Genomic DNA, 72089 nt, shown 5'->3' with positions numbered 1-72089 from the left:
AAATAAGGGAGTTTTGTGATGCAGATAACTCAGTTATTCAGTCGTGATGAACAGAAAAACGAAGAGGATTATGGAAATCACAACTTCTGCGAGCCAAAAATATCCACACAACAATGAATGAAATTAAGTCGACAATCAGATGCATGACTGGAGATGATAAAAGCATCTAATTGACAAGAGGAAGAACATGGAGGGAAACAAAACCAACCAAAACAACAAGACGCAGAATTTAAAAGGGAGAGGAATTCTCAGGGGGGAGTGGGAGGAGTAACAAGGTTTTTGTCGAAAAAAAGCAACGTGGGCGAGAAAACACATGTTCATGATGCAGACTCGGGAAAATAAGTGCAGAAGAAATGAAGAGTGGGAGGACATTTAGTTTTTAACTGTGATCTGGGTGAGCTATAACACAGACTAATGTGGGTTGTGGATGGAGGTTACGTCTACATTAAAAATCACTCTGCTGATTCAGCGATGTGACGACCCACTAGCTGTGACTCAGTCCAAGTCCATCAACCCAGGATGGCACTAATGTCTCTGTGCCATTTTAAACATACTGTGGAATATAAGCTGTTGTAGAAGATAAACTTAGTTCCTAAAATGCAATTTCTTTGGTTTTCTGTCTGAAGGTAAAGTTGTAATGTAGATATCTAAAAACCTGTTGCTTTTCAAATGAAACATTTTTGTTCATCTTCAAATAACCAAAACCAGCTCACTGAGCTGTGCTTTTATTTCTAATTTAAATAAATAAATGACAAATCCATAAGGCTCTGCTCAATGGGGTCATTTTAATTTTCTCAGCATGTTCCATCTAAAGGCCTTTACACATTAGGGACGAAACAAAAATACAGAATATTCGTTGACAATTTTTCACGTTCAAACCTTTCACACCAAGAAACAAAATGTTCACGTTCCGTGCATTCCACCAAAATCTAAAAGTTGGCAATAACTTTAACTCTTTGGTGGACTCACTAAGAAAAATACAGAACCACCAAAAAAAATAAATAAATAAATAAAAAAAAAAAATATATATATATATATATATATATATATATATATATATATATATATATATATGTATGTATGTATGTATATATATGTATGTATGTATGTATAACACTGTATAGCCACAGTGCACGGAGCTCCCAGCAAAGGTCTATGGAGCTGCACCGGATGACGGGAAACGCGTCACAGAGGTCCGGCGAGATCCGCACAATGACGCGAAACCTACATGCGCTGGCGCCACAGAGGGAAGCCAAACACAAAGATGACACAGAGCTAGTTTGAAATCGACAAAGTATCCCTTTAAGTATAGTACATGCTAAAACAATTATATATTTTTAATAATTACACTCTTAGTGCAATAAATAAAGATCAATTATTTTCCAAATAAAGGCTTGACAGAGGTGCTGGAGCTCAATGTTAAAAAATAGGAAAAGCATTTGCCCATACAATTACTGCAATAGTCATTTATTCAAGTTTCTGGTGTGAAACAGGCCACCTTTCATGCATGCGTATCTTGCACATAGACCTTCTACTTCATGGGTTTTAGAGAAAGAGTCCTAATTCAATCTCTGTGGTGTAGCAACTTAAAACCATCTGATGTCTTTCTTATATCTCAGCTTTAAGGACAGATGGCATCAAATAGCATTGAATAAATTAAATGAATGCTCTCAGTACAGTAACTGCACACAAATCATGAATAAAACTTAATATTTTATGTATACAAGAGAATAAGTGAGAGCCTGTGTTGAGAGAGAGACAAGGAGAGAAACTACAGTACTAAAAATAACGGTACAATTTCCGCAAATGCTTCGAAAAACATTCAGTCGTCACACTGGTTGAAATGATTGTGATTACAGGGATTTAATACCAGAGCACAATCTCGGCTCTGAAGTGTAACCTGCACTAGATTTATCATTAATAAACTGTTCAACAAAAAGGAACCGAATGATTATGTCTACTGCTACAAACATTAAATAATGTATTACAGTGATCTGACTCACACAGGCAGCTCAGTGCAGAAAAGAAAATGTGCTGTTTTATTGCTGCAGAGTAACTTATTGCATAATATCACTTGTAGGGTGTGCTGTGCTGTACTGTAGTTTATGACAGCTACAGGAAATAACTGGAAATGTCAAGCTGAGTGTTGTTTTTCAGGACAGAGCCTGCAGACACACTTCCATTTTTAAATGAAAGAACATTCCTCAAACTTTTCTATTTTGTTTGTAACTGGAATTGAATGTAGTGGGGCTAAGAAGCTCTGCAGATATAATGTGACATTGAACCACTCAACCAAAGACGTGTAATGATGATTTTATAGTGACGGTGTTCATGTTTGTGTTCGAAAACACTTGTACTTGCATATAGAGCCACAAACGGATCAGGCCTAGCTTACATCCAGGACATGGTCACACCCTATACCCCAGCGGCGCCCACTCCGCTCTGCATCAGCCAACCTGCTTGCTGCCCCCTCACAGCGAGGGACAACTAATCACTCAACGCAAATCCCGTCTGTTTGCTGTCCTGGCTCCTACATGGTGGAATGAGCTCCCCATTGACATCAGGATGGCTGAAAGTCTACACATCCTCCACCGAAGGCTAAAAGCACATTCCAACTCCACCGTGGTTAATAAAAAAAAAAACGTACAGTTGCACTTTCATTTGGCTCTTTGTAGTCTGGTTTATTTAAAACTAATGTACTTGCACTTCCTTCTTGTCGTCTGAAGTTTGTACCTTCAAGGTTGAAAGCACTTAATTGAAAGTCCAAAGTTTAGACATTATGGATAATAAATAAAATCCTTAAGAAGAAAAGGAAGGTGATTTTCACTTCCCGAGCCACACCGTTGAGCTCTATTAGCATTCTTCATCTGAGAACCATGGATGTCTGTACAGAATTGTAAGAGTGTGGATCAAAGTGGTGGAACGCCAGCTTCAAGTCAAAAGGATTTTTTATTTGTTTTCTCCAGTTTTAAAGCTGCAGCTGCTGCTGCATTATGTTTATGTGATATAACATGCCGGCTGCCAAACGTAACAAGCAGCGCTCTGCAGTGTTTCAGCCCAAGGTCATCCATCAACAACGTCTAGGGTACTGTAACACTTTACACAAAGACTGTCCCGGTTACATAATGGCATCAGAACCCAGCAGGCTCTGCAGCGCCACCATGAAGTACAGCTCCTGTTTGGTTCGACATGAAGAGAGCTGCAGACAGCAAGCAACTTTTAACAAACTTCACATTTAATGACATTGTGGGGACTGGCACTTGTAAATTGCATCTGAGGACAAAAATGTCCCCACAATACCCTATGTCCTCAAAAGTCACAAAAACTGGTTTTGTGTGTGTGTGTGTGTGTGTGTGTGTGTGTGTGTGTGTGTCTCTGTCAAGACATTTCAGTTAGAGATGTTCCGATACCGATACCAGTATCGGTATCGGCTCCGATACTGCCTAAAATGCTGGTATCGGGAAGTACTGGAGTTTATGCACCGATCCGATACCACGTAATAAAGCCCTAAAGAAAATCTATGTTAAAGTAGATTATTTATGTTCTTTTTCCGTTATAACTGACTGTGAAACTGGACAATACAAGAAAGTTCTGTGGCGTTCATTGTTTGTGTTTGTTCATGTTTCACAAAGATAGAAATAATATCACATCCATACAGGGATAGTAGTATACAGTTAGTAAACATAATAAAACATATGACACACTGGTATCGGATCGGTACTCAGTATCGGGCGATACACAAGTTCAGGTATCGGAATCGGTATCGGGAAGCAAAAAATGGTATCGGGCCATCTCTAATTTCAGTTAACACTGGCAGATATTCGGCCTGCTTCTAAGATTAATTAGGGGCGACCAATTTGGGGTTAAAGGGATAATTGAGATCTTTTAAAGTGTGGTTGTATGAGCTACTTCTCCATAGTCAGTGTGTTCGCTACAGTAGATGATGGTCGGCACGCCCCCAGTTTGGAGAGGCAGGCAGGAGTACCGACACAGCAGCTAAACATATTTTAGACACGTAAAAACATCTATATCAGTTTAAGTGGACACTACAGTATATTTAGAGTATTTTCACGACAAAATCCAAACTATCCTTTTACTGTGTACAGTGTGTAGCCAGCAATAAGGAACTAATACAGGTAGGTCATCTTCAACAGGACAACAAGGGAGGCACAAGCTGGGTTACAACCACGCTCTGCTATTCCAGTGTTTTTGTCGTCTTTTTTTCTTGTTTTGCTCGTTTTGTGCACTAATTGAGCCAATTAGAATTTACATTTCTTAACAATTTGTTTGTATATCTGTTCAATCAATTTCAATCAATCTATCAAGCTTCTAATCCCCTTTGCGTCTCAGCAACTGGAGTCCCTCTGCAGGGCTTTAGAATGATCACTTTTAAAGCCACTGCTGCTGACCTGTGCTGTGTGCAGATTAATTCATGGGGTGAATAACTACTGCATTTGCAGGATTGTGTGGTCTGACTCTTCAGGGCTACTTGAGCCAGAGGGGCTCAAATAGCTTTTAAGAGTCTACTTTATTCTTAGAGAGTCACAGGTTTGCAGGGTGACTGACTCCGAGAGCTGAAGCACTTTGGTCTAAATGTTCGTTTTATTTAAAACACTCATCTGTAGGAGTGTTGTGACACATTATAAGAGTGGCAGCAGTGAAAGGTGGATCATACATTTTCTAACATATTCTTAAAATGTCACAGTTATACAGTTTTAAAAGCACGTTGGTCTAAATGTTATTGTATTTAAAGCACAGGCGTGTGGGAGTGTTGTGACATACAGAATGCATTAAACTATATGATAAGTGAACGCTGCGCTTCTCAGTTTATTGCATGCAGTCCCTGCAGTTAGAAAATGTCACATGCTGCGTTTAGGTATTTGTTGAGTACATCATTTTATATTTTCTGTGCTGTAACTTTTAACTTCTGTGTGTGAGTTTTTAATTCTCCTGGCAGTCATTGCTTAAAGGTGCAACGTTTAAGATATGGCCAGAGTTTTAGTTTAGAACAAAAACAATTTACTTACATTGTCAACAGTGTGAAGAAGTTACAGTTATGATGTTATGTCAACAAATGTATTGTGTTGCAGCGATATCTACTGAAATGAGCATGCTTACCAGCTAGCTTCTGTCTTGTAATACCAGTGGTGTAGTCTAGTTTTTTGTAGTGAATATAATGTGATTTTCCCCCCAAAGCTTCATACCCGCTCGTCCCAGAGCGACACCCCATACGTTTTTTTGTACCGTTACCATGTACAGTAAAACATCAGCCTCATCTGGCTCATTTTCTGTAGTTTCTGTGACGTTAACGTCTGCTTCAGTGTCCCTCGAGGCGGCAGTAGCTTCAGGGGCAGGCTTACGAAAACACTGAAGCAGTTTAGTTTGAATTCCATTTTCATTCTCCTTTAGTGATTAACATTATACCTGCATATCACGTAGACTACACCACTGTGTAATACCCCTTGGGCCTCGAGATGCGGTAGTGATACACTGTAGCGTCCAGTCTGCCAACATGAGAGAATTAAGAAGTAGAGTTGCCCCGGCTCACAGAATCAGCTACACCATTAGCAGTACAACAGTTAGCAGCTTTACACCTAAAACAAAAATGCCCTACACTAAGAATTGTGTTTAAGAGACTGTTGCAATGGATTGGCCCCCGGAGAACCCTGGCAGAGATTACTCGTTCAGCGGAGGTGCATCCTTGATGCGTTAATTTATTTTTGTCTTGTGATTTTCCTTTGTTTGTCGTGATTATGCGATCGCATAATTTAATGCATAATCAGCATATTTATGCGGGGCTTGCATGATTTCATAATCCCCTCATTTTCGGTGCAAAAAAGTCACATATATCTCTAGTTGCGTTTCCTTCACACAAGAGCAGCCATTTTCCCCTGTTGCCATGGGAACGTTATGAAGTGACGTAATTACGTGACGTGAACATCATCGAAAAAGCAGGGTGTTGGGGGAATCACTTTTTTTTTCACTTTTTCATCAAACCGCAGTTTTTGCAAGTTCCCGCAATTTCATCGCATAAAATTGCATAAATATCCCGCATATTCCATCACATTCTTTAAGAAAACCTGCCGCGTAATCAAGCATTTTTGCCCACAACAATCACAAAAACTTATTGTTATTGTTTGTTTGCTGTAGTCTCTTGAAAATGCCTTTTTGATTATGAATAAAAAAAAAAAAATATCAAACTCCATCCTAAAAGAGATTACTCCTTCCGCAGATGCCGCGGTATCACACGGATTCGGCAGATAGACGACGCATCCTGTTAGCTCCACAGCTATAAATCTGGGATGTTTTCTTGCAACCAGGTCTCCATTATAGTTGAAGTTGAATAGCTATCTGTGCAGTGGTTGGTAAGCCGCAGTCTCCTGTTGCCCAGCTTGTTGACGAGAGAGCGGACAAAGATGCTGCAAGGTTTACGTGGGAACACGCTTAGCCTAGCCTGGATCCCGGCTCGCATCGCCGCCTGAGCCTCCTCTCTGCCGGCTGCTGGTCATTGAGACTACACACTGCACCCTTTCTTTACACGGACGATGCCAGAATAATGGTTTTTAATGTGGTAATAAACATGGAAATTAAGTAATTAGGCTAATACCATAACTTTTGGTTTGTTGTCTTTCCATCCATTTTTAATACCTGCTAATCAATCCTTTATACCTTCCCTACATGGAAATGTTTTTTTTGTCTGAATTACAAATATATTTACAAGACAGAATGAGTTCGAGCAAATTGACATTGGCAAAACATTAAGCTAATGTTAAACTTTTCTGTTCTGTCCGTCCCTCTCTGCTCGGATCATCTGAGACATTTACAATCTCTGACTAAAAAATTCACTATGCAATTTAATGTCCTGACCAAATGACATCCCCTGTGAGTGCCATTAGTTACAGTTAGTGAGCCAGAGTCACATTTAGTTTTATTCTAATTGTGTCCCTCTTTGTAGAGCTCACACAGACATTTTAGGATCTGCTATCCAGGGAACAGCTTCGTACTCCAAACTGTTCGAGCTCTTCCTCTATATTGCGGGATCATGCTACTCGAAGCAACACAAGATTCAACATTTCTCGGCACTATCTGGAACAATGTATTCTTACATACTGTGATATACCGTGACTTCAGGATGTGCCAACTGTGTTTAAAAATTATATTCTTCCATTCAAGAAAACTACAGACTCTATGTACATCTTTAGTTCTTGTGTGATTTCATCCCTCTAGTTTCACTGAGAGGTGACAGCCTCCAATTAAAAAAACATCATTTTATTGCCCTCTGCGCCCCGCCTATCATCGCTCACAGGGTGTGACCATGTCCTGGATGTAAAAAAGGCTGCCCGCATTACGCTTTAATTATGACATAAAAGTGCAAGGCCTGACATCCTTCTCTCCACCCGACATAAACTATGACGGCTCATTCTCGCCCGTCAACAGCAGCTGTATCCGAATGGCTTTTCAAACGGCAGTGATTGAGTTTCTAACTGATGTCATCTGGCGTAAGACGTGATGAATGCTCGCTCCCTGTACAAGCCGAGCAAAGGACAGACAAAGAGGTGAGAGGTGATATATGGCTGTTGGCATCATGTAGGTTAATAAACTGAAGTCACGCAGAGACAAAAGGGGATACAGGACAGAGATCCCAGCTCCTGATATCATCTGGGGGAGAATTTACAGCTCCATCGGTTCACACATTTCATTTCAAATCTGTTTTCTCCGTTTTATCACCTCCTTGTTCCGTTTACCTTGCTCTGCGTTACAGGATCCTCTCTCGAGGACGCACTCGTTATCATTCTCCACGTCTCTTCCCCTCCCTCTCTCAGTCCCTCTCTATTTGTCTCTTTCTCTCTGACTTTGTGTCTCCTTTGCTCAGGTCATAAGAGCATCTTCATACGAGAGAAAACAAAAGCGCCCGCTGTGATATCAATGTTTGTCTAAGGTAAACACACCACCGCTGTTCTTTTTCCAGCTCTTTTTCCCTAACTGCTGCCTGCCTGCTTTGAGTACTACGTTCCGTAGCTCTTTTGCTCCATGTGTACAAATCACTCAATCTCTTCCCATGATATCACACCCACATCCTTCATCAATATTCTCCAAAGGATCACATAGGTTACAAAAAGGTGCGAGTGTTTTGATGGGCGTCACGCGGCGTCAGTGTATTTTCTTAAAAGTGCGTGCAAAGGAAAGTACTGACACCAAAGAGGTGGACAAACAATCCGAGGGCAATTGACTGGAAACTATGGAGAAACATGACGGAACACACTGCATTGTTTAGTCGTCGTCTCTGGTCTTAGCACGAAGTGGACATCATTCAGTCATTAGATTTTCTGTAAGAGAGTTACACGATACAGAAGAGAATTGATCAATTTAGTCGTTTACCTTGATCCACATGAAAGTGAATAATCGATCATCTCCTATCTGAGCTCGTCACTACTCCACTGCTGAGGTGAAAGAACCAAACATACCACCGCTGTTTCTGTTACAGATTCCTGTCGGTCGTGTGTGTGTGTGTGTGTGTGTGTGTGTGTGTGTGTGTGTGTGTGTGCGTGCGTGTGCGTGTGTGTGTGTAGGATGCAGCAAACATTCCCCGTTGCAGCAATATAAAACACACTGAACATTTTCTTTTTTGCACTGCCTGCAGTCTGACACTGAATAAACACATTAAATATTACAACTGTGCACCTACAGATGTGTAGGTGTACACACACACACACACACACACACACACACAGACACACTTATGCAACCAAACAGCCTGTGTAGGCAATAATACCCACATATGATCATTGCCAAACATAGTACAAATGCACCAAACGTAAACACGCTTTCTTATGTCGAAGCGGGAATTAAACTCACGCACACCCGCGGCCTCTCGTCGCCGCTGACACTCGTGCAAAACATACGGCGACTCCCATCGACCGGCGTTGTCGCCAGCAGTGAAAACAGCAGGCTACCGCCGGAATAAAGTGCGCATGCATTAAAACCTGCAAACACCGGCTCCAGCCACAGTCTGATTATCTTTCCACGCACCGCGCTCTCACACCTGATCGCTCCGATCCTCGTTATTATCACGACCCCGTCTCATCACTGGAACACGGAAAGGACACGCGGCTCTGCACCGGACGCACCGCAGAAATGCCGTCAGAATTACACTCGAAAAAGCTATCAAAGGTCGGAACGATGGTGGTTTCAAGTCTTGGCTGAACATACTCGTCATTGAGTGGTGTCTAAATTCTGAGTGTGAGCAGATAACGAGTTCATTTTTCCACCGCCATCCCCGAGAAGCCATTCAGCTCAGTGTGTCAGCTCTGCAAAGTAAGTACGCCTGCTGTCTGAAAACTGAATCAGCCCGCTCCACAATGTGGTTGAGAAGCTGTTTGTAAAAGAAAGCCGTCGGCAGCACTTAAGTACACATAATACACATAATCACAGCAAAGAACGTCCTCGGGAGGCCCACTCCAGCTTTTTTAACAGCACTTAAAGACGTGTGGCGGATACACACTCATCTATGCAAAGAAGGAGTAGTAGGGAAAATAAACTCTGGCTGTTGTTACTGAAACTTCATTGCCGCAACACGTCCATTTGATTCAGTTTATTTAACAATTCTTTTTAGCAAAATCACTTACGCAAAAGCAGTTTTTATAATATATAAGTGTCAATATGTCAATCGACACGGGTAGACCCACAGTTTGGCTTTGGAAAATTTGTAGCTTGCTCCTTAGCATAGGCTGGCAGCTGATGTCAGCTTAGGTTTACAGCCATTTCAGTGGATCATAATGGGGGCCTAGTTTAGGACAAAAAAAATAGAGAGAAAAGAAAATCCAACTGTCCTTTAAAAGTTCTCAGATTTCTCCTGCAGCATACTTCACTTCTCTAATAATAACTTTATAATAATACTAATAATAACTTGTATATTATATAGCGCCTTTCATGAAACCCAAGGACACTTTACAGAATTACAGTGGCAGAGCTAAGGGAGGTTGTAGGCTGTGGTGAACAGGTGGTGTTTCAGGAGTATTTTTTGTTTAAATGTCCACGGATATAGCATTTCGGATATCTGGTGTTCCAGAGGGATTGATCTATACAGTAATGGGGGGGAGGGGGATATGTCATGTAGTCAATAGTCATGGATCCATTCCCCTTTTAAAAATGAATAAATTGCCTACTTGTTACGCCCCTTGTTTAGCCAACCCATTCTCACTCCCAACCCGTAAAATATGGACGCTTAGTCAGTGTCTCTCAGCGTCTGATTTGACGCAATAATAGCTAACCCGTGTGGAACGCATCGGGCAGAGCAGCAGCTACACGGCACGTGAAGTTGTCGCAGTATGAAGAGCGACAACGGTAGCGAGTAGTACGAAAGTCCAAAATTCCGTGTAGGGAGGTTGGTCGGGCTGGTGCATGGGTCAAACAACACAGGACTATTTCCCGGAGACCGGGGTTCGTGTCCCGTTCTTGTCCCGCGTGTCACCAAAACGTTTATTTTATGACCCCACCCAAAATCTTTTCCTAAACCCAACTGTTCCATTTTTCTTTCCTAAACCCAACTGTCCCGTTCTTCTTTTGCTAAACCCAACCGTCCCGTTCTTCTTTTCCTAGTCCCGTTCTTCTTTTCCTAAACCCAACTGTCTCGTTCTTCTTTTCCTAAACCCAACTGTCCCGTTCTTCTTTTGCTAAACCCAACTGTCCCGTTCTTCTTTTCCTAAACCCAACTGTCCCGTTCTTCTTTTCCTAAACCCAACTGTCTCGTTCTTCTTTTCCTAAACCCAACTGTCCCGTTCTTCTTTTCCTAAACCCAACTGTCTCGTTCTTCTTTTCCTAAACCCAACTGTCCCGTTCTTCTTTTCCTAAACCCAACTGTCTCGTTCTTCTTTTCCTAAACCCAACTGTCCCGTTCTTCTTTTCCTAAACCCAACTGTCCCGTTCTTCTTTTCCTAAACCCAACTGTCCTGTTCTTCTTTTCCTAAACCCAACTGTCCCATTCTTCTTTTCCTAAACCCAACTGTCCCATTCTTCTTTTCCTAAACCCAACTGTCCTGTTCTTTTCCTAAACCCAACTGTCACGTTCTTCTTTTCCTAAACCCAACTGTCCTGTTCTTCTTTTCCTAAACCCAACTGTCCCATTCTTCTTTTCCTAAACCCAACTGTCCCATTCTTCTTTTCCTAAACCCAACTGTCCTGTTCTTTTCCTAAACCCAACTGTCCCGTTCTTCTTTTGCTAAACCCAACCGTCCCGTTCTTCTTTTCCTAGTCCCGTTCTTCTTTTCCTAAACCCAACTGTCTCGTTCTTCTTTTCCTAAACCCAACTGTCCCGTTCTTCTTTTGCTAAACCCAACTGTCCCGTTCTTCTTTTCCTAAACCCAACTGTCCCGTTCTTCTTTTCCTAAACCCAACTGTCTCGTTCTTCTTTTCCTAAACCCAACTGTCCCGTTCTTCTTTTCCTAAACCCAACTGTCTCGTTCTTCTTTTCCTAAACCCAACTGTCCCGTTCTTCTTTTCCTAAACCCAACTGTCTCGTTCTTCTTTTCCTAAACCCAACTGTCCCGTTCTTCTTTTCCTAAACCCAACTGTCCCGTTCTTCTTTTCCTAAACCCAACTGTCCTGTTCTTCTTTTCCTAAACCCAACTGTCCCATTCTTCTTTTCCTAAACCCAACTGTCCCATTCTTCTTTTCCTAAACCCAACTGTCCTGTTCTTTTCCTAAACCCAACTGTCACGTTCTTCTTTTCCTAAACCCAACTGTCCCGTTCTTGTCCCCCATGTCACGTAAACGTACCTTTTATAAGCCCACCCACGACCTTTTCCTTAACCTAACCGCGTCAAAAGGGACGCCAATAGCCCGACCCAGCGCGTTTAGATACGACAACGCCAAAATGCACCTGACCAAGCGTCTGTATTTTACACGATGGGAGTGAGAATGTGTTGGTTTAGGAGGGTAGAAGCGCACAATGAAAGTTAAAAGTGCAAATATCGGTTAAATGAACCCGAAAACAAGAGAACTCCGAAAATGGCAGCTCTCCTCCACAACTTCAGTGCGTGGATAATTCTATTTACAAAATGTACACTGATACGTCCAGCTAACCGACAAGCTATGGCACTCGGCCGAACAAGATGTCACAGATCTAACACACAAAGCAGCTACAGAAGGTCCGGAGGCCGAGGACAGAACCAGACATTTCAAAGGGCCGGACGTTGGGAACGGTCCAGGAAAACAGACACAGGTGAGAGAATATTGCCAGGGTGGTAACGGTAATCGGTTTTATAACATATCATAACGACGTTTGCTTAAGTGTAAGTGTCAGTCAGCCTCTGGCGAATCCTTCTTCACTGGCATCTAAATAAAAACAAATGTCAACACTAATAGAATCAAATTAGCTCGTTTGTATCTTAACTTGTTAAACAGTCGCTTTAAGTACGCAACACTACAAAAGAACAAAAGTTAGGCTATTTATCTGGTGTAGTCCATATCGATGAAGTTCCGGAGGGTTTCCGCAGGATGTCCCTCATTTTCAGCCCGATGTCCGTGACGTTCCACTTTCTTTGTGTTGGCGTTCTAAACTCCGGTGGATTTGTGAGGACTATGGTGAATGCTGTGTGGACTAGCCAGACCCTCCTTTGCAGCGCTGTGGAGGAAGGTAATGCGAAAATATGCCTGGTGTGACTACAACAAATGAAGGGCTTTCCATCTGATTTGAGCCAAGAACCGTTTGCTTTGGAAGTTTGACGACATTCAATTAGGGCTGCACGATATGAGGAGAATATATCACATTGCAGTTATTTTGACCGACGCTGCAATGGCGATATGATTCACGATATTTTTGTATCGTTCTCACTTTCATAGAAAAATATTAAAATAAAAAAAATAAAAAGGTAAATGATTTAAAGTGTGATTTTTGCAAGGATCTGTACCAAACAAAGATTTTTTTCATTAGTCTGTAAGATAGGATTTGTAGCCCGGGACGTCTCTGCAGCACCATACTACTCGATTCCCAATGGTTTGACACATATGCCTTTATAGGGGCGCTATGCAGTTTTGGCCATTTCTTTGCTGTTTCTTCGCTTTTTGCTGGCAGGTTCCTCTATAGAGCTCCCCCTACAGCTTCGGAATAGACATTTGGCAGCTCCTATGTTTACTTGTGTCTGACTCCTCACTCGGTCAGTCTGCCGTTTCCTCTTTCTCTCTTCCTCTGACAATGCTTTCCTAGCTTTCTGCTTCTTTTTTGCCGGCTCAGCCATGACGATAGCGAGAAAAACTCCTTTGCTACCTTGTTAGCCGGTTCCTGGATGGGGGCGTGTATGTCTGCAGTGGCGGGAAGCAATTCGTAATATCGCGAGACCTACTATCACGCGATAATTCCTGACGCTGAAGCCGGCAGCTGGTCGCGAGATGACCACCATTCAACCCGAAAAAAGTCATATAACCATTCCACTGACTCCAAAGCGGTTCAGTTAAGGTAAATTAACAAACTTTAACAAATAGTGCGCCCCACACTGCGATTTGAACATTGCACCAGTCCATATTGCGACGTTAGAAAATTGTGATTAATTGCGCAGCCCTACATTGAGCGTATTAATCTACACATTCGCAAAAAAAAGCTGACTGATACTGTAACATTTTCTGTCTCACTCTGCATTTTGGCATTTTAAGCCTCTACCCGTTCCCTGATGTTGAACACATCAAAAATCTGTCAAGTTTCAGTGGGTATACCGTACAGCAGGCCAGAGGTTGAACACTGAGATTAGGCCTTCAGTCTTCAGTGGTTTGATTCTGCAACACACAGCTCATTCATTCTGGACTCTACGAAGGTAAAAGGGAGGCTGATAAAATAAAAAATAAAAAAAGAACCGTTAACAATCAAGCTGCTGCTGCTTCCAACTCAACCAAACAATTAATAAACATTTCGGCTGCAAATTGGACCACATGGGACGTTTTAGGATGTGAGCACTTTTCAACTGATGAATAATTTATCATGTGAATGAATCAACTTCCCGCCTGGTTTCTGTGTCTGTCTGTGTGTGTGTGTGTGTGTGTGTGTGTGTGTGTGTGTGTGTGTGTGTGTGTGTGTGTGACAGCAGCGGTCAGGTTCACGGTGTAAGCTGACGCTCAGCTGTTAACACCAAGCTAACTGTAGCATGACTGGCGTTTATGAGGCCGATGCAAACAGGCTGCCGGGGGTTGAAGTAGTTGAAGTGGAGGACGGTGGGTGTGTTTTGATGTCGATATGGGGGTGTGTGTCGGAGGCGCTGATGAGGCAGCGGCGTGATGGATGAAGAGAGTGATGGACAGATTATTGGGGGTTCGAACCCCCAGACTTCTGATTTCATGTTGAGCCTCTTCAGGTCCCAGGTTACAACGCACAAACGTATGGATCCATGACTGTGTGTCTGTGTGTGTGTGTGTGTGTGTGTGTGTGTGTGTGTGTGTGTGTGTGTGTGTGTGTGTGCATTTCCTTTGCGTGGCCGCTTGGCTGATGGTGCAAATGAGTGATGGTTGCCGGAAAGAAGGGTCGAAAGGAGGAAACCAGAAGATGGGAAACGTGAAGAGAGGAAAAAAAAGAAGAAGAGAAGCGAATGGGGGGGAAGGTGAGTGATGGAAAAAGATGTCTGAAAAAAATGTCTGATGGATGGTAAGATGATGGTTGGTGTGTGTGTGTGTGTGTGTGTGTGTGTGTGGGGGGGAGTCTGACTGATGGAGGAAAACGAACGAATGAGAAGCACGGGCACAGAAGAGGAGATGAAGAAGCGATAACATGAGGTGAAAGGAGAAGAAACAACAGAGAAATAAAAAAGAGGGTAAAAAAGCAGCAGAGCGGAGCAGGAAAAGATCAACACCCCCCCCACCTTCTTCTCTGTATTCCACATACACACTCAATCACACGCACGCGCACAGACACTATCACACACACTATCACACACACTCACCCATATGCTTCTGCTCTCCGTGGGCGAGCCGGCGAGCAGAGTGGGCAGAGTTACGGCAGAGCCGGCTGAAGGCTGGAGAAGAGAGAGAGAGAGAGAGAGAGAGAGAGAGAGAGAGCAGTAGCGGTAGTCCCTCGACCAAGCGGCGAGTGAGTGAGCGAGCGAGAGAGCAAGACGTTTGCACCGGAGGAGAAAGGAGAGAGAGAGAGATAGAGAGAGAGAGAAAGAGAGACAGAGAGGAGGAAAAAAAAAGGAGGTGCAAACAGACACAAAAAAAACCCAAAACACCAGCAAGCAACTCCTCGTGACCAAAAATCCCAGGTTTACTCCAAATCCACCTGAGAGATGGATCTTCAGCTGTTGGTTAAACACACACACGCACACGCACACGCACACACACACGCACACACACTCCCTCGCCGCGCGCTGTCGCAATGACACCGTCGGCTGTGAGGCTCCTCGGGCCGCCGGCGCAAGAGGAGAAACGGACACACGGACCTTCAAAACCTCCTTCTCTCTTTCCTCGTTTCTGCTTTTTCTTTCCTCTTTTTTATTATTATTATTTTTTTTTTTACCTCTTGCTGCTGCTGCTGCTGCTGTTTGTCCTCTATTTATCCAACCGGCCGGTGACACAAAAGGAGAAAGAGAGACTAAGATGAAGGAGAAGAAATGCTTCCCGTTTTGTTATCCTCCTCTATGCCCGGGAAGCCTCTCCTCTCTCGGCGTCCTTCAGTGGCGGACTGGGCTGCCGCTCCACAGCGCAGAGAGGCTGGACTGCATTTGTCTCTCTCTCTCTCTCTCTCTCTCTCTCTCTCTCTCTCTCTCTCCCCCCCCCCCCCTCCCTCCCCCCTCCTGCCTCTCCTCCTCTCCTCCTGCTGAATGTATCTCCTCCATGCCTCTTGAGCTCCCTCCTTCAAATCAATCCCTCCTACTTCTCTCTGTCCTTCTCCAAAGCATGTTTTCCATCCACCTGTTTTTTATTTATTTTTTACTTATTTTTTGATGCACAATTTAAATGTATGCTCAAACCAGGAGTTACTGCCTGCGGCACTGCACCGCACATGTCATCCACATGCCAGGAGAAGCAGTCGGGGTGCAGAACCTCATCGGGAATGAGAATGCGATCACATTTCTGCTTTTTTTTTTCAGAGACTTGACACTCTGGTGTCCATGGTTCTGGGAGAAAGAGTCTTACTCAGACAGCTGGTATATTACCATTTTATATTCATCTTTAAAAGATATTTTTTTAACAACGTGTAAATATCCAGTTTGCACTGCCAACTCACCAGAACTTCCAGTACCTATTCAAGAAGTTAGAAAACATTCATGCAAATTCACCCTGGCATTTGTTATTACACAAATGTGTGAACTCCAACTACCTAGGGAGGTCTTGGGACATATCTGCATGCAGTGACGGACTGGCCATCTGAAATTTGGGCAATTGCAAGAAGAGTAAAGATGGAAAGCTCCTAAAGCTTAGTTCCATATAAATGCACGGATTATTTCTTGTTTTTTCATTATTGAAAAACTATATTGACCTTGTAGTTGAAAAAGGGGCCTCATATGGAGTCCGTTCATTCTTTGTAATGGGATGAGGTCCCAATATTTCACCCTGGGCAGAGGAACCCGCCAGGGGTGCCCTTTAAGTCCATTGTTGTTCGCAATGGCTATTGAGCCTTTATCTATTGCACTTAAATCTGCCAACTTTAATCATGGAATTCTTTGATTTGATACACAACATCACCTTTCTTTATTCGCGGACGATTTATTATTGTTTGTTTCCGACCCAGTATCAACCATACCACGAATAACTGAAATATTAAACATGTTTGGAACTTTTTCAGGTAACAAACTGAACTTCTCAAAAAAGTGAATGTTTCCCTATTAATAATGTAGCCCTCCAGATACCTGATAGGCTTCTCCCCTTTAAGATGTCTAGAAACAACTTTAAGTATTTAGGTGTCATCATCTGTCGAAAGTTATCTGGCCTTTACCAGGAAAACTTCCCACCCTTAATTGAAACGCTTAAAGCGGACCTTGAGAGATGGAAGGTCTTGCATATATCCATTGCAGGTAGAGTAAATTGTACTAAGATGAATGTGCTTCCACGCTTTTTGTACCTCTTCCAAAGTATTTACAAAGACATAGATCAATAGGTGGATTGGGTCTTCCTAATCTAAAAATGTACTATTGGGTAGCTAATATACACAAAATGACTATGGATCAAGGAGCCAAAACTGAGTTGGTGTGAGTTTCAGGCTAAATCTTGTCCTTCTACTTCACTTTTGGCTCTGCTCTCATCTAGTATCCCCATCCAACCAGCCAAATTTTCTCATAACCCAGTGGTTATTTCAACTTTAAGAATCTGGTCTCAATTCAGACTTACTTTTGGACTCGGAGAGCAGAATAACCACAGCCCTATCCACAACAACCATCACTTTCCCCCCACTGGCACTGACATGGCCTTCTCCTTGTGGCAGAGGTCGGGCCTTGTTAAACTGAGCTATCTGTATATTGACAATGTCTTCTGCAGCTTCAGTGACCTCTGAAAAATTGAATCTACCAAAATCGCATCTATTTCGATACATCCAGGTGCGTATCTTTGCTAAACTTAAAAACCCATTCTACCCCGATGCCCCTCCTAATTCAGTAATCGACTCAATCTTGGACATTTCCACAAATCAGAAAGGCCTCATCTCAAAAATATATACCTTGCTTCCTCAACTCACAGAGCCAACTTTTGCCAAAATCAAAGGAGATTGGGAATGGGAACTCGGCAGAGTTATAGGCGATTATTTCTGGAGAGATGCATTAGCCCGAGTAAATGATAGCACTTCTTGGCCCAGACTCAATCTGATACAATTTGAGGTTGTACATCACATATATCTCACTAACTCCAAACTTTCCAAAATATATCCCAATATCACTGATAAATGTAATATGTGCCACATGTCACCAGCTAACATGACACATATCTTTTGGGCTTGGCCTCGTCTTCAGGGTTATTGGACAGCCATTTTTAACCACCTGTCCAGGGACCTAAACGTTGCGTTGACTCCGTGTGCAGACACTTTTATTTTTGGAGTATTACCAGACCATCGCTTGGGAGGAAAATAAGGGATGCTATTGCCTTTGCATCCTTATTAGCACGTAGAAGAATATTGTTGGAATGGAAGTCAACATTTGCCCCCAAAGCTTCTTTATGGCTTAAAGACTTCATGATGTTCTTGTCCCTGGAGAAAATGAAATTCAGCTTAAGGGCATCTGCAGGGAAATTTGATTCTGTTTGGGCGCCCATGGTTAAGTACATTTCTAAGTTAAGGTCACTACAAGAAGAAGGACATGCGCACCATTGAGTCCTCCTAAGTATAAGGTAAATAATTTCAATTGATCTACAGTGCCACAGACTCACATCCTTTGTGGGTGTACCACTGCTGTTGTGCTTTGACAAGAAAGGGATTTATCCTTTTATTTAATATTTTATATACATTATTTATATTTATATTTTTATTTCTTTAATTTCTTTAAATTAATTTAATTTTTTTTAAAATCTTTTTTAAATCATTTTTATTATTTACATTTCATCTCTTTTTTTTCTTCTGTATGTACCTGCATAAATATGTACATATGTGTGTACGTGTGACATGCATATTCATCTAATCTCATAATGGTACAAATAATTTCTTTTGTTATACTTGCAAACTATATGGGACTGGGGATGGGGAAAAAAAGAAACAAATAAGCCCTTATGTTTGTACTGACATTTCCTGTGAAAATCAATAAAAACATATACACAAATATAATAAAAATAGCTACTTTGAGGCTAGCATAAAAGCATTCATAAGGCCATTTGACCGAAAAACAAAAATACGGTAAATCTTAAAAGTGGGGTTTTCGTCCTAAATATGCTTTTAAACAAAAGTTGGACTCAGGTACATTCACTTTTTAAATTCTTGTTTGCCCCTTTACAGCCGGACAGCACACACCTGTAACTCCACGCCACTAAACAGAGAGATGCACCGCCTAGTGACACAACCACAGTACTGCACCAAAACCACATTACATTATCTGACAGTTAAGATATTTTTAATGAACATCTCTAGTAAAGAAAATAACTACATCTCCCAGAGCGCATCCAATCACCAAGCTTAAGATTCTGCTGCTAATGACAGGCAGAAGCTGAAGATTGCACTTTTATGGGGAAAAAACGGTAATTTGCAGCTTTATTAAAATCACTTTCAGATTCGGGATTCATTTTATTTCAATTCAGCAAAGATGCAAGGTAGAAGATACACAAGAGAAAGCCGAGTGAAAGTGTAAATCAAATTTCCTGTTATCCTCCAGTCCACACGGTTATTATGCCTGTTCTCTTTATTGAGAAGAAGACCTCTTTGACTCGACTGCTGCATACTGTCTCTGGTTTCACTTAACACTTTTTCAATTGGATTTTTTATATGAAAAAATCTAATGTGCACACTGAACAGGTGGATGGAAAACTCTCTCTTTCTCTCTGTTGGTGTCTCTTGCCCACTCCACTGTGTTAGTTAGTGTATACATGTGTGTGCAGCTTCCTCCCAACACAAACACACACACACACACACACACAGAGTACGTCTCACTATCTTTGTGGGGACCCATTATTGACATAATGCATTGCCTAGCCCCTTACCCTAACCTTAACCATCACAAATAAATGCCTAACCTTAATACCCTTACCCTCACCCTAACCCTAACCAGAACCTAATTCTATCCCTAATCCTAAAACCAAATCTTAACCCTCAAACAGCCCTTTAATGTTGTGGGATCCAGCATTTGGGCCCCACAAAGCTGTCCGGACCCCACAAGTATACTGTATTCCCAGTTTCTGGACCCCACGAATGTAGTTAAACGAGAACACAAACACACACACACTTGCAGGTAAATTCATGTATGTAACATACACACTACACATAAACTCAGTGTTCAAAGACCAGAGAAAACACTGCCTCTAGTATTCTGGAAAGAACATGAACCACACACACACACACACACACACACACACACACACACACAGTGAAGGTAAACAGTCCAGTACTGACAGTGAAAGAGCTTCAGGGAGAAATCACTCATCAGGGAGTTTTAACACCAGTCTATTTGTGTGTGTGTGTGTGTGTGTGTGTGTGTGTGTGTGTGTGTGTGTGTGTGTGTGTGTGTGTGTGTGTGTACCATATGAGTCACTGTATAACATCTCCATCTTAATTTGTTTCCTCTATTTCTGAGCACTAAAGCCTTATTTTCTCACAGCTTTGCATTTTTTTTCTTTGCCTTGGGGGGCAGAAAACCCTACAAGCTACGTAACTTCCAGGATCATTTCCAGAAGCAAGAAAACATTCATTGAAATTCAATCTGACATTTGTAGTGCAAATGCAAAACAAATGACCAAAAATCCAAACCTTACACATAACCTCGCTCGCCAGCGCGCTGTGTGCTTCACTCCAGAGGTCCAGACGGAGATTGCAGATTTCTACTAAAGAAAGTCGAACCAAAGTGAATTCATTTCATATTTCTGCTGTGAGCAGCCTTTAACAAACACCATTTCCCACAAGCCCAAGGCGGCCGCGGGCTAAAGCTACAACATGCTTCTCCGACTGTGCACGGGTGTTGTTTGCATAGCATTCCCTTTTATACTCCGTACAGATTTTGTGTGTAACGCTGATGTGTGCAGTTGTCCTAACTCAGCCCCTGATAGAAGATTGGATCGACCAATTACGCAGAGGAATTAAACCAAAAGGCTTTCCTGTGAAACGTGTGTATTAACAGTTGTACGACTGTTGGCCACGGAGGCTGGTTTTGGGAGATTAAAGAAGTCCACGTCATTACTCTTTTTCGATGTTTTTCGCTTTTTACAACTTTTTGGATGCTTTTACCCGACATTTTGGCGTTTTTTTCAAACATTAGGGGAAAGTGGGGGCAGTTGCAACACTTTTTACACTTTTTTTTATTAGACAAAAAAATATAATAAACCCATATATGTCACCTACTTGCCCATACTGCTGCAACATGTGTACATATGATAATATAAAAGTAATTTGTACTTATATGGACCCTGAAAAATGTTGCAACTGTCCCCATATATGAGGACAGTTGCAACAGTACCGAGGGGCAGTTGCAACAGTCATTTAGATGTAATAAAACTCATACTTTGACCAGAGTTATCAAACCACTGAATTGCCTTTTATATCAATTTCATCTAATTGTCATTATTGTTGTCATGAGGGACAGTTGCAACACCATGTGTGGACAGTTGTATAGGGGGACAGTTGCAACAATGCTCTGCAACTGTCACCCCTGGCAGCCATCTTAAAACTAGTGATGCTAGCCTAACACATTAGCTTTAACACATGGTAATTAAGTCTGTTAAGAGCTAAGGAACTGCACATTCAAACTATATAACGATAAAGATCAATACTTAAACAGTTTAGACAGTATGACAAAAGTCTGGTCACAAAAATCTTTTCACCTTGAATGTCAGTTCTTCCACAAGGAACGATGACATGTGGCTGTTAACTTCCAGAAAGATGGAGGGGCCTACTGAGCATGTGTATTAGGAGTTTCATGACTCTAGCTCATTCCTGATTGGAGAAATCAGCAATGTTGCAACTGCCAAATGTTGCAACTGTCCCCACTCTCCCCTACTAACTGAGCAACTTTGTGTGAAAGAATTTTATATACTGTAGGCATACAGTACATACAGCGGGGTGGGGGCAGATCGGCTACAAGGGCATAGTTAATGAGCATCATTACTAAATGCCAGAGTGACTCGCTGAGCAAATTCAAATTGTGCTCTCGCAAGAACGCTGGATTTCCAGGGTACAGTGCAGTAGTAACAGACAACAATCATACTGACATATGTAAGAATACGTAGACTAAGATACATAAAACCAGATAAAAAACAAAAAAAAACAGTTGACAGTGTGTTACGGATGTGACCCTCTCGAACGCGTACTGTCTCACTCGCTCTTCCCCTCCTCGTGTGACGGTCCTCTATGGAACAGTCTCACTGTGTTGTGTATGTGGAGCTGCATCTGCACATGGGGAAACAAGCTGAATCAGTTCTGCTTTTTATTTTTTTATTAAACTTATTGAACTGTGATTGTATAGTGGAATTTTTAATAAAATGATAGTGATACATGTTTTACAATACTTTGTCTATTTCACAGTAAAATGTAAAATAAAATAAATGAACTCAGATCCTCAGCTTCTAAGGCATTTCTGCTGCATACAAATTCGGTATATGAAACAGTACAGTGTCTTCAACACCGGACTATAGCTCCTATAGTAACATTATACATCTTTCACATAATAAAAGTCAACATCAAATTCAATATCAGTTAACCTGCACATGGGGAAAGCAAGCTGAATCAGGATAGGCATGTCAACATCACGGACAGAGACATAACACAGCCCTACACAACGCACAGTAAGTCGGACGGAGGAATAGCATTAGAAGCCATGCAAAATAAGCTACATCTGGCATTCAGCTCTGAGCCTAAAACTAATGACTCACTCGACGCCAAACAAATGGCATTCATCTCTAAATTACATCACAACAAGAATACAGTCAAATAAAACATCATGTGGTGGGCTTTAAAGCATTTTGGCTAATATATACGCCACCGTTTGTTGAAATAGGGCTTATCACGGTCTACCCTGGCTGTAGGTGGGCCAACGCATTTTTTGCGTTGGCCCAAGTAATTAGGTTGTTTTTTTTGTCTTTTGTTGGCTCACTTTTACACACTCACTAACATGCTAACCGGCAACATAGGATTCCATTCACTACGCTAAGCTAACTAGCGCCGGTGTTGCACCGGACTAAAACGATGCATGCACAAAAAATGCGTTGGCCCACCTATCTACAGATAGGGGGAGACCGTGATAAGCCCTATTTCAACAAACGGTGGCGTATCCTTTTAACATACGACTTACCACAGAAGTTATCAGGAGTTCTGCTGTGGATTACCCATAATTCAACGGCAAAACTTGGGTGATTTCGTGTTTTTGCAACTACAGTGTTGAGCAGAGATCTTCACCCCAAGGGACGTGATATCAATGTACTTTTAGGTTTTGATGTATTCACAACAACAGCAAACAAACACAATTTAAATATGACCGCTGACATCTAGTAACACCAAACCCGAGGATAGTTAAAGTAAATTAAGGTTTATTCACAAAATAACTATTATTGATTAAACAAAAACTATGGGAGTCTGGAGGTCTGGCCAAAAAGAACAAAAGAAGGGAAGAAGCCTGAGGAAAAAGAGAGCAGGGCAGGGAGCACGTAACACCTCCACCCTAAATTAGTAACTATTTTTTTTTTTACACAAGAGAAAAAATAAATAAATATCACCAACAATACATCATGATTGCAACTGTGACAAAGCATCAGCTACAAATGTAAACGACATTCTACAAGACGAAACCAGTCAGTTTTATCAGACATTTAAGCCTACAAGATTTTACAGTCTATATATGATCATATATGATTCCGGTCCGGAGTAGGACTAAGATAATCATGGTCAATTAACCTACTTTCTTTACCTTTGCCAACCATTTCTCTTTTAACAGCCTCAATGGATTGCGGAACGCATTAAACATTGACTTAAATATCTGATAGAATCGTTCAAGTCCATCTTAGGATGGTACGCACTCGAGTGAACGTGACCCATTTCCAGCTGCTTAAGAAACTGAGCCAAGTACGGTAACATGAAGTTTTGAAGCGTTGCCAATCTGAACAACCTTAGCCAACCCAAAGAGAGAGAAAAATTCGACCAATGCTCTCATCACAATAGGAGCAGTTGTGTTACGAATGGGTACAGCTTCGGGAAAATGCTTTCTTGCACAGATGATATTTAACAAATGTATTACCTGACTTGCTACGAGGAAGAGGACCAGCACAGCCAGCAATAACCCATTGAAAAGGCTCACCCGCCAGCTGTTCCCGGGCCATAGGCAGTGGCACATCACCAATGCTCACTCCACTGACTTCACCACAATCTCCCGCAGCAGATGACAGGCCAACAGGCAGAAGTGGCGAAGGTGGAACAGATAGGTCCAACTCCCCAGCGGCAAACAAAACCGGCAGAAACATGAATACCGTCTTCATACCTAACTTGAGGCATTGACATGGCACAGGTTACAGCACCGGCAGAAAACACACTGGGATCATTTCGAGCCAGATAACATAGAAATGGTGGTCACTTCAGGCAACCCCCACAGTCACTGGACCCGTCACCAGATCGAATTCAAGGAACACAGTATGCAAAGGCGCCCCCAGATACTGCATGCCAAAACCCCGCACCAGGACATCAGAATGCACAGCAGACTCATCAGAGGGAGACAACGCACCACTCAAAATGAATGACTGTGATGCCGCTGTGTCCCTCAGAATAGCTACTGAAACCTTTTCACCATTCCCAGTTAGGACACAAAACCCTCCATAAGAAATGGAACAAAAAAAGGTCAAGCTCAGACACCGAAGCTGATTCTGACACAGGACCAGAAGCGCTGACAAAAACAACCGGCTTTACAGACCTGTTCTCTGGATGCAAAACATTACAATCTGCAACCATTTGTCCCCACGCCTTACGATAGAAACACACTGGGCTCTCCTTAGATCCCCAACCTTCCCTAGGCTTCCCGACTGTACTACTACACTGATTTTTAGATGGGAAACCAGGAACACTTAAACCTTCTCTAAACCAGTTGTCACCAACCCGATTTTGCGCAACAAGTCTCTCACCAAACATGGATTTATGAGTGAGAACATATTCATCAGCCAGAGCTGCAGCATCAGACAGCTTTACAGGTTTCTCTCTCTGGCAAGCAGTTTTTAAATTCCTCAATCAGCATCAACGTTTTAAGATCACCTAAAGTTTTCACTCCTCACGCCGCACACCATCGATCAAATAACGACTCCTTTTCGGGGGCGAACTCTACATACGTTAGAGACTCCGGCTTCCTATACCCACGAAATTTCTGGCAATAAGCCTCCGGCACAAGCTCAATACTCACTTTCAGGAGACAATGCTGCGTAAACCTCCTGAGCTTTACGAGTAAGGCAAGGCAGCTTTATTTATATAGCACATTTCAGCAACAGGGCAATTCAAAGTGCTTTACATAAAACATGAAAGAGCAGTAAGTACGCACTGCAATAACAGTGTCCACACATACATAGCTCAGCGAAAATTCTGTCAGGGAGACTTCATTAACGTTAACCCTCTTCTCTTGAACTGGTCAGCTGGTCTGTGGGAATTATGTTCGTGTTAACCAATCAGAATCGAGCACGTATGTTCAAGCCAATCACAGCATGACAACCATGTTTTAAATCTGTTCGCTCCCCTGCTTCTGTCAGTTGTCTTTTCAGACGAGAGTGCGACCCGCCTCCTCCCCTTCCACCTCCAGGCATCTTCCGCTCTTCAGGTTTTTAGTCGCCACCACCAGTGTCTAGACTCCACCGGGGGATATGTTTGGGTTTTTCTAAACCTCTAAAATATATACATATACCTTTTTACGATGGAGTCTAATCTCCAAAGTTTATGTACCTTCTTACTTTGCACTTGTAACTTACAAATCAATGTTTGCTTATCTGCAACGAAGTCTCTCCTGGTTGAATTACAGGCCACAAAGTTGTTGCTACACGCTCAAATACTTATTGACATCTTCTTCTCGGAACATTGGAACAAGGAGAATGCATTCATGTACATCAAAATCCAGATTTGCGGCACTTGGCGAGACCCCGACGCATTAACTTCCAATTCTTTCAAACGTACAAAATGCTTGGCCTCCTCCTCCAGCTTAGGTACCTGAAAATTACAATCAGTTTCCCTTCTCCTTAATATCCAATCGACGCAACTCTAATTCAAGCTCCTTTAAATTTGACCTGATCAGAGAGACCCGCTTCCTCAACTTTGGGAGACAAAACCCCGCCCCCAACAGCAGACAGCACCCCCTGCTCTAACAAAGCTGAAAATATATAAATATCAGGAACACCTGAGATGAACAGAGGAAAAAGACAGCAGGGCAGGGAGCACGTAACAACAACATACGCTGCATCTGGGTTAAGGCGGAAGGATTGTAGCAATACTGTTAGAAATATTCAATATCTTTCTGTTTCGTACTGATTCCTAAGTTTCTCAAGAGAATTAGATCATCACCTTTCTTCCATGTCCGAGAGTACCGTCAAACACGCATTATGTTACTTGGGCGACGACGAAAACCAATGAGATGCGCCCAACATGCCACCGTGCCATTGAAGGACCAATGGGAATGGTTTTAATCCATGTGGGGAAAAGGAACCGCCCACATGTCCAGGAGAATATAATGAACGCGTACGCGGAGGGTTGGAAAAGAACTGAATAGATGTGGATGCGTTAGGAGAGACAGATATTTCAACCCGCTGCAGCGGAAAACTTGTTTTTCTCATGTCATTTCATTATTCAATCTTTTTGTGAAATCTTCATTGGACCAAGCCTCTCCTTTCACAACAAACTCAAAGAAAACGCAACAGATGCTCATACTTAGTGTAGTAGGGGGAAAAATTATGTTAAAAAACAAAATCTTTTGTGGCCGGGTTGGCTCAGTTGGTGGAGCAGGCGCACATGTGTGGGGGTTTGCTCCTCGGCGCAGCGGCCGCGGGTTCGGCTCCGACCTGCGGCCCTTTGCTGCATGTCAGTCCCCCTCTCTTCTGTCCTATGGAAATAAAGGCCTAAAAAATTCCCAAAAAATAATCTTTAAAATAAAAATGATCTTTTGAAAGTTTATTTTTTTCAAAAATGTAAATAATATAATAATTGAAAATAATAATACTAATCCAACTAATATCAACTAGGTAAAATGGCCTATTTGTGAAAACATTTCATTTACACATTGAAGATAAGCTTACTATAGGTAAGGTAGCCATATGGTAGTCATACAGTTAAGCTTAGGGATCCACTGTATGTTTAATGTTAAAATATTATGTATACATTATATAATAATATCCATTCATTTTCATCCATCCGGCCCAGTTTAATATGCAACTCAATTATATACACAATATATCTATAGTAGTAGGGGGTCCCTACTCAGTCTCTCTTTCAGCTAATGGGTCCTTGGCCTAAAAAAAACCATTGAAGACCCCTGGCATGCAGGATTGTTTATTGCTGCCCCCGAAAGATCACTATGGTTACTAGTTGTTATAGCATTCTGGTAGTTGGAGTGTTACGGAGAAGCTGATCACACAGAGACACTGAACCTCAGCCTCCCTCACTGCCTGCTACCCTCTCCTCGCTCGACCACACTAACCTCTTCTTTTCCTCTCTCATCCTATCTTCCGCGCTTCACCTCTCTCTCTCGCTCTCGCTCTCTCTTCCTCTCGCTTACACTGCATATCTCTGTCTGTTTCTCAATACGTCCTCATCTATCTCTGCCATTTTCTTCTCTGCTCTCTCTCTAAACAGAGGGCTCCCCCAGGGGTTCACAGTGTGTAGGAGCACACACACACACACACACACACACACAAACAAATACACACACTAGATTTCCCCATTTTATACCAGCAAAATCCCTGGTGCAGAGATAATCTCTCCACCATTTCTCATTCCAGGCTGTTCTCATGAATGTCCGTAGGCCTACATATCATACACATATAACATATATGCAACGTCATTAAATGGGGTTTCAAGCAGGGGAGCGGAGTTTGCTTCCCAGGGGGGAAAAAAAATTACTTTTACCTAGGAAAACTCACTTTCTGTCGGCTAAACTAAACTGCCATGGGCACTGAAAAAAACGGCATCTCACAGTGCCCTGTACCCGGCTCAGTCACCTTTTGTCGGCTAAACTCAACCAGCAACAGCCGCTGATAAGATGATGGTCAGGGAGCATATCATACATAGGATATCATACAAATTGGTGTGCATAACTTTTCATACGAACCAATTCATGAAAATGCATTGTTCATATATATATATATTATTTTTTTAATTTACTCGTCACTGCATTTATTTACTCACCTACTTATTTACATGTTATACTTATATACAGTTAATATGCAGTATATGACAATTCATTCAAAAAATACAATGACAAATAAAATTATTGCGGCAAATAAAACAATTATTTATTTATATTATTTCATTTAAAAATATGTCTTTATTAACTGAAATTACTTCATGGGCTTCATATCTGTGACACCACAATTTTTGTCTTATTTTAACACGCCCAAACCGCAGTTTTAAAATAATAATAATACAAATTCCAAAGACAGAATTGTCTGTAAAGCCACATCTGTCGCCAAACAAGGTGATTGAGACTGCATTCTGATTGAAAGCTCCAGAACAGCTACAAGATGGACATTGAGGTGAGATTACTTTCAAGATTGTAAAACCTTTAGTTCCACTAAGAGGATTCTTAGGGCGCTTTCAAATCTATCCTTCGATAGACTCCTTCGATAGACTCAGTTTTGGGGTGAAGTGGCCACATTGTTGCATTTATCGTTTGGTTCGGTTTGCGGTCACACTGCACTTTGTCAAACTCGCCGACACCAAATTTTGTGTTTTTTTTCTGCTTTTGCTTCAGTGTTTCTAAAATTTTAGAAGAAGGCAAACAATGTGAGCAGCCGACAGACAGCTTGTGAAGGAGAGAGATGATGATGATGCAGGGCTGTAGTCAAGTCCACCTTTGTCGAATCCCAGACAAGTGCAAGACCAGAACAAGTCAAGACCAAGTCCAAAGAGTTTCAAGTCCAAGTCAAGACAGAGTCCAAAAAAGTTTGAGTCCAAGTCAAGACCGAGTCCAAATGAGAGACAGTCAAGATCGTTGAAAGAAAGTGTCAAATTAGGCCACATTATTTACGTAAAATATGAAATGGAACTGTTCCCATTCTTGAACCGGTTACTTGTTGCGAAGAATCCAGGGTACAAAGTGCTCGCTGACATTGTTCTGTGGCCAAAATGAAAATCTTTGATTCCTGAGGATGAAGGAATTTGACGCAGCCAGGCGTATATCAGAGGACCAATGTTAATGCCCGTTCTAGATGGGTTTTGAATTTAATCCGAGATTGAGAGATTTACAGATTGAGAGTTAGAGAGATTGAAACCTTTTCTGATTCTGATTCATCAATGGTTTTGTTTTGAAGGGGGAAGTTACTTTAGAGAAGCAGAATATAGTGCTTGATTGGGTCAAGATGAACTAGAATATTTGCGGAGACCAATGGCCGAGTCGGAGACAAGTCAGAGTCCAAATACAAATGATTCCAAGACAAATCCGAGACAATAGAAGGTCTTGAGTCCGGACATAAGTCCAAGTACTACAGCCCTGGTGAAAAGTATAATGTATATTATACATGCAGCCAGGTGTATACAAGGCAAACAATGCAGACGCCTGTTCTAGATGGATTTTGAATTAAACTAATACCTGTTTTCTGAGCGCTCTTCATCAATGACTTTGTTTGGAAGGACGAAGTTACTTTAAAACCAAAGCATATTGTGCTGGACTCAGTCAAGACCAACTAGAATACGTTGCGAGTCCAATGGCCGAGTCCAAGACAAGTGCGAGTCCAAGACGAGTAAGAGAAAACAGGATAGCGTCTCGAGTCCGAGTCTGGACTCAAGTACTACAGCCTTGTGATGATGATGTCAGATGACCTGCGATGTGGGCTAGAACAGCTTTTGGCTCTGAAAGATATCGTCCCTTAAATCGTATATACTGTACGTCTTCTAAATTGCGTGCAAGGTTGAAACTGCAGGCTAGTAAATGCTCGGTTTTGGTTCACTTCCTGTATTCGTGAACTGAACTCTAATTCACTTGAAAGCAAACCGAGACCCCCCGTTTTTAAGCGGACCAGAGTTCGACTGAGTTTTCACACCAGCCCAAACCAACCGAACTATCTGACAAAACGCTACAGGGTTCAGTTTAAACAGACCAAACATTTGTGTGAAAGCGACGGGCGGACTATACATGGTGCCTCCTGTTTATGCCCAATATACGAGAATGTTAATGAGATATGCGGTTTCGGCGTGTTAGTTTAAACACAGATTAGTTCTTCTACTGGACGTAAAAACACATGTGTGCACGGAGATCGCTTTTAGTTCCAAACTCTGATTAAACACCAAAACACAGCAATGTAAATATAGCCTTAAGACATTTTTCAGATAAATCACTGGGTTCTTTGATCATTTTGTTTTTCCTAAACCATTCTCGACCCATAAAAAGAGTATTTGATCCTTCTAGCCTATGTGAGAAATAAGATATGATGAAGGAAAGCAGAGTGAAGCACATGTGTTTTATAGTAAGAGAGTGGGACATGTAACTGCATCTCTGACATGACGCTGCAGATGTCTGAGGCAGATTGAGATAAACGACTGCTGCTGCAAAACATCGACAAATAAAATTACATTTGGATGTTTTTCCTGAGCGCTGAGAGTGTGATATGAATTATAATACACCTGGACACTGCTCTGCCTTCATCGTTTTTCTGTCCTTTTTCTCGCCGGGAATAGAACCGACATGCTACTTGATTTTGTAATGTAAATGGATTGTATTTATATAGCACTTTTCTGGTCTTAACGACTAGTGAAAGCGCTTTTACATAGTACAGGGACCATTCACCATTCACACACATTCATACACTGTGGTCGAGGCTGCCATACAAGGTCAGATCAGATAAACATTCACACTCATTTACCCTCCGATGGAGCAGCATCGGGAGCAATTCAGGGGTTCAGTGTCTTGCCCAAGAACACTCGGAAGGGATCGAACCACCAACCTTCCGATTGATAGGCGACCGCTGTACCACCTGAGCCACAGCCGTATTGACCGTATCCCATGTACAACAGCGGAATACCTCTCCATTTAATGATTTTAAAATGACAACTTGTCTTGGGAAGGAGTTCAAGTACCTTGGGGTCTTGTTCGTGAGTGAGAGGACAATGGAGCGGGAGATTGGTCGGAGAATCGGAGCAGCGGGTGCAGTATTACATTCAATTTATCACACCGTTGTGACGAAAAGAGAGCTGAGCCAGAAGGCAAAGCTCTCGATCTACCGGTCAGTTTTCGTTCCTACCCTCACCTATGGTCATGAAGGCTGGGTCATGACCGAAAGAACGAGATCCAGGGTACAAGCGGCCAAAATGGGTTTCCTCAGGAGGGTGGCTGGCGTCTCCCTTAGAGATAGGGTGAGAAGCTCAGTCATCCATGAGGAGCTTGGAGTAGAGCCGCTGCTCCTTCGCATCGAAAGGAGCCAGTTGAGGTGGTTGGGGCATCTGGTAAGGATGCCCCGTGGGTGCCTCCCTAGGGAGGTGTTCCAGGCACGTCCAGCTGGGAGGAGGCCTCGGGGAAGACCCAGGACTAGGTGGAGGGATTATATCTCCAACCTGGCCTGGGAACGCCTCGGGATCCCCCAGTCGGAGCTGGTTAATGTTGCTCGGGAAAGGGAAGTTTGGGGTCCCCTGCTGGAGCTGCTCCCCCCGCGACCCATCACCGGATAAGCGGACGAGGATGGATGGATGGATGGATGGATGGATTGACCTTGTCTTGCGTAATTCGTGATAGGAGGAAATGTAAACAAATGGCGGTGCATGCAAAAAAAAAAGTCCTTAGAATCAGTAATGTAGTCTCGTTTAGAGTCTATAGTATACTGTGATTTTTCCCTTCCCGCACAGCCCCGTACATATTTTATAACGTTACAGCGTATGGCATCAGCCTTATCTGGCTCATTTTCTGTAGTTTCTGTAGGGAGACCAGGGACAGTTGTAACAGGGGATGGTTGTAACACCTTGAATTCCTCCAATCAGAAACAACCTAGAGTGAAAGTCACTCATTGTGCTTATGCTCAGTTAGTTTCCCTTGCGCTTTTGTCAGTGGGTAAATGGAAATCCTTGACTTTTCCTTAGTGGGTAGCCTATACAGCATATATCTGCGTATCACGGAGACTACACCACTGCTTAGAAAAAGGAAACAGTTGCTCTACATTTAAGAAGTGTTCAGTGATCAACTGCCTGTAATGATTTTTTTTCTCCTGTGAAAGACTCGAGGCACACTGCAAACGAGCTGAAGCGTGAATGCTTCTGGCAAACCTGCAGTCACAAGAGCCAAAAAACTCCAACTGTTTGTACTGCAGTCTACAAACAAGCCCTTATCCCCGGATAAGGAGCGAGGGATGACAGCAAGGGAAGAGGGGAGGTAAATGTGATGGGAGGTGACACCCAAGTTTAGAAAAAGAAAACCACAGACAGCTAATGAATGGGAACAAATTGAGTGGCGCTGTTTTAAAACGGGATCAATAGCAGTGAGGTGGTGAGGATGATGAGGCGTGACGATGGGAGAAAGAGGCCGAGGGGGGTGTAGGATATATCAGCACCGATTGCAATGGAAACCACAACCTATTTATTCTGCAGCTACGGCTCAAAGACGTTATTTTAGCTTAGACACTCAACCTCTGTCTTAAAATGTAGCTCACCAGCTAGGACCACACCATCAACAAGATTAGGGGTGGACTGCAACCGCAGTATATTTACTATAATTACTGCACTCGATAAGGGAAGGAGAAACTTGAAAGTTGAGGGTTGAAAAATATAGTAATGGGACATACTTTTTGGCATCTTTATTACAGGGGCTGTACTCGATATTCAGCACATTATTATAGCAGCAAACAGGTATTTTAGCTTTTCAGGCTACATTTAGCCCCGGAGCTACGTTCCAGTGGACCCCCATTAGTGTTCACTGTCCATGTCCACCTGAGATTTGGAATACATCTGGCCCTTAAAGGAAATCTATTATGCTTGTCCTTATTTTCTGTCATATATGTAATGTTACTGTGTCAGATGTTCATATTAACCTTGGCCACAGCTTCCAATAATAAACGGAAAAGTATGTAAAAGTAATCCCTGTGAGCAAAAAACTCAGATTTTCAGCGGTGGAATGTGACAAGTACATTTGCTCAAGAACTGTACTTCTGTCAGGTCCATTAAAGTCAAGAACAACGCAGACAAAAAAGATGCTTTAGGAAATTTTATTGAATAAATTACAAATTAAATTTGGCGGTACGGCTCTGTTCAGAGGAGTACCCTGACTGCAGCAGCAGCATTACGGGACGCACGCAATTTAAGACTGGGAGAGCTAAACTATTCCCCCGTATGAACAGAGCAGCAACAATGACATAGAAGCAAACGCCACGTTATACACGACAAGGTGGAGCAGGGGAGGAGGAGGGTAGCGTAGATGCGAGCAGCAAGCAGTTGGGAGCAAACTAAAGCAGCTTTAAGTAGGGCGCCCTGTTTGAGTGTAGCCATTTAGCAGCGAGGGGAGTTGACCAGCTGATGCGCTGATGCAGATCGGTTGTTGCAGCTGAGCTGATGTGACCGTGTTGTCAGCCAATAGCGGTTAGCAGCGACTTGACCACGTGGGTGGTATACTTGTACTTTACTTTTCTTTTCATCCCACTTTGTACTCCACAACATTAATCTGTCAGCTTTAGTTACTAGTTACTTTGCAAATTAAGATTTTTGCACCCAAAACACGCGTTGTCTCGCTTGTTTGCCTCGTCAGGCTTTGTCTCAGCAGCGTACATCCGGTAAGCCAGACTGCCCTCTACTTTAATACTTCACAGTCACAAGAATCAGAGAAATATGCGTGATGATAATATTGAAAGGGAATTCCAGTCTCAATGTTTGTTTCTCCTCACTTTCATCACACGCACGGGCTCTGTGTCATCTCCATCTGTGTGTACGTTGTCTCAGCGGTGGTCTGTCGTCGTTTGCATCATCCCTCGCTGTCGTCCTTTTACCACGCCATCCTAATGTTCAGAAGGGAAGAGAGAGAGAGAGAGAAAGAGAGAGAGAGACAGAGAGAGAGAGAGAGATGGAGGTGAATTGACACTCCACCCTGACTCCTGCCGCTCGCCGGCAGAATAACGATTAGCCGCTCAGTATGCCGGTCACATCGCCTCCTCTATCAATGAGTGAGTGAGCAGGGGAGTGACAGAGGAGAGGGGGAGAGCGGCAACAAGGTGAATAACAGACAGAGAGAGGGGGGAGAACGAGAGGAAGAGAGGAATAATGAAGGGAGAAGAAGGGATGAGAGAGAGAGAGAGGGGGGGATATGAAAAAGGAAAGAGGCAACAAAGTGAATAATTGGAAAGAGGGGTGGAGGAAAGGAGAAGAGGAGGAGGAAGGGAAGAGAGAGAGAGAGAGAGAGGTAGAGTATGAATGGTGGAGAGAGGAAAGGGGGAAAGGGAGAAGATGGAGAGGAGATGAAGGGCAGCGATGCTGATGTAGACAGACGAGGAGGAGGCTGCGAAGACGATGAATGAAGATTTATGGGAACACAAACACACGTACATACAGTACACATGCACGCATGCACACACAGACAGACACGCACACACACTGCTCACTGGTCGTGTCAAATGTGGATAAAAATAGAAAGATTGATCTCATTTCTGAATTTATACGAGTGAATAAACATGCAGCAGGTGATCTGAGGTGATATCAATGCACCATCACGGATAGTATTTGGTGTTGTACTTACATACTTAGAACTTATATTTTTTTCAGTGCTTTCCTGAAACAGAATACTAGATGATTCCAATGTGTATCATATATTTACACATCAAAGTATAATATCTACATCTGAGGATGTGTTAGACGCGTTCAGATATATGAGAAAATAACGGCCAAGGGAAGGAACACCACAAGCTCGTACATTATCCTCTGAGGTGCACTATGACGGCTGTCAGTAGCTATGGAGGAAGAGTGACGTTATTAGAGCCCTGAACACATTCAAATTTCAGACGGATAGCGATTGCCTCATAGCCTGACGAGGCAACACTCTACATTATCCCTTACGTACATTGAAGCGATACTGCCGTTATAGACACACTGATCGCTGTCTGATTCTGTGAATGAATGCCCGCATTGCATCGTGGGACATCGGCTTTGAATGCGCCCAGCTCGGCTCATATCGTAGCCTACTTACTTATTGTTTAATCTAACAGCTCTAAGCAGGGCAACATCAGATGTTTAATCTACCCCCTCCTGTTATTAAGATTAGAAAGATTGTAGTCATGAATACAAGACCCCGACGCTGACTGAAACTGACCTGCTTAGTCGACCAAAGGATCCACCTGGACATCCAGTTTTCTGGCGCTTTAACGTCAAACTTCTTCCACCTTTGCTCTGAGACGGAGACAATCATAACTGGTTGCAAATTCTGTGCATTTGTCTAGACGATAGTTGAACATGTGAACAATCAATAATCCATTTTTGATCTAAACGTTTACCTGCAAAATGTAATGTGCAAAATAATAGTTTTTCTCGATTACATTGTTGTTGTGACTGTTGGGAGACAGACTCAAAATCACAATAAAAATTGTATTAATTGCACAGCCCTACACTCTTAAGAACATTATGTGTGTACCTACAGTTAAAATACAGAACATTTGTAATTTAAGCTATGGTGGACAAAAATGAAAAAAGCAACAAAAACAAGAAGTGTCAAACAGGACGACAAAAATGACAAAAACCTCATAAAAGTGTCACAAAGATCCATATAAGTGACATAAACGTTGAAAAAAGAAATTTGAAATAAAAACTTAAATATTTCGTAAAAGGGACAAATACATACAACTGTGAATCATGCTCTACAAAGACTGTTAAAATATACAGTCATACAACTGTTAATACACAGATATTTCTTAATGTAGATAAAATGTATAAACACATGCAACAGCCATTTAGCCTTAATCCCTAATTAATCAACTAAATGGTTGATATCTTCAGATCTGTTTTTACCACATCAGCCTTACAGCTTAAAGGCTGGTATATGTGTATATATATATAACACAATGAAACATGAACATTTCTTTTCCTTTTTCCTTTTTCAGCCTGTCGTTGCCCATGTGTTGAAATACAGCAGCTATGTGCCATTGAAAAGCTGTGACAAACATGAAATATGGTTTCAATATGTTCCTGCAGTTTTATTTGGACCCTGTAAACATAAATCACACATTGTTAAATGCTCCGGATTACACCGCAGTGCTTGATAACCGCATCAGTTAAACAGATGCAGTGTAATGCAAATGTAATGTCATTAAAGAACAATTACATTTTCTCTGCAAAAATTCCATTTAATGCGAGATTAAAGAGTGCAGAGAGGCTTTAATGCAGGTCATTTGGCAGCGTCTACCGCCATAACCATTACATGCAGGTTTTGTCCGATACGGAGCTGCTGATTACTGCGTGTTACTGCCGAGGAGGGAATACAGGGAACGGCACACACCGGCTCCTTCTTTAATAAGTCACTGAATGAGGGAGGGATGTAAAAGAGAAGATATGGGAGATTTTTCAAAAACAAGACCATGCAAAATAAGATTATTTTCTAACCTTTGTGTCCTCAGTTCAGAGTCCAGTTAATGACTGTTATTTATTTTATAACTGGTGGTAATCTCTTTCTAATTAAAGACATGGTGATTCACTATTTCATTAACGCAGAGAGCTGGCCAGAGGCAACAATGAAAAGATTCAAACTCAAAGCAGCAGAGGTTGAAATAGTTTGAAAAAGTTTTTCTCTCTTGGTCAAGCTCCAAAAACACTGGATCCTACATTTCCCATAATGCAACTTATTACTGTCTTTCGTGAGCCCCTTCTTTGCTGGGTAAACACTCAAATCACAGGATCTCTTTTACAAGTCTGTAGTCTCTATTGGGTTACATTAACAACAAAAGATATAATATTTAATTTTTCTGTGTAAAAATGTCAAAAAATTTATAGAACTTGATCCTGGGGGGCTAAATGTCCACATCTGTATTGGTACTATTTAGCAACACAATTTAAACTATGTTCATCTTGTCTTTAAACATTCCACTGTACGATGATTTTGCTGCGCTTATATTTCACAAATTCAAATCTGAAACTGAAAGAATATAAAGTCATTGATTTTGCTATACTACAGGCCAAAAGGACTATAGCTCTCATTTGGACGAAAATGGAGCCACCTACAATTGGTGCTTGGATCAAGAATACGGCACAATGTATGTCAATGGAGAGACTGACATATATATTAAGAGGCAAATTGGGGGTGTACCTATTGAATGTTGTTGAGTTGTGTACTTACATCATCCTAAATGTTTCCAACAATTTTCAGACCCAAAGAAATTGGTAAATCTATTCACGGTAATGCTCCGTTACATTTGGTCGCCTATTGATGGCGGCATATGCCCTTTGTGCATGCGTCAGAGTTATGGTTGACTGCCAGAAGCTGTCAGAAATTGACTTTTTGTACAGTTTAAAGCCACATTTTCAAGAAACACTTTTCAGATATTGGTGGTTTTGAATAAATCAAAATGAAGGATTTAAGTTATTGGACGTCTGGGTCTTAAGTAATCAGAGAAACAAGCTGAGCAAACGTAAGCAGCAGCTCAACTCACAGCCCCTACACCGAACAGCGTCGGAGATACACTGATTTCTTATGTAAAAACTGCTTTATTCAGTGTTTTTACCGGTTTTAATCAGTGGATCTGTTTGTTTTGGGGAGGAGGAGACATGCATTTTCCAAGTGAAATACTCCCAGATGTTTAATGTTGTAAAGAGACAGACTGACAGATTGAACTGCTAATGGTTATTAGAGTGAACACATAACTTGTAGGATATAGTCTGACTAGCAATGGGTGCTCTCAGTTGCCAGTCAACCGCTGCCATGGCGACGCCCACTCAAGACAGTTTTTATCCTCTTTTGAAAAATTACAAATATCTACCATATTTGTGGAACCTTGTTCTGAATGAAAAGGTGCAATGCTGTATTCATAACCTATTGTAGCATTGTCTTTAATGTCACTGTTAAGTGAAAATCCGTATCTCCAGTTTTAAGGATTTTCATGCTTTCAGATCAGTTGAAGGATTACAAGCTTCTCTAAAACCTCTGCCTCAAACCCTTCAGATAAACCTATTTAAATAAATAAGGCTGCTTTTCATAACTCCTGAAACGTTGACATTTTAGAGATAAAATATTGACCAGATGTCATTTTACTGAGCTCTACTCACACTAAATGTAAAATGTGAATCTCCAGCTGTCAGATAAATGGAGTTAAGTAAAAGAGGAAATATTGTTTCCTTTTGAAGTGTAGTTCAGAAAAATGTGTGACACACACACACACACATACACAGACACACACACACACGTTTTTCTTCTTTGAGGGGTCCGAAGTTTTTTTGCCCAATTGTGGGGTCCACCCTTTCCAGTGGTTCACGCGCACACGCACACACACACACACACACACACACACACACACACACACACTGCAGCAGCACTGTTTGTATGAGCAGACAGGACCAGAAGTGCAAATGTCCAAATGTAGTGTTCTACATATTCATGTCCTGCATGATAGAGAATTATGATCTAGATGGGGGAGAATAATCTGACAAACTCACTTTAGGTGAAAACAAAAAGGAAATGCACAACACATTTGTCTTTTATGCAAATCAGATCTCCACATTCAGCAGGGACTGTTGGCTGAACACTGGCGAGCAGTCTGAATATGCATTGTTTGGGCTTTAATTTGTGGAGACATTTGAAGAGGTTTGTTTTATTGTGTGTGTGCGCAAATATAATTAACTTCTTAAATGTTAATATGTCGGCCCTCATAAACATAATTAACCTTTAATCCGAGCTGAGCTGCAGAACGTGTGGCTGTGTGTTGTGCTGTAACAGGTTGACATGTGGTTACATGTTCAGCTGATTATGTCGCAGCTCTCTGGATGAATACATTTTACATTATTTGGCTTCAATTCAATTCAATGCAGAACAGCCACAATGTACATATGGATGTCTTTATTTATTTGCTATTTTATCTAGCGTTAACGTTTTTTATTTGTCTGATTCTTTGGTTTATAACCAAATACCTGCAAAACTAATGACATCCCCAACAGCCTCAGCTTTACTTTGTGTTTAATACTAATAAAATAAAGGGAAAAGCTATTTTAGGTTCCAGAAGAAAAAGCCACATACTGTAAATTGGTGCCATAGACATTGTTAGGTGACTCACAGTTGGAGCTCTTCTACAGATTGAATCATCAGTAGGCACTAAAAATAACTGTTAGAAAATATCTGGTTCTTTGATGAGAAGTCAAAGATACAAGCCTGGGGACCAGAAAAACTACTTCAACAAGAAACACTCCATCACTGGGCTTAAAATTCTGTGATGCGCTGCTTACAGAGGGCAGAGGCTAAAGATTAACATTCATTCAGCAAAATGTTTTGTTCACAACTGCAACTACGAAGCATTTTGAAATTACTACCTCTTCTTCTCCATTGCATTGGCAGCTGAGGCTCATGGGTATTCCACCATCCACTATTACTTACTGAGAGAACAAACAGGATACATCATCAGAGACAAAGTTGAAATAAATAAAACTGGTTGGCATAACATTAACCTATATGATCGTTATCCAGGAACATATGTTACAACCAGAGGTGGGTAGTAACGAGTTACATTTACTCCGTTACATTTACTTGAGTAAGTTTTTGAAAAAATTATACTTCTAGGAGTAGTTTTAAATCACTATGCTTTTTACTTTTACTTGAGTAGATTTGTGAAGAAGAAACTGTACTCTTACGCCGCTACATTAGGCTACGATGAGCTCGTTACGTTTCTTTTTACCTCTTTGGTATTCTGCGGGTCATTGTTTTTATCCTCTCCCGCGTACGCCTCATTTTAATGTTTTATTTTGACAGAGAGAGAGACTTCCGCTAACGTGACTGTGTTTCACCAATCAAACGTAGTTGTGCAGTCTCGTCACGTGACCGTACTCAATCTCAGCGGCGAGACGGGTTAGCTTTACAGTCGCAGCAAAACTAAAATGACAATGTCAGAATCAACCGTCGGCAATGCAGACACAGACGAGGAGGAACAACAGTGTGCTCTTTATTTTTTATTTTTTACACAGCTACTGTACCATCTGTGACAGTGTGGACGGGAGCTGATAGGAATCGGCTGGGGGTTAAATAGTTCGTCCCCTCATCTGTCGTGTCCTCTCAGCCTCAGGTCCTCCAGGGACCATGACCAGAAACCTTTAATCGAGTTTGTCTCCTTCTTTGCCTCCGCTGTCAAAGAAATCACGATCAGCCAACTGCACCACTGCAGGTCTCTATTTCACACACTTATATGAACACTGAACTAATCACAGGCCATTTCAGAGAGAGAGAGAGAGAGACAGAGAGAGAGAGAGAGCGTTCCTATTGGTTGTTTTACAAATGCCTATACACGTGCGCATGTCTTCGGATGGTGAAAGTCTGATTCAATAGCGGGAAAATCCTGCAAAAAAAAGTAACTATTCCAGCACCGGCAAAAACTGCCGACACTGCAAAGCAACTCAGAAAAGAGGCAGATGAACTCCTCCAAGAGAGAGTCAACTGCACTTACTTAAATGAACACTGAATGCTTTTATTATTAAATTTTTTACAACAATGCCATTCTCATTCAGCTATGGGGATATCACCACTGAGACCAAATACAATCATAATGGAGCAGCATGTGGAGGTGAAGAAGACTAGTTTATGTAACACTGTGAAATCAAACGACACGTCATCATTGAATAAGACACTCGCTGACTGACCCTGTTTGACTGATTATGTACATTGAATAATGTAATGATTCATCATCTGACAGGCTGATTAGATCGGCGGCTCCCGAGTCAGCTTCAGGGGACCTCTGAGGGCCCTCCATCCGCCTCCTGGATTTCCACACGCTAAATGAGGAAATATTTAATTTCACTTTAATTACATCCACTCCAAATTACCCTTTAAACAGAATACACAATGATAATTCAATAATCTCAGGTGTCACGCTGACGCAGGAGCTCTGATTACATCGACAAGATGGTCTCTCAGCCTTGGCAAAGTATAAAAAACCCACTTTAAAAAAGGTGTCTGTTGAAAGTTTCCAGTTTTTTTCTTAATGAAAAAGAAATGCTGTTGTCAGCTTTTTTTTACCATCAGTAAAGTTGTCATGGATTTTTTTCATTTTCTTAAGCGAAAAATCCTCCACAGAAACCTGTCAAACCAGCACAATCCACTGTTCTGATTTCCATTCATATTTTTTGCAGCAGGGCCGAGCGAAAAAGTTAAAAAGTTGAAAACAGTTCAACTTTTGCAGGGATGCAGCATGGATCCCCTGTCCTGCTTTTGGTTCTGCATGGTGAGGCCATGTTTAGACAGACATTACACATTTCAATGTGACTTTGAACAAAAGGTTCCAACAGAAAGACATAACGTCCTCTGGCATGAAAGTCCCACCTTCCCCCTGCTGTGATTGGTTGGCTTACAAAATTGGACAAAACTGAATCCGTCAAACCTTTAAAGCAGCGGTAGGCAGATTTTGTTCAGTGTCGTTAGGCAAAAGTTCCATAATAACCTTTCAGCATATTGTAATTGAAATGTTCTGGAAGAAAACTAGACTTGCGCCTCTTCTGGGCTGTTTTCAGGCTTCAGAAAATCTAGCCTTGATGGGAGACGTTGGCTAATCACAGGTCATTTCAGAGAGAGCAAGCGTTTCTATTGGTTGTTCTACATGGTTATTCTATGTCTTGGTCATGGTGAAAGCCTGATTCAATAGCGGAAAAAGTTGCTATTCCAACATTGCACTGCAAAGCAAACCAAAAGATGGAAGACAGACTCCTCAAAGAGAGTAAAAAGGAGTGTTTGACAATAAACCCAATACAAATGTGTTAATATAAGGAAGCATTTCAGAGATGGAGTAGTATTGTAGTCTGGCTACACCATAGATGCATTCTGCAACAGGAGAAAAAAAATGCTGTGGGTTGTTTGCATTTCTTTGAACCAATCACAATCATCTTGGGCGGCACTAAGCTCCGGACGCAACAACGGTGGCTCTGCTAAATAGTCTCGGTAAGGAACTTGTTTTGGTGGAACATTTGCACCCCGCAAAAAAAAACGCCACATACAATATTAAATGAAGTTAACTGTTCACATAATACAGTAACGTGAGCTACTTAAATTAGCTGATACATGGTTAAACCTCATTAACTCTTACCAGTGTATCTCCATGTGTATTTCGTCCACAGCATTCCCACCAATCGGTCCCAAAACCTCCCAGTTAGAGAGGAAATGCCCTAAACATATTCTTTGTAAATCCCTACGATCGTTCCCCAAAATAACCAAGCAGGCCTGCCTTGTTGCACGATAGTGTTAATTTTGTCACCTATTTTTAATTTAGTCTTATAGTCTTGTGCCAAATATCCTTGTTAGTTTTAGTCAGTTAGTCATTCACATACTTTTTTTGTTGTCAAGTTTTAGTCGACTAAAAGTCTTGTCATTCTAGTGTAGTTTTAGTCAAAAGAGAACTCAATATATCTTAGTCAAGTTTTAGTCAAAACATTTTTGTCTTTTAAATAAATTATTTCTGAGATTATTTCAGTCAAATAGTTATATATATATATATATATATATATATATATATATAGTAAATTCCTTTTAAATGACAAAAACAACCACTGAAGGGGAAAATGGTATTTTACAATAACATTGAACGCACCACGAGGCTGTAGAGGCAAGTTTGAAATGAACGCAACATATGTGTTGTTTTTCAGACAACGGCAGCTGCAGACTGTCATACGTCCCCCTGTTGGAATCCTCTCCAGTGAACTACAGACAAACTTTAACACCGTTTAGCTGTCAGCATTTTAACCGTGTTTACTCCAGCTGCTAGCTAATGGTAGGCTAACGTTACCTGCTGTCAGGTGTAGTGTTAACTAGCTAACGGTAGGCTAACGTTACCTGCTGCCAAGTATAGTGTTAACTAGTGTCCCATGCAGCAATGTTTCGGTGGCCTCTAATGTCTGTTTAAGAGCATCAGAGAGAAGCGCAGACATTTAAGTGGCACCGAAATCCACGATGCTATTCGGTCCGGTAGATAACAGTCGTTAAGGCACCGGTCGGTGCCGTATTAGCACCGGGTCTCGGTACCCAACCCTAGTAACAGCTGAATATTCTATCTCATGATGGAAAAGTAGAGGCGATTGTATACGAAATTAAGAGAGATTTTATCTTAGTTTTTATTTTACGCAAAACATTTTAGTCTCGTCTTTTTTCATCAACAATAATGCATGTTAATTTAGTCTTAGTCAGCGTTTTTGGACATTGGCGCAGTCTCGTCATCGTCTCGTCTTAGTCATGGAAAAAAAAAGGTCGTTGGCGTACATACTTGTCTCGTCTGACGAAATTAACGCTATTGCACCATTCAAATCTTCTGCAGCATGTAGCTTGCTAGCTCAGGGTTTGTTGCTGTTTCCAGAAGTGAACAGACTGTGAGAACGGCAACACACAGAGAGTGGAAAGTGAGGGCCAATCCGGCACCTGAGCCACAGGCGGGATGTCAGGCAATTATCCTTGAAATGTACTTCTGTTGAGAGAAATGTTGTTCATAGTACAGCCGTCTGCTAACCGTAGCCAAAGGCTCATGGCTGTGCCTGATTCAAGTTCATGTTTCCGTAGCTAGAGCCTCGAGTAACAGTCTGTCATCTTCAAGGGGCTTTACAAAGAAAACAGGACGGCCATTCTCATAGAATTGCGGCTATAAAATGGCATCAGGATCAAAATGATGATGGGGATGATTGAAATGAATGACTACTACTTGTTCAGACTAGTGAATGGAGGAAGGGGCTGAGGACAGAGAGAGGAGAGCTGCAGGAGGAGGGCTGGATAGCTGGTCAATTCTAATTCCAAGTGTTCGTAATGAGCGTCTGGCAGGATGGGATCATGATGACACCATTTGGCTTTGGCACCGTGTCTCCTTCCCGCTATAAAAAGTAATGCCCATGTCTATTAAAAGGCCCTGAGTCAACAGTTTGGATGGCAGTGTTTTATTAGAAATCCTGCAGAAAAGCTTGGATAGAAATCAAACACAGTGCCGTTTTGTAAATTTTGGTTCATATTTATATACAGAGTTGAGTTTCACACCATGTTTTTTTTATTATCCATTTAAACCCTAACGCCTTATATCTTCTGTTGGCGACACGTTTCTGGCTCAGGTGCTCATAGCTGGGATGTTCCCGTTCACTTTTAGTTGCTAATGCTAATGACGTAGTTCTCTAAATGGCATTTAAAGAGCTTAAACAGCATTGCTTCTGTCAGTGTTGAAGCCCTCCGCCACCTGCCAACCTGCCTGCCTGCCAACACCGGACAACAACCTCAGGTGTGGAAGACAGGAGGCTTGTTAACAGTCTGTCTGGTGCTGTTTTCTCTCTTGTTTGTGATTTCTTTTTTTTCTTCATTGCCTCAGTCTCCTTACAATCTTGGTTTGTGAAGAAAGTAAACTGAGCAAAAGACAAAGTTTAAGTCTCAGGCCATGATCACACTTGTTGTCTTTTTTTTTTAACTAGGGCGCTTTTGTAGTTAAAGCTGGCAGCGTTTTGGTTCCACAAAGCGGCCGAGAGCGTCTTTTCTTGCTATAACAACAGCTACTGCTACAGGGTCCCAGGGTGTTATGTGAAGCAGTGCTAACATTATATAAAACAAAGTGGATGAGTGATCTATGGAATGAACAACGAGAGGGAGCAGTACTAACGTTAGATACAACAAAGCGAGTTCCCTGAACAGGGAGCACCTGGTCATACAACCCACTCTCACGGCAGTTCGTGAAATGGTCACGTTATTTAATCTATTCATTTGTGTACACGGACACGTTTATGTGTTTTTTTTGGTGGTGGTGGTAGTGGGAAGTATCTTTTGTGATAACAGCACGACTACAGTAGCAAGTAGTATGAAATGCCGAAAATCTACACAGGGTGGTTGGTTGGGGTGGTGGATGGGTCAAACAACACAGGACTTTCACCCCGGAGATTGGGGATCGTGTCCCGCGTGTGACGTTAACTTTCCCCGTTGTTCTTTTCCTAAACTCAACCATACCGTTGCTGTCCTGCGTCCCCCCAGAGACCGCGGATCGTGTCCGGCGTGTGATGTGTCCTTTCCCCATTCTTCTTTTCCTTAACCCAACCTCCGTATAGATTCTTTCAATTACGTGCTGACCACCACAAAAAAAAACGACATAAACGTGTCCTTATACACGAATCGATAGATTAAAAATAATGTGACCATTTCACGAACTGCCTTGAGACCGCGTTGGGTCATATCATATAACCTGCTGTGCTCCAACAATGGCACAAGTCTATCTATCGGCACCTTCTCCATTTTATTATTGTCGCTATCGAAACGACAGGTCTCGCTCTTCCGCTTGTCATTGGTTGGCTGTCAAAAAAAGCGCTTGATGTTGTTTTTTTTTTACAGAAAAGTTGAACTTTTTTCAACTTCAAAAAGACGCTTTGAGCTGCAGAAATAATTTTGTCGTTGCATTTCAAAAAGCGCTCAGGACTTTTATGAGTACGCATTTTACTCCACAGGATTATAATGTAAAACAGCTGTCAACTTCAAAAAAGACAAGTGTGAACATTGCCTTAGAGTGTGAATTTCCTTTTGTCTTAGAGTTTTGTCACAGTAGTAATTATAGAGTATAAAGAATGCTTTTCCGGTGTTGTGTGTTAGTTGAGACTCAATAAATGCTTTCTTTCGTCAGCCTCGTCTGTAACTCACACTGGGTCATTGTGGACTTTTAACACGCTGCGTAAAACAATACTGTTTATGGATTTACAGACAAATTACGTCAAGCCGAACTGCTCCGGCGATTGTCCTCCGTTTATTGTGTCGCTAGTAAAATCCAGTGAAATGTTGGCGAGACGGATTACAGCCTGAGGCCCGAATCCTCTTGAAATGAGCATCTTGTTCCACATAATTCAATCTGAATATGAGAGTTTTTAATTCACACGACACAACAACTCCCATGAACCCCCGCACTACTTGACGATGTCGTCAAAGGCCGTCTGTTGTTATAGTTTTGATTGAGACCCCCTACCGGCAGAGGCAAATTGAACGTAGTGGCCAAAACACTGGAATTACAACTCCCGGTAAATCAGCGGACGCGTCACGTCCTCGGCAAAGGGACTCCTTTCACTATCCAAATTTGATCCATTCTGTCCGATAACTTTTGGAAAGGCTAGAAGAGCCGCAGGATTAAATCATTAAATCCCCATTCAAGTTAGCGGAGCGCTAAACCTGAAGGAGCCGGCTCGGCTGGCGGAGGTCTCTAGTGCGCCTGCTTTATGGCACGCACAATGCGGAAGTATAGCCCTATATACTTTTCACCAGGGCTGTAGTACTTGAGTCCGGACTTGGTCTTGAGACCTTTTTCTATTGTCTCGGACTTGTCTTGGAATTGTTTGCATTTGGACTCTGACTTGTCACTCCGACTCGGCCATTGGTCTCGCCAAATATTCTAGTTGGTATTGACCCAATCAATCTCTCAAACTCAATTTCTCAAACTCTCAATCTCGAGTTAAATCCATCTAGAACGGGCATTAACATTGGTCCCCTGGTATATGCCTGGCTGCGTTCAATTCCTTCACCATCAGGAATCACTCAGTTTCATTTTGGCCACAGACACAATGTCAACGAGCACTTTGTACTCTGGATACTTCAAGTAATAAGTTTAAAATGTCAGAAAAAATGTCAGAAAAAATGTCAGAAAAAGCATTGGGAAAAAACCCGTCAACAACGTGGAACAAGCGAGAAAAGAAAGGTCAAAAGCGTTGAAAGACGCAACAGTGTATCGAAACAAAAGCCTGAAACATTGAGAGGTAGGAGGAAAGAAATTATGTCAACAGCGGACCGCGACCGCCTCCCCCAGTTTGGGCTGAGCCCCGAATGTTTACAATGTCTGGATCTGCCCCTGGCCTCGGTCTTGGACTTGTCTTGGACTCGACGTGTGGACTTGCCTGCAGCCCTGCTTTTTCGGTGTACTGGAAGGAAATTTACGGATTACGGGGCGATGAAACAAAAGTGATACCTCTTAACCTCTCAATGTATCAGGCTTTTGTTTTTAATAAAAAAAACGTCTCCTGAACAGTAATTATTATAAAGTGCACTGTTGAGTGTCTGTGGGGTGTAAACAGAAGAGCAGCAGTTTGGGCCTCTGACAGGACTCGACACTGAGCTGTTTAATACTGAGTTATTTAGATACATGGCTGAAGATAATTCAATTTCTATAAGCAAATTTCAGTCTCTTAGCACACACACACACACACACACACACACACACACACACACACACACACACACGTCTGCTGGATGAATGGGACGCAGAGTTAATGTCTCAGCTGTGTGTGGCCATAAAATTGGATGAATCTTTACGGCCGTGTCATCCCATCACATAATAGTCCTTCAAGCTCCATTTTTCTCCGCTGGGCCCAACCACGGCGCTTTCAATTTAGGCCATTCGCTCGTTTCAATTCCCTCTCTGAGACGATGGGACGGTAAAAAAATAAGAAGAAGAAGAGCGACCCCCGATTCCTCACCGGTGTCTGCTGTTATTATTTGTGTTCATTATCCGTGGCTTCAATTATCTCCGCAGCCAAACAGAGCAACATGATTAAAAAAAGATGCTGAAATGCTGAAAGACATTTCATCACTTTAGAATGGATCCACTGAACTGAAAGAGCCCCCCCACCCCGGCTTCCAACTGTCAGTTAAGGAGTGAAAATGAGTCATCGTCAACGTTTGTTTCAGAAGGATGACGACTAGTGATGCACCGATGTGAAAATTGTGGCCGATACCGATAACCGATATTAATATTGCGGTTACGGCCGATACGGATATTTACCGATGTCGATATCTCTGTATAGAAAACAAATTTTTATGATAATCAAATAAAGAGCTATTTTCCCAAGCGCATTTTTTTTTTTTACTTTTGTGATTTATTTTCCGAAATTACTGATATTGGGCACCTTTATCTGTGTGCAAAATATGACTGTCATCAGATTTTCAGAAGAAAAAATGTATATTTATATAATAATATATAATTTGACATCGAACCGATGTGTTAAAAAAAAATGACCATATCGGCCGATATTATATCGGCGGCCGATATATCGTGCACCACTAATGAAGACAGTTGGATTACAATTAGATACAAAACCGTATGTAAAAAATTTAAAAAAGCCACAAAAACATCAAAAAAAGCGTTGAGAAAAGCAGCAAAAAATGTCCAAAATATATTTCATCAAAAGGCATATAAAAGTGACAAAAAACGTAAAGCTCCACTATGCTGAAAAGAGCGCCCCGAGCTCCAACTGTCGGTTAAAAAGCTGAGTGCTCGCCCTTATCTGGCATCTGTTTGCTTTTTTTTAAGTCAAAGTTCAAATCACATCCCATTTTTCTTGGACTGAATTGATGCCTGTAGAACCAGTTCTGTTCATGTGCATGACAAGATTATGCTGGTGAACAGCAGCAGCCCGTCGTGTGCCGCCGCCGTGGTTGCCGGGCAGCAGCCGCTCGCTGTCTGCAAGCGGCCTAAAGGTCAAATCTGAATTGCACATTTTCATTGTGACATTTAAAAGTCGGTCAAACACTGATTCATTGCAGTTCCAACTTGAAAACCTGAAATTAAACTGCCTGTGAAGGATTAAAAGCAACATTCATTCAGAGTTAGCAGGCTTAATAAATGATCATTGAATACTTATATAAAATATACATGTTTTACCTTTCAAAACATTTTGATACCAACGATAGAGAGTAGTATGAACGACCAAAAATCCACATAAGGAACCAACCTCCCTAACAACAGTCGGTGCATCTCTTATTATAACTAATTCCTTAACTAACAATTTGAACAGAACTGCTGCCTCAGCGGTCAATTTGGTACTTTTGATCATTAACACCATTGACCGACACCGATCCTTCTTGACAGTGCCGACTTTTGAAGGCATGGAGAGGATACGAAGCTGACATATTAACTGAGAGAGTGAAAGCTTAGCAGAAACAGAAAAAAAAACCGTCTCCCAACGTGACATCAGATCAATCTGTAGTGTTTTTTCTCGCCTCCAGTCTGCTGCTCAGCGTTTCCACTTCATGACCTCAGTCAGTAACCACGTTTCCACTCACACGTTTCTATGCAAATTAAGTAATATTGAATGAAAAATGCCTTATGGAAACAGTAGAATTTGGTAAAGTTTTGGACCCAAAATTGCAGAGATGACAGGGCAGTGTTGAGTTTGAAGATTTAATAAATCAAAAGGGTTTACAAAAAGAGTCCTGTAGTAAGCAGGCAAAAATAGTTCCATGAAATGTTGAGGAAGCCAAATGACCAGGAATCACCATAAACTGGAACACCGAGACAAACCGGGGTAGAAACACAGACACAAACAATACAATGATCTGACAACAGACAAAGACAACAGAGGCTAAATACACGAGGTAACGATGGTGAAACAAGGGACAGGTGACACGAGGGCTCAGGAACAGGTGAAACACATCAGGGTGGGGCAGACAATGGACCTTTTTTACAGCAGACATTTTGACTTGTCGTAGTAGGAAAAGTACAGCTGAAATTGATAACCTTAACGATGGCTCAATTCCATCAAGTGTCCTAGTAAGCTATTTCAGTTTGTCAGCATGCACAATACCAGGGCCTCTCCTAAGTGGAATGCAGCCATCAGTAATGGTTTAATACCAGGACCTCTGCAGCCATCATTAATGGTTTAATACCAGGGTCTCTCCTAAGTGGAATGCAGCCATCAGTAATGGTGTTAAATACGCCTGTGCTTTTCCAACTATGACATGTCAACATGTCTGCCGTGAAAAAAGGTCTATCCCAAAAGGTGGAAAATACAAGGCAGGAAGTAAAACAAGACATGACAAGGGAGAAAACAGAGTACAAGATAAAAACAGTATCTTTTTTCAATTTAATTTCTATGCTAAGATCTAAGAAATGTGATAATTTATCTGCATCATCATAGCGATGTCTTTACCATCTTTGTTGTCTTATTATAGCTTGATATGTTGCTGGCACATAAGCACTATTACAACTTGTTGTTGGATGGAAACATCCTTTCACCGGCTTTATTCGCATGAATGTTTTTAGCGAACTTCAGATAATTTGATTGACAAGTGGATGGAAACATAGTTTGTGTCGGCTCAGTGAAGAACTAGGGGTGACGATGCAATGCTGAGACGTGAAGAGAAGGCAGGAGGGTTTCATTTGATTGATATTTTTTACAGTGCAGGCTGTTTTTGACAAAGGCCCAGCCCTAGCAGAGATTAATAGGATGATAATTTGCCATTAACAGCTTGATCTCGTGCACCAGCTGGTCTGGAGAAGCACCAAATAGACGGCGTCTCGTCCTAAATCTCCGGCTGGGCCGTGCACAACAAACTGTTGAGAGGACAGCGGCCAAGCGGCGCTTGACCAGGCGGCGTGCTGGTAAAATTATTCCACTACAAACACACACACATACACACACACCCTAATGAGTGTGTGTTGTCATTCAGAACAGCTTTTGGTGGCAGCCTGTTTCCAATGTCAACTGAATTACAAGTAGCACGGGCGTAGCCGCAATTTCAGAAGTGAGGGGGACAGACTGTTCAGGAGAAAGATTTTTATTGAAAAGATCCTCTCCCATTTGTCTCTCCAAATCACAGATTCCATGTAGCCTAAATTCTTTTTAATCAGAATACAGCGTAGAAAATCTGCTGACAAATATAGAAAATATTGAATAGGATAGAACACCACAATCTTTTTCTGCTAAATAAAACATCACATTCATTATTAATTTCACTTGTTTTGCATTTTAAACCTATTGTATATCCATCCATCCATCCATCCATCCATCCATCCATCCATCCATCCTCGTCCGCTTATCCGGGGTCGGGTCACATATATCATGTATATCCGAAAACAAAACATATTTTCCATAGGCTGAAACTGCCACTTTAAAAAAAAAAAAAAAAAAAAAATGCCAGTGATGGTTTCAGGTTATCAGAATTTTGGATAGTCGTCATGGAAACATTAATTGGTCATGTGACAAGGGCTGGAAAGATTGGCAGAACAGGCAGCCAGCCACTGCCGGTGGGAAAAATTACACCGTGTTGGAGAAAGATCAGTTGACATGAACCGCTAGCAGCAAGATTCAGTCCTTAAACGCCACACAAGAACAAATGCAGGCAAAGGTACAAAAACGGCAGGCAAAAATCTTAGTCAAGAAACAAGGCAAAAGGTCCGGTAACACTGGAAAAAACAAACACTGGGGGAAAACGCTGGAGAGAGTGACTTTCGTACAACTACAATCTGGCACTGGGAAGTGGGAATGGTGAGTATTTATACATGGAGACTGGGGAAGCTGAAAACAAACAGGTGAAACACATTAGTGGCGGTTGACGGTAATCGTACAGGCGGGAAAGCAAACAAAGGGAGGAAGACAAGTGACCTGTGATGAGAATGACTGATAATTTCAACATAAAACAAGAAGTGCAAGTAAACAAACAAAACACAGAAGAACAGCAGGAACATGACAATGACAGCAGGTGTGTGGACGTGTTTGTCCAAAGCAGCCGCTAGAATCAACAGAAACTGAAAGTTACATATAGCCACTTTACCGTATTAGATGTCTTGTCTACATAAAAGTTTTTGGAACAGCACTTGCCTAGTTGGGACACGTTCAACTCGAGTTCGAGCTCAGATAATCAACTCTGTCTGACTAGACGCCACCAACCCGTTGTCATTCCCAACTCGTCAAATACTGACGCTTGGTCAGTTTCTCTCAGCGTCAGATACCGATGCAAAAATCACCCTTTAGTGTCTGTACGGGACGCACTGGGCAGAGCAGCAGCTCTACCGCAGCGCTGTAAGATAGTAGTAGTATTAAGAGAGCCAACAGTAGCGAGTAGCATGAAAGACCGAAATGTCATGGTAAGGAGGTAGGTTGGGGTGGTGTACGGGTCAAACAACACGGGACTTTCACCCAAGAGACCGGGGTTCCTGTCCCGTTCTTGTCCCACGTCACTGAAACGTACATTGTGTAACCCCACCCACCATCTTTTCCTAAACCCAACTGTCCCGTTCTTGTGCCAGATGTCAGTTAAACGTACGTCAAAAAGTGACGCCAAGAGTCCCGACCAAGCGCGTCTACATAAAACGCCAACAATTTATTTGCTTTATAATTGCAAAAAGCAGGCTCACATGAGAATTTGGCACCAGCAGCATAAGGCGCACTTACAGGCTTTTATAATACACACAATTCATAAAACCTTCACATAAACTACCATGGCACCATCATATTATTAGACGCAAGATTCCAGAGGCAGAGCAGGATACCCAGGGCTCGGTTTACACCTATCGCCATTTCTAGCCACTGGGGGACCATAGACAGGCTGGGGGAACACACATTCATGTTAAAAAACTCAAAGTGAAATTTTCATGCCATGGGACCTTTAAGAGAAATTAAATGATCCGGTTGTTTCCATTATACATCAACATTGGCACGAGATTGTAAAGACAAAATTCAGGATCTGTTGATTTTGCAACACATTATTACTCTCAACACATCAACTGGTCAACCCACTGAGGCTTAGCAGTGTTGGAAGAAGGGCTGCAGGTTGGACTCGAACCCGGGCCGGCTGCGTTGAGGAGTAAACCTCTAAATATGGGCCCCCACTCTACCAACTGAGCTATCCGGGCGCCCAATAAGCACACTGTTAAATGTCAATCTATTTAATTACATTCCACTAAAAGTGATATGGAGACATTGTTCTCATCATGTTAACCTTTCACCGGTTCATAATATTCTTGTAAATAAATATGCGCAATCACAATAACATCAGTGCAGCGAAATAATTAACTCTCCCAGTAAACATTCATTAGCGGGCGATGTGAGAAACAGAAATAAGAGACAAAGGAGGAAGGAGAAGTAAGTAACTAAGAAATTAGTGCAAGCCAGAAATGAACTGAGGTTTTGTGGAGGAAGATGCACTCAATCTCACTCCCACGTTTTCGTGTTCGATTGTTTTCCAGATTTTTATGCTGGGAAAAATCTGTGTCAAAATATAAACAACAGAAAAGAATGAAATATTAAATGTTTGCAATAGAACCCACTAAATCATCACTGGTGTGGCTGATTGGTTGATAATTAGTGAAATGGAGCTCACCAGTGTGTGTAGTATGCAGTGTCTTCTGCCTTTTGGAATAACATGGATCCCTCTTGTTATCGTGGCATGCATGTGCGTCTTTCTGTATCAAGAAGAATTAAGAATCAGAATCTGCTTTATTGCCAAGATTGGTTTTTGAACTTGCTTTGGTGCATATCACCAGAAGAAATTTATCCGTACAACGTTTCTGTTAATCCAAAAATGGAAAATTCTGAAGATTTACAGTTTATCCGCTTTACCTTTAAACGGACATTTCTGTTAATCCAAAAACATCTAAACTTCCAAAGTTCTCAATGCTTTGGTTAACATTTAAGGACCCTCATTATGCTACCGTTGAAGTTTGGTGATATTTTGAGCCTTTTTAGTGGTACAAAATAGCGATCTGCTTTTACTTTCCCTGCGCCCCGAATACTAGCGTTGTAAGGTAATCAGAGGTCCGCGCTAGCTTCTTTCAAGCTACAAACACATTCGATTAGCATGAAACCATGTCCCAGAGAACAATCGAGTGGATACACATCTGGTATTAACCCCTAGGTTCATTTTGCACCGGAATTGTCCTTTAACTTACAGATATACAGTTAGCCTAAATATACAGTTAGCCTAGAACAGACATTTGGACATTTTTCCAGTCGGTAGCTTATGAAAACTTAAGTCATAGGTTATTCACCCTCTTGGTGGTGAATATCACCACACAGCAGCTTTTGGGCATTTGTGTTGTTTGCTAGCAGACGGAATTGACGAGGAGGAAACTTTCACACACTACAAGTCAACGGAAAGCGGAGAGTTGTTTCCCCCTCTGATGGGTGAGTATGACGCGATGTGTCTCTATACAGCGTCTTTACTTGTAAGGCAGTATATAGTTCCATGGTCATATAGCTACCTGGTCTACAACGTGGTGAATGTCTGAGCAGAATGATTGAGCCTCTCCACTGCTTCGTGTAACAACAAGAGCTGGCGTTACTGGTCCTCGGCCAGCTGTGATCAAATAAGTAGACATTAGAAGATCTCATCAATCCGCAGCTAATGGGCTGTGGAACGTGGTACAGAGACTTTTATTACACCAGAGATGGAACTTGAGGATTTCTGGGTTTGTGCCCAGCTTCGATTTGCATCTCTGTGTGCACCCATTCAAACGAAGGATGAGTTTTCACCCCAACCAGCTCAGAAATAGCGGAAAAAGTTGCCGAGACTGACAGTGACTGATTACCCCTGTGAGTCTGGATTTACACAGGATCTTTGTCTGTTTCATAAAACTTTTATCATCTAACTTTATAGGAAGCTGGGCCCGGAGCCCAGGAGTGACTAACATTTCCTCTAATGCATCCTAGGCCTGATTTCAACCACATATCAGTCACCTCTGTGCAGAGCTACGAATTCCATTTTCGAAATGAACCCAGAGCTGAATGGCACAGGGTAACAAACCGAGAGTAGAGAGGGAAGATAAAGGACCAGCAGGTATCACAAAGGTTAGAGAAGCTAAAGATAAGAAGTGAAAAAACGTTCATCCACATGAGAAGCTGAAATAACTTTTACTTGGGCGCACTAAGTACATTCAATCCAGAGCAATTTAGTCAATATGTGATCTAAATGTCCTTCCAAATTTAACAGTGACGGGGCATTAGCTGGTCCCGGTGCCAGAGGACATTAACGGAGCGGACATTTGATCATTTAGTTTTCCACGGGCAGGTCTTGGCGGTCCACAATATTTGGTCCAATTTTTGTTAATTAGCACAATAGTGCAGAAAAGCTGCATCATTTCCTTTTAAGAGAAATTAAATGATCCGGTTGTTTCCATTATACATCAACATTGGCACGAGATTGTAAAGACAAAATTCAGGATCTGTTGATTCTTGCAACACATTATTACTCTCAACACACTAACTTGTCAACCCACTGAGGCTTAGCAGTGTTGGAAGAAGTATTCAGATCCTTTACTTAAGTAAAAGTGTATATATATATATATATATATATATATATATATATATATATATATATACAGCATTACTGTTACAAATAAAAGTATTGCACTGAAAATGTAACTTAAGTAAAAGAATGTAAGTATAATTAGGAAAATGTACTTAAAGTATTAACAGTAAAAGTACTCAATGCAGAACAATCCTCAAATTTTAGAAAATTTATTCTGAAGACATGTGGGATATGCCGGTATTATCATGGTTTTAGAAGCAGTCTGTTGGGCCACAACAGACTTTAACATAGCTTCCTCACCTTATTGTGTGTTTTGGTATGCATATAGTATAATTAGTTATATGGTATAATTAGTAATAACAATTGTTCTGCCCATGGCAACACTGTGTATGTTTACATGCACACTAATATTTTACTATTTTTCCAAATATGACAATATTCAGAATGTGATACGGGTCATGTAAACAGCATTCTGTTTGGATATCCCAAATAATGCCTTTTTCCAAATTTAGCATTTTCTGATTAAGATGTGGGATATGCCGGTATTATTCAGGTTTTAGGAGAATTCTTTGGACATGTATACAGCGCACAGCAAATATGCGTCTTAGTCAGGGTTTTTACTAGCCTAGAAATCTACGTGCAGAGGGAATTTGAAAGACAACCGTTTATCCCGCCCCTCGGATCGAGCTCCGTTAATGGTGAGTTCCCAGACCCAACATCTCGATGTGGGTCTGGCTTGTCAGGCTAGGTTTTTACCGCAGTTTGTGACAGTTTACGGCCTCTTGCCTGTTTACAGCTTACGGTCAGCTCTGTGCGTTGCTATGGTTGTACACAAACCAACTAGCTGACAGTTTGCAGAGCTGCAGCACAGATGCATGGCCAAAAGAAAAGAAGGAGAAACACACCTACGTTTTAACATTATCAAAGACTTGGATATCAACAGGTTTCTGGATATGCACAAACATCGCAACACCGACCTTTTCAAAAAGCTGGCTGAAGGAATGAAAGAGGGAGGCTGCATTCACATGGTCCAACAAGTCCGAACCCGGTAGAAAAACTTTGAAAAAGTCCTGTTTTGCACGGCTGCATGTCAACGGTAATACTAGTGGAATATTCATTTTTATTAGCCATGTAGCCAGCTTGGTTAGAACATTGTCTTTTTCGGAATAAGGGCAAAAAACTGAATATTATGTGCATGTTAACGCAGTCAATCTTTGGAGCTGCACCCTGACTCAAGAATCAGCTGCCATGTGAACATAAAATTCTGTAATTTGTAGACTTTATTGAGTAAATTGACCCCAATTCAGATAAAAACCCTTCAAAGTCAAAGTTAGCATTCGCTGATGTGCTGAAATCCCTCACGGAGACAGAGGTCAACAGCACCGCCTGCTCATACATGATAAAACAAGTCCTCCACTCCCTCTCACCCACTTCCTATCTGATCTTCTACCTCTTATCTGCTAATGAAGGCTTGTAGAGGAGTGTGAAGTGAATACCTCATTAACACAATTATGCCAAAATAAGGAATTGGTGACTGTGTGTGTGGGCAGCACCACAGCAGAGGGCAGAGCGGACGCAGGCCGGCAGGAAACATATGGTTGACAGTAGACAACCGCCTGGATGCGAGGAAACAGGCATCGTGCCAACAGCTGCAATAAAGAGGCGAGCAGACAGCAGCAGGCTGCAGAGGCGATGCTGCAAACTCACTCATAAACACACTGAAAATGGATGGAAATGATGTTGCATATGACGCATCCAGATGCGTTGAATTCTGGGGGGAAAAAAAACACACTTAAAGGAGAAGTACGGCCGATTTTTACCTGAATCTTGATCGCTAGATGTCGAGTACTGTACTGATAGGAAAAAAAAAGACCAAAATCGGTGCTAGCAAACTGGAGTAGCTGCCGCTAATGGCCAGAGCTCCCAGTTAGCTAAAATGCCAGTTGTGGGGGCATGTTCTAAAAAGTGCCTTTGTGCCTCTTAACAGACACAAAATGCAATTAAAATTTCTGTGTAACATGAAATTCAACATGAGGCAAGTTCAAGTGGTGGATGGGTCAAACAAACACAGGACCTTTTTTGGTTAACGTTTGATTTCAACCTAAACCTCCATCTTTTTCTAAACCTAACTAATAGTTTTTGTTGCCTGAACCTAACCAAACTGGTAACGTTTCACAACATTGACATGTTTAAAACCGCTAGGGGCACTAATTTATTAAATGTTTCTGTGTTCTGTATTAGACCAGTGGTTTTCAAACATTTTTCAATAATGTACCCCTTTTGAATTGTTTCTTTAAGCCAAGTACCCCCTGACCAGCGCTAATCATTTTCGGTTGAAAAAAAAAGTGAATGTAAACAGGAACAGTACAGCGCTGTCAGAAATAGATTTACTAAACAACAGCCTTGGACCTGAAAAAAACATTTAAATGCTAATGAGAAAAAGAGTCAAAAACTGTAAAAAAGACAAAAACTTACTTATGGTAGAAAGAAGGAAGGAAGTAAGGCAAGAATAGATCAAAATAGTATAAAAAACTTCCAAAACAGTGACATAAGAAGAAAAAAACAAGAAACTTGTAAAAAGTAGAAGGACAGTATAGGAAGGAAGGCAAGATTAGGTCCAAAGAAAGCGACACAAATGTCACATTTTTGGTAGCAAAAAAAAATTATTCTACATAAAGAGGAACAATGTTCTGGACAACAGCCTTGTAACTACTTAACATTTTGTTAAATATCTCACTTACCCCCTGCAGTCCACCAAAGTACCCCTAGGGGTACACATACCCCATCTGAGAAACAGTGTATTAGAGGGTAGGAATAGACAACCTGGTTTGGCGGACTTGTTGGAACCCGAAAACATAACCTCCTAAGTATTTTTTAGGCCTCCTGATGATGACGATAATGCATCTGGTGGACATGAGGGGTTATGGCTCTTCTATAATTGGCACTTACCGCACAACAAAAAGGTAGCCTGTGTTTACAGTATCATCTTCCATTTAATAAATGTGTTTCTATCCAACTAACCACGGTACAAAACTGAAAACGGAACAGAATGGCAGAACAGCAACATAAAAAAAATCTGCAAGTACCTTACACCCGGATTCAGACTCGATGATGAAATACTTTAAAGGGGATAAAGACAAAACCTGTAGATTCCATGACTCATACAGCCCTGGGTCAGACTTTGTGTACCTGCCGTGCTGAAGTGCCCTTTAGCCAGACAGTGAATCTCCAAAAGATTGCAGCATTGCTGCTCAGTAGCCAACCCTGACCTCTGACTGTGCCTTCAGAGTGAGATTTCAAAAGGCGAGGACTGTGGATTCAATACACCGCGGGAGCGATTGACGTTTACAGCAACGTTGGGTCAGGACCTGCAGTAAAAACTGGAATTGGCCTGCAGCGACATAAAAACTCGGACAGCACACAGACATAAAGCACGCACATACACGCATGCTAGTGAAGCAGGTTGATTGGCACTGAACACACAAACGGTTTCTCAGAAACTATAAAACACGGCTAAACGAGACGTTTACTGTCTCTGAGCCTGACAGGATGGAGAATGACTTCGGGCTGATCAACATGGACCGACGCCAGTTTCCATCACAACAGAAACACTTCAATTACAGCACAATTGTCGGTCCACAAAGATTTATTTGACTCTGTTTGTTCATCTTCCTTTTTAATAGAAATGCATTTACAAAAAGGGAAACCAATTAAACTCAACTGAACTTGTCTGTTTGAACTTTATTTATTTCTGCATTGAGCACTGAGGATAGAACTTTTGCATGCACAAAATATTCCACAAAAAAGACAATATTCCTACTAATGTGTTTACACTAGTGCTGTCAGTTAAACGCGTCATTAACGGCGTTAACGCAAACCCATTTTAATGGTGTCAATTTTTTTTATCACGAGATTAACGTTCTTTTTGGCCTAGCAAACTTTGTAGTTTTTTTTTCACATGTTGTTGCAACAACTAGTAACTAGCTAGACCGGAAACTAAACAACTGGGCTTGCGTGCCGGCCAAAGAATAGCAGGCTAACGCTACGTTTTGAGTGGATGGCGAGCGCGAAACGCCGAAATCGCATTAACCAGGATGACATTACCAGAAGATGTCTTTGTCACACAACTTGACATTCAAATTCTTTGGAGTGTCCTTATTAAGACAACTTGACAGTAAATAGGATGACGTTATGCCAAGTTGTCATGACAAAGACATCCTCTGGTAATGTCATCCTGGTTCATGTCAAGTTGTCATTACAGAGACATCCCAAACAAATTTTAAACTTGTCATGACCAAGACAACTGTTGGTAATGTCACTTTGATTAATGTCAAGTTGTCATAATCAAGACAACCCAAACAATGTCAACTTGTCATGACAAAAACCGAATGACACTTAATGACAGAAGTCATGAACGTTCATGACTTGTTTATAACGTTTATGACACATTCATGACAGTGTCATGTCATGATTATGTCAATACCTTCAAGTAAAGTGTTACCAACTTAACTGTAACGGCCGCTGAAAGGACCAGCAGCACTTAACTGTAAAGACCGCTAAACGGAACTGTCATGTGACAGGTCGGCGCGGTCATTTTGTATGATATCATATGTTGTTGTGCTCACCTTTTGCACATACTGTATATCATGAGAATGCGTTGACCAAGTAGTTTTGTTTCAATTCACAAGGTTAACCACATGTTCACCGTTTCCGTTACCGTTTCGCTCGAAATTGAGAATGCAGATTTGTTATGGGAATGTAATTTCTTTAGGATGCAGGGTTGCACAGGCACAGCATGTTTAGTGTTTTTTTTATCCATGTTTTTGTTTGCTAATTTGCAGATTGGTGTTAATGCATGTGTTAATGTGAATGTGTGTGGAAGGAGTAAGGGACTAATAACACGGATTCAAATCATTACCTTTCATTGAGGGACCTCGAATTGTATTACCCTCTGAATGCATCAGCTCGTTAACACACACACACACACACACACACATGTACGCACACACACAGGCACACACACACACACAGCTGTTCATTGTGCTCGGGCAGTCTGACTGACTGCCGTGCGTTATCAGAGTTTAAGGAGGACCTCATCACCACCATGCTAATGGGCCACCTGGGTGTGAACCAATCACACTAATGCACAAGCAACAGGAGGTGGACGAAAAAAGAGAAACACCCTGCACAATTCCCGAGATAGAGACGGGAAGGAAGGCTGCACACGTCTAGACTACTCATCATCGAATCATTTGATATTAAAGGCACAAAAAAATAATCCACACCTTGTTTTCCAATCCCATAAATACCTTTTAACTGAATCTTTATATCATACTCTTAAGAGCCATTGGCAATCATGAATTCCTTTTATCAGCAGTAAATGTTAAAGTATACCTACATTCATCGGGCTGATCTCTTGAGGGGACAAAAGAAATAATGCAATATGCTATAAAAAAATTAAAAAAAACAGCAGAGGAAGGCAGAAAGGAAAGTATTTTCTCTGGTTTACTTGAACTCTTAGAATTTCTTTACTCTTTCGCCTCTCGCCACAACATTACATGCAAGGCTGTTCTCATGAACCATGCATACATATAGCTACAAAAATGAATGCACTGTAACTCGTATGTATTCCATGTATTTATTAGTGTATGCACCACATTGACTGTCGCTGTATTAGACCGCGAAGACCCGCATAGGGAGGAGGTCGGGGTGGATGTTTGGGTCCTAAAACACGGGACTTTCAAGTGGGGGAGGGGAGTTTGTGTCCAGGGAGAAGGGGAAAACACAAGACTTTCACCCAGGAAATGGGTGTTAGTTTCTCAGAAGTACTACAGTACTTAAGAGGGCCAGTGTTTAAACCCAAACCACAATCCTTTTTCTAATCCTAACTACTTGTTTTGGTGTATAAACGCAGCTGTCGACACCGCAGGCCAGTCACTTGTCGGCTAAATAAACCGCAACCGCTGAAACGGCTGTCACCTCACGGTGCCCCGTACCCTGCTCACAGTCACCTTTTCTCGAATAAAATTTAACTGTAAAAACCAATAAACGTAACTGTCATGTGACCACCGGGTCTACTTAATTTTGTAGGATATCATATGAATTGTTGCGCATACGTTTTCGTACAATGTTCCGAACCCATTCGGGAGAATGCGTTGAATTGATGCACCAGCAGTTGACTTACCTGGACATTTGCAACTGGAAACAGTGTGTGTGTGGTCAAAATATACTGTAAACCCAAATACGTAAGCAGTACTCTTTGAGTTAATCCATTGCCACAATTTGTTTTGTTTATGAACTCAAAAGTCTGAGGTTGTTGGAGCTTAAATATTTGAAGTACTATTTTCTGATTACCGTTAAAGCTATAGTGCGTAGTTTCTGTAAGTAATGACAACAACACTGTCGGCGCGTCCACATGATACAAGCCTTCCGTGATCGCGCAATCGAGGTAATTATCTTTACTTGAGTTTCTGCGCGCGAAAGTCGCCGGACGCCACAATCTTCTGAACATAGCCATACTGAGAAATACAGAGAGAGTTGTGTGGAGCTGAGAGTCTTAATTAGCTTTGTAGCAACTCATTTGGCAATGGCTTGAATGTAATGGACCATTCTTATAAGTACTAATTAAACCAACTCAAATATTATCAGTATATGCAACTTTAAAATATTAAATTAACATAACTGAATAACTTTAAGTACAAAATCTCAGTATTTCATGTTTGCTAAACTAAATATTTATTAGTTTCTTGTTCAATTGTTTTAATTAATCGTAACTCAACATCGATTTGAGAGAACTAAAAAAAGATAATATATGCTACTGTCATTCAACAGTTTTAAGTAAGTTGAACTTCTTAACAAATCTGAAGTTTACAGTACTTATTGCAATTAAGTAATTTGAGCATTTGCGTTTAAAGTGCCCATATTATGAAAAAATCACTTTTTCTGGGATTTGGGGTGTTATTTTGTGTCTCTGGTGCTTCCATGCACATACAAACTTTGAAAAAAAAATATCATCCACTGTTCAAAATCTGCACGGCTTTCTACGTCACTAGCTGAAACAAGGGGGCTAGGGAGCTAACCGTTAGCATGCTAGCTCATTCTCAATGAAAAAACACTGCTACAACACACACAAATTTACAAGTAAATTGTATAGAACTACTTCCATGTACCTGTTCTGCAAGTATTCCACACAAAGTTGGAAGTGTGCCCTCGTTTAGAAGAAGTCTCCCGGCTAATCCTGCCTCGTACAGGCCGAAGTTGGAGAAACAACTAGCTAGCTCATATGATCCTTACCTAGCTACTGCGCATGTGCGACTGCCAACAAAGATGTTACAAAAGTTGAGAGGTCTCACTCTGTAGCTAAAACAGAGACCTGACACACGGTGAAAAGATGAGCTGCAGCAATGTGCAGTACAACAAAAAATATGGTGTTTTTTTGAAAATTAAAACATGTAAACCTATTCTGATACAATCTCAAATTACAATTATGAACCTGAAAATGAGCATAATATGGCCATTTTAAAATCATGTAGTCACATCCAGAAAGGGCTTTTTAAGATTCCACCGCAGCTTTCTGTCACAACAGTGAGATTCTGTGTAAATGCAGCTATTTTAAAGTCCTGAGATATTAAAAAGTTTTGTAGTATTCTCTCTCTTTTTTTTCTCTCTCCATGCTGAATTGTATTACTTTTTCTGTGATGGTGATCTTATTCCTCCACGGGTATTGAAAATCTTTCGCCTTATTTTAGATAAAAAAAAACTAATCTCTGGAGAGATGTTAAAGTTATGAAAATAAAACGACTAAGCTACGCGCATACTTTTTTTCTTCCTTTCTCTTCAGTGGCCCTGCAGCTGTTTGGAATCACAATCAATTGAAAGTGAAACGCCGATTGGCTGAACATCAGCAGGTGTGACTCCGGTGTGTTTGAAAATGCAGGTTTTGGGCGATTTCTCTTTTCCGTTTCCTATCTGTGACACAGGTCCTGTCATTGTGAGTCGCTCTGCCGGAGGACTTCTTTTTTTATCAGGGACAACATTAGTTCTGTCCATAAAGCTGTGTTTTCATGTGGAACGAATGCGACAAGATTAAACTGGTCACACAACTTTTTATCAGCCGTGTGTTAATGGCCGTCACCTCTGCACCCCCTGGTTCTAATGGAAAGATGATCTTCAAAGGGGAAATTGTCATTACTGTCAGGCCACCTTCTACTTGTGTAGCTTGAAAAAAAAATCTGAACAAAAAAAAAACTGATATCTGACTCTTTTCTTTTCTCCTTTCCTTTTTTCTTTTCCCTATTCAAACATCAAAGCAGTGAAACAAAATGGAAGCTGGACACATGAGCCCATGTTTGAGCAGCGGTCCCAGGTCAACCTCGCGTCCTAATTAGTTCATTACCTTTTCAGTTTATCTTTCCAGTCATTTGGCAGAGATTGAGAATGAAATTGCTCCATTGTTCTCGTTAATGCTCCTTTATACGACACTCAGAGACTTTTACAGAAAAATGTCTTCTGTTTCTGCTTGTTGGGTGGAGGCCGGAGTGAGCAGCGGTGGAAGAAGTATTCAGATCCTTTACTTAAGTAAAAGTCACAATACCCAAACCGCTCTCGCTCCCAACTCGTAAAATACTGACGCTTGGTCAGCGTCCGATACGACGCGATGATCCCCCTTTAGGGTTATTACAACAGTAGCGAGTAGAATGAAAGATGGAAATTCCACGTAAGGAGGTTGGTTGGAGTGGTGGATGGGTCAAACAACGCAGGACGTTCACCCCGGTTTCGTGTCCCGCGTCTCTCTGAAACGTTCATGTTATAACCCCACCCACGATCCAATCTATCGCGTTCTTCTTTTCCTAAACCCAACTGTCCCGTTCTTGTCCCGCGTGTCACGTCAACGTACCTTTTTTTATAAGCCCACCCACCATCAACTTGTCAAAAGTGACGCCAATAGTCCTGACCCAGCGCGTTTGGGCCTATTTGCACTACCACCATGACACACACTCTTATAGAGCACCTTACCATGCACACTGAATCACAGGGTTAGTCCCTGCCCTGCCACTGCAAGCGCCTCATGCTTATACAACCCTTTTCCATTCCATTTTATTTAGTATTTTTAATTTTATTGTCCATGCTATTCATGTGGATTTGCTTTTTATCATCCTTTTTGTGATGTATGTGAATGTTGTGTGTGATGTCTGTAAGCTACTAGGACCTTGAATTTCCCCTTGGAGATCAATAAACTATCTATCTATCTATCTAACTATATATCTATCTATCTATCTATCTATCTATCTATCTATCGATCTATATAAAGCACATTTAGATCTGGCGCTAAAGAAGACTTTTAGCGTCAATTACAACGCCAAAGTCACCTGACCAAGCGACTGTATTTTAACGCAACGGGAGTGAGAATGTGTTGTAATACCACACTGTAGAAACGCTCTGTTACAAGTAAAAATTCTGCACTGAAAATGTTACTTAAGTAAAAGTATGTAAGTAGTTTCAGGAAAAAAGTACTCAAAGCAGAAAAATCCTCACATTTTAGAAACTGGAAAGGATCCAAACAGTTGTGTGTTTAATGCTCTAATCATTTCAGCTTAGTTGTAGGCCGTTATATTGTTGGGTATTTTCATTTATAATAAAACATTGTACTGTATAAACTACATGTGTTTTGTGTGCAAAAATCTTATCTCGTAAAAGATTAAAGTCAGATGAATGTAGTGGAGTAAAAAGTACAATATTTCTCTCTAAAATGTAGTGAAGTAGAATTAGTAAATGGCATTTGGCACTGAGTAAACGTACTTAGTTACCCTCCACCACTGTCTGTGAGCCTACACAGGAAAATACTTGATGTACACAAAATGTATAAAATGATGAATTCTGTGAGCTTGTGATGCCTGATCTCAACCGCATTATCCAGATTATCTTTTCAATGATTTGACAGGAGTCTGGATTTTTTTTTTTTTTTTTCTTTCATTTCATATCATTGCAACAAGTTCTTATAAGCCCAAAACTTCAAAAGTGCAGCTCATTTACAGTTAGCTGGGTGATCCTGAGGCCGGCTACACACTGGCTGCGTGGCATGAGCGTGGTGTTTCTGTTGCGTGTCAGCTGCGTGGCGGCTGCGTGGATTTTTCTACGTCTTTACACACCAGAAACGTGTCTGACGCGGCGCTGCTGCTGCTGCTAGCCTTGTCTGTACACATACATACATGCGTACACGTATTTCCCATTGATAAACTGCACTCAAGCAGTAGTATACTTCATGTTAAACATAAATATAAACCGATTTGATTACAGCCGTATTGACAGCAAAATAGGCTCCAGAATATGGTGCAATATTTGAAAATCGATTTTTTTATTTTTTTAGTTACATTTATACCTGCATTTATGTCAAAACCTAGAGGCTTTCAAACCTCAAAATGTCATTTATTAATATGTATTCATGTCTACATGAAACATAAACATATTTTCCTATTCTATTTTGCCTCGAAACGCTTCCAACACGCTTGCGTGTCGCATGAAAAATAGGCGTTGGTTCTATTTCTAGCAGGCATGTGTTTTCGGCGCGGCTCGACTGAGATGTGCATGTCACGCGACGCAGCCAGTGTGTAGCCGGCCTGAGCCTTTTAAATGCCCGCTCCACACAGAAACTCATTCTACCCATGGACAATCCTTTCTTAAGAGAGTTACCCCGTCGATGCCGGTGCAATAATTGTCAGGAGAGCGTTCAAAGGAGGGTGTATAGCCAGCATGCGTTTGCCAACCCAGTTCCAGCATTTTGCTTCAGCCCTGACGGTATCATTTATTGTAGTCTCGCACTGCCAGACCTTCCTTCACAGCACTGTGGAGGAAGGTCTGGCTACAAAACAGATACATTCTGGGATAGAAGAAGAAAAAAACCCACTCTGGGCTGTTTGAATTTCTTTTAAACCAATCACAATCGTCTTGAGGCGGCGCTAAGCTCCGGACGCAGCAACGGTGCCTCTGCTAAATAGTCTCGGGAAGGAACTTGTTTTGGTGGAACATTTGCACCCCGCAAAAGAAAAAGTCACATACAATATTAAATCAGTCCCTCCAGAAAAACGCGATTAAGCGATTGCATAATTCAACACATAATCAGCCAAAGTCTGCATATTTATGCGGGGGCCGCATTTTTTCAAATACGCCGCAATTTCGCCGCATAAATTGCCGATTTCCACGCAAAATATCCAGGGCTTGCATGATTTCATAATCCCCGCATTTTGGTTGCAAAAAAGTCCCATAATATCTTAACAGAAAGTTGAAAAGTGTTGCGTTTACTTCACACAAGAGCAGCCATTTTCTCCTGTTGCCATGGGAACGTTTTGAAGGGACGTGATTACACGAAGTGAAAATCACTTTTTTTTCTCTTTTTCATCAAATCAAGTTCCCGCAGTTTTTGCAAGTTCCCGCAATTTCACCGCATAAAATTGCATAAATATCTCGCATATTCCATCGCATTTTTTAAGAAATCGTGCCGCATAATCAAGGGGTTTTTGCCCGCAACAATCACAAAAAAACTCTGCATTTTTCTGGAAGGACTGATTAAATGAAGTTAACTGTTCACACAGTGCACTAACGTGAGCTATTTAAATTACCTGGATACCTGGTTAAACCTCATTGGCTATTTAACAGAATACACTGTCACTCAAACGCTGCTAATCACCAGACTAACCTACGCAGTCCATTAGCGCTGAGATCCCTTCTCGCTGCATGCAGCTAATAAATAAAATCCAATCAACCTTTTTAAAAACTGGGCCTCAGGAGCTGGAGCCGGCTTTAAATGTTCAGTGTTTTAGGATGATTGATGGCCGTGTTAGGCCAGAGGATTTATTAAATCTCTAATGGAGTTGATGGTGCGTCCATAATAAGCTTTCTCTGCTTTTAAAGAAATAACAACATCACAGGAGAGGGAGGAACAGCAGCACGCTGTCTTCATCTCTGCCTCTGACCTTCTGGTTTGCTCCCCCTCTCTAATCTTTTCATTTAACCTTTATTAAATACAGCTCTCGTCATGAAGCGCGCGAATATGTGTGTGTGTGTGTGTGTTCTTGTTTAACTACATTTGTGGGGTCAAAAAAACGGGAGTCCAGTATACTTGTGGCTTCCCGACAGCTTTGTGGGGCCAAAATGCTGGACCCCACAAGTTTAAAGGGCTGTTTGAGGGTTAAGACTTGGTTTTAGGATAAGGGATATAATTAGGGTTATGGTTAGTGTGAGGGTAAGGGTTAAGGTTAGGCATTTAGTTGTGATGGTTAAGGTTAGGGTAAGGGGCTACGGAATGTATTATGTCAATGACGGGTCCCCATAAAGATAGTGCCACAAACCTGTGTGTGTGTGTGTGTGTGTGTGTGTGTGTGTGTGTGTGTGTAAAAAGCTTTTTGCCTTCCACGTGCTGATCAGGAGAATTTCAATGCATCAGAATGTGGAAAAAAAACAAAAAAAAACAAAAACGGATGAAATATTTTTACTCAGATATTCTTCTTTCCAACAAATGTGCAGCTGCTGCATGTTGGGCTGTTTCCAGCAGGTCGGTGGAGTTCCAGAGAGGATCATTTGTTTGAAACCCAGCAACATCTTCACCAACGCACACGCACATAACATGCACAACATTTAGAGAATGTGAAATGTGACTGAAAACGTGAGAACATTGTTTCTTTGTCTGTTCATTTGCACCAATAAGAGCCGGAAAATGAAAGAAGACTGAAAGCTACATACTGTTTGAATCATGACCGTCTCCGGCTGCCCCTGAGAGATCAGTAAACATGAAATGTGTCCAAACACTGACGATGAAACGTATGGATAAATGATTGTTTTCTTCTTTCTAAAGCATCTTTTCTTTTCTGTTAACATGCATTTGGTGTTGAATTAACCTGCAAGAATCAAGTTTTGGATATATCTTCATACACACATATACATACGGTGCAGTACCCAACCTGGTCGGGAGGCGGCACTGTTGTGGAACACACACACACACACACACACACACACACACACACACACACACACACACACACACACACACACACTCATCCATCCGTATATCCATGCTTTCTTTGGCCATCCCTCTATTCATCTGTCTGTACACCTTTTAATCCCTCCATTTAACTGTTTATCATTTTTATTTTCATCTGTTCATCCATCCATCCATCCATCCATCCATCCATCCATGTATCCATTCAGTACTGTAACCGTCCAGTCAACCTATCCTTTAATCATACTCACATTTCTCATAATCTCTCTCTCTCTCTCTCTCTCTCTCTCTCTCTCTCTCTCTCTCTCTCTCTCTCTCTCTCTCTGTGTGTGTGTGTGTGTGTCAGTGTGAGGTTCCCATTGATGAAGCAGATAGCCGTTCACTGTTTGGCGAACTTTTCTTTTTAACACACACACACACACACACACACACACACACACACACACACACACACACACACACACACACACACACACACGATGTGTAGACAATATTCTGTACTGTGTCTAGGTCAAACTAACATGCTTCACCAGGTCTGTGTGTGTGTGTTTGTGTGTGTTTTGAGCTGGCAGTGTGACCGACTTTCACCTCCGTCAGTGGATCTCCTCCTGCAGCGTTCAGTCACCTTGCTGTGACCGGACTTGTCCTGCAGCTCCTCTGCAACACCCAGAGCCAGCCCGGTGTCCTAAACAACACGTTTCCCTACAACTACGTCTCGCTTCTGCCAGACCCTCCTCCACAGAGCTGCGGAGGGAGGTCTGGCTAGTCCACACAGCATTTCGGGAATGGGAGAAAAACGTGCTCTGGTTCATTGGCATTTCTTTAAAGGAGTGGTTCAGAATTTTGGACATAGGACCTCATTGCCAAGTTAGCCAGTGTGATATTTATCAGTGGAGACAGTTTTTAAACACATTTGATCCAGTCCTTCCAGTTGCAGAGTTGGCTGGTGCTAGGCTAGCGCAAGTCAACAGTATCTGCTAGCCTGCCATTAAAAGCAGTCTTACCCACTCCACAGTACACCCGAGGCAAATAAATTATAATGCCAGATGTAAATGTCTGTTGATGAAATAATGTTAGAAATAAAACTACCCTTGCATCTCAATGATTGCATTACATATTGAGGGACTAGTTTCTTAGCCTCGTGAGAACGTCCTGATCTGGTCAGCTCCAGTTTTCCACTCGCAGATCAGTCTGGCATCTTGAGATAGAGAAAATTTGGAGCCGTTCGCCAAACGACCGACCAATCAGCGTTGGTTTTGAGGCGGGTTTAGGTGTGACGCAACGAGAAAAACGTGGCAGCTTCCACGTATGAGATGAGCAGAGCTATCACAGAAAAGTTTTATCCGAATTAGAAAATATTCCTTCATTGAAAGAAGAGCAAAAAAATGGCACTAGAGGCTTTTCTCGGAGGAAAAGAAGTTTTTGCTCTTCTTCCGACTGGTTTCGGCAAGAGTTTGATCTGATTGGTTGATTAGGCCCGTCTATCACCAACTATAGGTGGTGATAGACAGATGATTTATCCAATCAGCTAACCAGGACTTTCGCCCCTTCCCAAAAGTTCTCCAAAGGAAAGTTCCCAGATGGATATGCCGAGCAAATGGGAAGCGATCCATCTGGCGGTGTCAGGTTACTAGTTTCTCAGCAGCGGCGGAATTTTACTTAAAATGCTTGTAAATAGTGACCAAAAATGTAAAAAAAAAAAAAAAAAAACTCACAAAAATATCATAAAAAGACTTTGCAAAGAGCAATAAAAACATTGATAGGGGGAAAAACAAACATTTTTCATGATCGACGGGAAGACAACACAAGGGTTAAATGTTTCCACATTGAGTGTTCAGTGGCTGTTGAAATTCAAATACTTATGGCTCTTATTTGCTTCCATCCCTCTGGTCACCCTGAGGTGCAGTAGCTTTTCTCTTACTTGTAACTTCAACGTTTAACTTGTCTCAGAAAGACAAAGACCACGCGTGGGTTTCTGGAGCTCACTGTGTTTTCCCAGCCTGACCAATTTCCTGTCCAGTCAGAGCGCCTGAGCGGGCGCTAGGTGAAGCACAGTAACCCTCCCAGGAGATAAGAAAGAGAGAGAGAGAGAGAGAGAGAGAGAGAGAGTCCGAGAGTTCCCATTGGTTCACAGTGTGTGTGAACGCTTCACTGGTGCTGGATTGTGTCTCACGTTGGTCGATGCTTTTCCTGCTGTTGTAACCGACAACGCAACTCATAAAAGCAATAACCCAGGAAGGAAGAATCGTTGTGTGTGTCTGGACAGTATTTTTTTCTTCCGTACTGCACAAAAATCAAACGCCCTCAGTGATTTGAATAAATTACAGTAGGATTTGAAATGCCTCCCACCTCCCTGCCGGCTCTGCCCACATCTTCCCTAAAACCAAAACTCTCCTCTCTTTGGTGACAGGGGACATCAAAGCAGCCGCTTTTGATGATTTTTCAGCCTTTTCTCTTAACTCGGCAGCGACAGAGGCAAAAAGACCGAAGACCTTCAAAAGAAAAACAGGCCCGTAGCTGTTGGCACGGCAGCCGTCGGGCAAAGCGAACATATAGAGGAGGCGGCGAGATGAAGACCCCCGTACTTCTGAGGGGAAAAAACACTTTAAAAGCTGGAGGTTTCACTGATTTACACACTCAAACAAGAATTAAAAAGGAAGCAGGAAGAAGGAGAGATAAGAAAAAAAAAAGGGAACAAAATATGGAAAAATCAAGGTGACAGGGAAGAGTGGGAATCAGCTTTTTAGGAACTGAGAAGGAAACCAAGCTCTATTTTCTTAGAGATCAGTGGAGTAATAAAAAGTGAGTGTGAGTGTGTGTGTGTGTGTGTGTGTAACTCTGTCGGACGTTTAGTTGCTCAGGCAACCCTGTCTCCTAGAAAATTCCGTTCCCAACAAAACAAAACTGCATCCTGAAATGCGTTTCCAGGAACAACATGGCTGTGTACGCATCATGAGCTATCCGCGGGTATGTCGACGCTGTATACAGCTGACGGCAGTCTGCGGCGTCACAGCGGAAACGTTCGCGCCACATGCCACTTTCTAAAGCCACGTGACGTGTTATTGCGAGGCTACGTGTTATCGTGAGACTGTGTTATCGCGAGACTATGTCACATGCGGGTTTTAGGAAAACAAGAAATGGACAAACTGTTGGGTTTAGGAAAAGAAAACCAGGTTGGGTTTAGGAAAAGAACAACAGGGTTGGCTTTAGAAAAGAAGAAAGCGACGGTTGAGTTTAGGAAAAGAACAAGGGGGTTGAGTTTAGGAAAAGAACAACGGGGTTACGTTTAGGAAAAGAACAACGGGGTTACGTTTAGGAAAAGAACAACGGGGTTACGTTTAGGAAAAGAACAACGGGGTTACGTTTAGGAAAAGAACAACGGGGTTGTGTTTAGGAAAAGAACAACGGGGTTGAGTTTCGGAAAAGAACAACGGGGTTAAGTTTAGGAAAAGAACAATGGGGTTGGGTTTAGGAAACGCCACACTCGGGACACAAGCTTAACCCTGCTCTCCTGGGTGAAAGTCCTGCGTCTTACCCATCCACCACCTTAACTAACCTCCCTGTGCGGCAATTCACCCTTTCATACTACTCCCTACGGCGTCAATTCACAAGCAATCGCAAGGTAATGTAAGTCAATGGAGACCAAATGGCATTGATAAACATGCTAAAAAGCGAGTATGCATCTTGATAACACGCCAATAATGGCAAACAAATTGGCGTGTCATACATACGCCACTTCATGAGATCAGTCTGCCAAGAAAATAAATTTTCCAGCGACTGGCACATGTAAAAAGCTTGTTAAATGTTGTGTATTTAAAATAAACTACTTGGTGAGGTTTAGAAAAAGATGATGGTGTGTTTGTTACGTAATGTATGTTAAAGTTGAAGGCAGGGTTGGTAACTATTTCCAATATACATTTTTTTACCGATATTGTTGGAAATGGTCTTTACAAGCCAACAGCAATAAATGCTGAGCTTAGAGCTAAGAGCTTAATGCGCGTCGTTGGTAGTCATGTTTGTTTTAAACATTTGGTGTGATAATATTAGGTGTTTGGTAGACGTTTCATTTACGGGATTGTTCAGGTGCCGCTAGAAACATTACCAACCCCGCCTTTAATTACGCTGCGTAAACAGGCCTCCTGGGTGAAAGTCCGGCGTTAGTTTGACCCTACATTCACCCTGACTTCCTGCCTACGCAGACT

At 41.7% G+C, this 72089-nt stretch overlaps 1 long non-coding RNA gene across 1 annotated transcript; it reads right to left on the bottom strand.

Moving 5' to 3' along the window:
• Positions 1 to 32983: 32983 nt before the first annotated feature.
• Positions 32984 to 53040, bottom strand: LOC114568694 (uncharacterized). The gene is made up of 3 exons (XR_003694311.1): positions 52971 to 53040; positions 35031 to 35107; positions 32984 to 33726 (listed from the first exon to the last, which is right to left on the bottom strand). It is a non-coding gene; the product is annotated as an uncharacterized LOC114568694 (long non-coding RNA).
• Positions 53041 to 72089: the final 19049 nt, after the last annotated feature.

The sequence above is a fragment of the Perca flavescens genome, chromosome 14 (assembly GCF_004354835.1).
Source record: "Perca flavescens isolate YP-PL-M2 chromosome 14, PFLA_1.0, whole genome shotgun sequence".
NCBI classification, from domain to species: domain Eukaryota; kingdom Metazoa; phylum Chordata; class Actinopteri; order Perciformes; family Percidae; genus Perca; species Perca flavescens.
Note: the sequence above shows the minus strand (reverse complement) of the source record. Positions and strands in the feature narration are given on the sequence as shown.